Below are 72,089 nucleotides of genomic sequence, written 5' to 3' on the forward strand. Positions count from 1 at the left end.
TGCATTTGTATTCTCCTCCCTCATGATTACTGTTTTTGATATTATATTTTACATCTACTTGTTTTGTGTATCTATTAAATACTTATTGTTGTTGCAGATGATTTTACTCCTTTGTCTTTTAAACTCCCTACTAGCTGTGTGTGTGGATGATTTCCTATCTTTATTGCATGTTTGTTTTTACCAGTGTGTTTTTCCATTTCATAATCTTGTTTCTAGTTGTGGCCTTTTCTTTTTTGCCTAGATAAATTCCTTTAGCATTTGTTTTAAAGCTGGTTTTGTGGTGCTGAATTCTTTTAGCTTTTGCTTGTCTGTAAAGCTTTTGATTTCTCCATCAAATCTAGAACTTTACTGGGTAGAGTATTCTTGGTTGTAGGTTTTTCTCTTTCATCACTTTAAGTATATTGTACCACTCCTTTCTGGCCTGCAGATTTTCTGCTGAAAAATCAGCTGATAGCCTTATGGAAATTCCCTTGTAAGTTATTTGTTGTTTTTCTCTTTTTGCTTTCAATATTCTATCTTTACCTTTAATTTTTATCATTTTAATTACCATGTGGTATTATGTTCTGTGGGTTAATCCTGTCCATACAGAGTCCTGTAATCTCCATGACTCCTGGCCTTGAATGACTGTGTCCTTTCCCAGGTTAGGGAAGTTTTCAGCTATTATCTCTTCAAATATTTTCCCAGGCCTTTTTTTCTCTCTTTTCTCCTCCTCTTGGGACCCCTATAATGTAAATATTACACCTGATGTTGTCCCAGTGGTCTCTTAAATAGTCCTCATTTCTTTTCATTCTTTTTTCTGTTTGGTGGCTGTGATTTCCACAACTCTGTCTTCCAGCTCACTGATCCATTCTTCTCCCTCATTTAGTGTACTATTGATTTCTTCTAGTGTATTTATTCTTCAGTTATTGTATTCTTCAATTCTGTTTGGTTGTTCTTTATATTTTCTAACTCTTCACTAAAAACTTTTTAAACTTCTTGCTCTGTGCATCCATTCTTTTCCTGAGTTCTTTGATCATCTTTACAATGATTACTCTGAACTCTTTCTCAGGTAGTTTGCCTATCCCTGTATCACTTATTTCTTCTTCTGAGGTTTTGTCTTATTTCTTCTCCTGAAACATATTCCTCTATCACCTCATTTTGTCTAAATTTCTATTTGTATTTTTATGTATGTGGTACGTTAGTTATATTTCTTGACTTTGGAGAAGTGTCCCTCTGTAGAAGACATCCTATGCATCCCAGCAATGTACTCCCCCTCTCATCACCCAAGGGCCAGGGGCCAAGTGGTCCCAGGGTAGTGTCTGGCCTGTGTTTGTGGACTCAATCTGCAAGCTGTGAGACTGTAGTTTTCTTACTTCTGGTGTCTGCCCTCTGGTGGTTGAGACTGGTCTAGAGGTTTCTACAGGTTTGCTGGTGGGACAGGCCAGTGCCTGTCCACTGGTGGATGGCTGGAGCTGGATCTTTGGCCTCTGCTGTGCAGGGCCATGTTTGGAACATGTCTAGAGGTGGCTGTGGGCTCAGGAAGTCTTTAGACAGCCTGTCTGATGATGGGTGGAACTGTGCCCTTGCCCAGTTTGTGGTTTGGCCTGAGGCATCCCAGCACTGGAGACAACAGGCTGGTGGTTGGAGCCAAGTCTTGTGCCAAAATGTCATTAGCTTCTTTGTTATATCTTTAGTTGTGGAAAATCTTTTCTGCTAGTCTTCATTTTATTTCATTGATAGTTGCTCTGTAAATTGTTGCAATTTTGTTGTGCCTTTGGGAGGAAATAATTTCAGGATATTCTTACTCTGCCCTTTTGGACCTCAGGTCTATTACTTTAAATTTCAATACAGTAAATGAATTTCTTTTAAAATATCTTCAAATGAGTATTTATGAAATATAAATTGAGAAATTAAAAACCCAAATAAATGGGAATGACTATATAATTATTATATATACATGAAGGCATACTTGATAACAAATAAAATGATTTTTTAAAAGTTAGTAATAACATTGAAAATTTCTTACTGTATATTAGGTTAGTTAAACTATAACTAATGGCAAAACATCATTATATAGTATGATCAGTAGTATGCAAAGCGCATTGAAAATACTGGGAGAACTTCACCAAATTGGTAAAGGTATTTCCTCTTTGTGTTGTGAGGTTTTTCCCCCCTACATTGCCCTAGTTTTAAAATTCTGATCATTCATACTTAATTTATGTTAGGTATTATATTAAAATAATAATAATAATCAGAGTGAATTTTTTCTATCTATATAATCTTAATACACTATACCTTTTATCTTAGTCAGTTTGGGCTGCTATAGAAAATTACCATGGACTGTGTGGCTTAAATAACAAAGATTTATTTCTCACAGTTCTAGAGGGTAAATGTCCAAGATGAGAGTGACAGCCTAGTCAGGTTCTTGTTTTTTTGCCCTCTTTCTGGACGGCCTTCACTCTGTACTTTCACACAGCAGAATGGGCCTATAAGGTCACTTTTCTCATTCATGGGGGCTCCACTTCATGATTTCCCAAAGGTCCCACCTCCAAATATCATCACATTGGGATTAGAGTTTCAACCCATGAACTTTGGGGAGAAACAAACATTCGTTCTATTGTGCTTCTATTTTCCCTTTTACCCACAAGTTCCCAGAAATCAGCTCAGAGTATGAAATGACAGTAAATTTTAGAAAATCACAGATTGTCTTCAGCTTTTGCTGATAATTTTTTCTTTACTTAAAACTTCCATTTATGCTAGAATTTAAGAACATGATGGACATTTTTCACTATTAAAATCATTTCTAGATGATTGACATAGTGTTTTTTGAACTTTGGAGACTAATAAAAATGTGTCACCCCTTGTATGCCAGTACCACATTAGCCATCAAGGATTTGTAAATATGACTAAGGCACAATACTTGGTCTTAAGGTAATTATATCTAATGGAAATGGGATACAGATATATAAGCAACAGCAAATTTGCCAAGGAGAATAAAATAATTACTATCATAAATATAAAAATGACACATTATAACACTTTAAGGGGGGAAAGTGATGTTTGATGAAAACCTATTCTGTACCTGACACTGTCCTTGAAGTTTTCACAAACATACATGTGTCAAATTTATTTTGAGGTTAAGAGATGCTAAGTAAAATGTTCAAGTTATTATAGATAGTATTTGTTGAAATTAGAATTTAAACTCGGGGGTAACTGAGCAACTCTACCATAAGACTATGGGAGTGGTGATGGGCTTTCTAGACAAGGTGGTATTTCAGCTGGGATTTAATGGTACAATAGTATTTGATACATAGGAAAAGGTTCAAGGGAATTTCCAGCTTGAGATAACTTATATCCCTCATGCCTTTCTCACTTCTTCAATTTTCTGTACCCTACTCTAGTACCCATGCATTGCTGACTATATTTTAGGATGGCAAAAGTATACATGTGACACCCTAAAAATATTCTCTAGAGTGAGTCCAACCAACTCAGGTTGTTTTTCCCACTCTGATTATTCTGATTTTTTTTCCCAAATCAATGGGCCTCTTTATTTATTTTTTATTAATTAATTTTTATTGGAGTACAGTTGCTTTACAATGCTATGTTAGCTTCTACTGCCCAGCAAAATGAATCAGCCATACTTATGCATATATCCCCTCTCTTGTGGATTTCCCTCCCATTTAGGACACCACAGTGCATCAAGTAGATTTCCCTATGCTATACAGTATGTTCCCATTGTTTACTTCATACATAGTATCAAGAGTGTATATATGTCAATCCAAATCTCTCAATTCCTCCCACCCCACCCCTTTCCCCCTTGGTATCCATACATTTGTTCTCTACATCTGTGTCTCTATTTCTGCTCTGCAAATGAGGTCACCTATACCATTTTTTTTAGATTCCACATATATGCATTAATATATGATATTTGTTTTTCTCTTTCTGACTTACTTGACTCTGTATGACACTCTCTAGGTCCATCCACGTCTCTACAAATGACCCAATTTCATTCGTTTTTATGGCTAATACTCCATTTGTATATATGTACCACATCTTCTTTATCCATTCTCCATGGATGGACATTTTTGTTGCTTCCATGTTCTGGCTATTGTAAACAGTGCTGCAATGAACATTGGAGTGCATGTGTCTTTTTGAATTATGGTCTTCTCTGGGTATATGCCCAGTAGTGGGATTGCTGTGTCATATGGTAGTTCTATTTTTAGTTTCTTAAGGAACCTCCATACTGTTTTCCAGAGTGGCTGTATCAATTTACATTCCCACCAACAGTGTAAGAGGGTTCCATTTTCTCCACACCCTCTCCAGCATTTGTTGTTTTTAGATTTTCTGATGATGCCCATTCTAACTGGTGGGAGGTGATACCTCATTGTAGATTTGATTTGCATTTCTCTAATAATTAGTGATGTTAAGCAGCTTTTCATGTGAGTGTTGGCCACCTGTATGTCTTCTTTGGAGAAATGTTTATTTAGGTCTTCCACCCATTTTTTGATTGGGTTGTTTGTTTTTCTAATATTGAGCTGCATGAGCTGCTTGTATATTTTGGAGGTTAATTCTTTGTCAGTTTCTTTGTTTGCAAATATTTTCTCCCATTCTGAGGGTTGTCTTTTCATCTTGTTTATGGTTTCCTTTGTTTTTATAAAACCTTATGAATGAAAATAAACTAATATGAGAAATGTAAAATTCATAAATATAGTATTTTCAAAAATTTTGGGGTGGACTTATGCTCCAAATTTACATTACTCTAGTCTTATACTCTTATCACTAACCAGGATTCATATACACAATATAAATGTTAGATTAGGGTTACAAAGAAGTAAGAACTTTAAGAAATCATAGGCATTTGGAGGCAAGCTGCCCAGAGAACACTGTCTCTCTCTCTGGGTCCTTGAATATCTCCAACTGGAATCAGGATTTTGTTGGTAGAAGAACATTTAAATCCGAGACTTCCGGGGAAGAAGGCAGAAGAGTAAGACACGGAGATCACCTTCCTCCCCACAGATACACCAGAAATACAGCTACACGTGGAACAACTCCTACAGAACACTTACCGAACGCTGACAGAAGACCTCAGACCTCCCAAAAGGCAAGAAACTCCCCACATACCTGGGTAGGGCAAAATGGAGAGATTCCCACACAGAGGATCGGTGCCAACCAGCACTCACCAGCCCGAGAGGCTTGTCTGCTTGCCGCTGGGGCGGGAGGCGCTGGGAGCTGAGGCTTGAGCTTCAGTCGGAGTGCAGGGAGAGGACTGGGGCTGGTGGCGCGAACACAGCCTGAAGGGGCTAATGAGCCACAGCTAGCCGAGAGGGAGTCCGGGAAAAATTCTGGACCTGCCGAAGAGGCAAGAGACTTTTTCTTCCCTCTTTGTTTCCTGGGGCGTGAGGAGAGGGGATTAAGAGCGCTGCTTAAAGGAGCTCCAGAGACGGGCATGAGCTGCAGCTGAAAGCACGGACCCCAGAGATGGGCGTGGGACGCTGGGGCTGCTGCTGCCGCCACGAGGCCTGTGTGCGAGCGCAAGTCACTGTCCACGCCCCCCTTCTGGGGAGCCTGTGCAGCCCGTCACTGCTGGGGTCCCAGGATCCAGGGAAGGCTTCCCTGGGAGAACACACGACGTGCCTCAGGCTGGTGCAACGTCACACCAGCCTCTGCTTCTGCAGGCACGCCCCGCACTCGGTGCCCATCCCTCCCCCGTGGCCTGAGTAAGCCAGAGTCCCCGAAGCGGCTGCTCCTTTAACCCTGTCCTGTCTGAGCGAAGAACAGATGTCTTCCAGCGACCTACATGGAGAGGCGGGGCCAAATCCAAAGCTGAAACCCAGGAGCTGTGAGAACAAGGAAGAGAAAGAGAAATCTCTCCCAGCAGCCTCAGAAGTGGATTAAAGCTCCACAATCAACTTGAAGTACCCTGCATCTGTGGAATACATGAATAGACAACGAATCATCCCAAATTGAGGAGCCGTGTGGATGAAAACTTCTTGACACTGCAGCCAGGAGTCAGTGTTGTGTCTCTGAGGTGGGAGGGCCAACTTCAGGATGCTGGTCCAAAAGAGACACCCAGCTCCACATAATATCAAATGGTGAAAATCTTCCAGAGATCTCCATCTCAACACCAGCACCCAGCTTCACTAAACGACCAGCAAGCTACAGTGCTAGACACCCTATGCCAAACAACTAGCAAGACAGGAACACAACGCCACTCATTAGCAGAGAGGCTGGCTAAAATCATAAAAAGGCCGTAGACACGCCAAAACACACCACCAGACGGGGACTTGCCCACCAGAAAGACAAGATCCAGGCTCATCCACCAGAACACAGGCACTAGTCCCCTCCACCAGGAAGCCTACACAACCCACTAAACCAACATTAGCCACTGGGGACAGACACCAAAAACAACGGGAACTACGAACCTGCAGCCTGCAAAAAGGAGACCCCAAACACAGTAACATAAGCAAAATGAGAAGACAGAAAAACACACAGCAGGAGAAGGAGCAAGATAAAAACCCACCAGACCTAACAAATGAAGAGAAAATAGGCAGCCTACTTGAAAAAGAATTCAGAATAATGATAGTAAAGATGATCCAAAATCTTGGAAATGGAATAGACAAAATGCAAGAAACAGTTAACAAGGCCAGGAAGAACAAAAGATGAATCAAGCAACGATTAAAAATACAATAAATGAAATGAAAAATACTCTAGATGGGATCAATAGCAGAATAACTGAGGCAGAAGAACGGATAGGTGATGTGGAAGATAAAATAGTGGAAATAACTACTGCAGAGCAGAAGAAAGAAAAAAGAATGAAAAGAACTGAAGACAGTCTCAGATACCTCTGGCACAACATTAAATGCACCAACATTCGAATTATAGGGGTTCCAGAAGAAGTAGAGAAAAAGAAAGGGAGCGATAAAATATTTGAAGAGATTATAGTTGAAAACTTCCCTAATATGGGAAAGGAAACAGTTAATCAAGTCCAGGAGGCACAGAGAGTCCCATACAGGATAAATCCAAGGAGAAATATGCCAAGACACATATTAATCAAAGTGTCAAAAATTAAATACAAAGAAAACATATTAAAAGCAGCAAGGGAAAAACAACAAATAACACACAAGGGAATCCCCATAAGGTTAACATGATCTTTCAGCAGAAACTCTGCAGGCCAGAAGAGAATGGCAGGACATATTTAAAGTGTTGAAGGAGAGAAAACTGAAACCAAGATTACTCTACCCAGCAAAGATCTCATTCAGATTTGATGGAGAAATTAAAATGTTTACAGACAAGCAAAAGCTGACAGAGTTCAGCACCACCAAACCAGCTTTACAACAAATGCTAAAGGAACTTCTCTAGGCAAGAAACATAACAGAAGGAAAAGACCTTCAATAATGAACCCAAAACAATTTAAAAAATGGGAATAGGAACATACATATCGATAGTTACCTTAAATGTAAATGGACTAAATGCTCCCACCAAAAGACACAGATTGGCTGAATGGATACAAAAACAAGACCCATATATATGCTGTCTACAAGAGACCCACTTCAGACCTAGAGACACATACAGACTGAAAGTGAAGGGGTAGAAAAAGATATTCCATGCAAATGGAAACCAAAAGACAGCTGGAGAAGCAATTTTCATATCAGACAAAATAGACTTTAAAATAAAGACTAATAGAAGAGACAAAGAAGGACACTACATAATGATCAAGGGATTGATCCAAGAAGAAGATATAACAATTGTAAATATGTATGCACCCAACATAGGAGCACCTCAATACATAAGGCAAATACTAACAGCCATAAAAGGGGAAATCTACAGTAACACATTCATAGTAGGGGACATTAACACCCCACTTTCACCAATGGACAGATAATCCAAAATGAAAATAAATAAGGAAACACAAGCTTTAAATGATACATTAAACAAGATGGACTTAATTGATATTTATAGGACATTCCATCCAAAAACAACAGAATACACATTTTTCTCAAGTGCTCATGGAACATTCTCCAGGATAGATCATATCTTGGGTCACAAATCAAGCCTTGGTAAATTTAAGAAAATTGAAATTGTATCAAGTATCTTTTCTGACCACAATGCTTTGAGACTAGATATCAATAACAGGAAAAGATCTGTAAAAAATACAAACACATGGAGGCTAAACAATACACTACTTAATAACGAAGTGATCACTGAAGAAATCAGAGGAAATTAAAAAAATACCTAGAAACAAATGACAATGGAGACACGATGACCGAAAACCTATGGGATGCAGCAAAAGCAGTTCTAAGAGGGAAGTTTACAGCAATACAATCCCACCTTAAGAAACAGGAAACATCTCGAATAAACAACCTAACTTTGCACCTAAAGCAATTAGAGAAAGAAGAACAAAAACACCCCAAAGTTAGCAGAAGGAAAGAAATCATAAAATTCAGATCAGAAATAAATGAAAAAGAAATGAAGGACATAATAGCAAATATCAATAAAACTGAAAGCTGGTTCTTTGAGAAGATAAACAAAATAGACAAACCATTAGCCAGACTCAACATGAAAAAAAGGGAGAAGACTCAAATCAATAGAATTAGAAATGAAAAAGGAGAAGTAACAACTGACACTGCAGAAATACAAAAGATCATGAGAGATTACTACAAGCAACTCTATGCCAATAAAATGGACAACCTGGAAGAAATGGACAAATTCTTAGAAATGCACAACCTGCCAAGACTGAATCAGGAAGAAATAGAAAATATGAACAGATCAATCACAAGCACTGAAATTGAAACTGTGATAAAAAATCTTCCAACAACCAAAAGCCCAGGACCAGATAGCTTCACAGGCGAATTCTATCAAACATTTAGAGAAGAGCTAACACCTATCCTTCTGAAACTCTTCCAAAATATAGCAGAGGGAGGAACACTCCCAAACTCATTCTACGAGGCCACCATCACCTTGATACCAAAACCAGAGAAGGATTTCACAACGAAAGAAAACTACAGGCCAATATCACTGATGAACATAGATGCAAAAATCCTCAACAAAATACTAGCAAACAGAATCCAACAGCACATTAAAAGGATCATACACCATGATCAAGTGGGGTTTATTCCAGGAATGCAAGGATTCTTCAATATACACAAATCAATCAATGTGATACACCATATTAACAAATTGAAGGAGAAAAACCATATGATCATCTCAATAGACGCAGAGAAAGCTTTCGACAAAATTCAACACTCATTTTTGATAAAAACTCTGCAGAAAGTAGGCATAGAGGGAACTTTCCTCAACATAATAAAGGCCATATATGCCAAACCCACAGGCAACGTCGTCCTCAATGGTGAAAAACTGAAACCATTTCCACTAAGATCAGGAACAAGACCAGGCTGCCCACTTTCACCACTCTTATTCAACATAGTTTTGGAAGTTTTAGCCACAGCAAACAGAGAAGAAAAGGAAATAAAAGGAATCCAAATCGGAAAAGAAGCTGTCACTGTTTGCAGATGACATGATACTAAACATAGAGAAACCTAAAGATGCTACCAGAAAACTACTAGAGCTAATCAATGAATTTGGTAAAGTAGCAGGATACAAAATTAATGCACAGAAATCTCTGGCATTCCTATATACTAATGATGAAAAATCTGAAAGTGAAATCAATAAAACACTCCCATTTACCATTGCAACAAAAAGAATAAAATATCTAGTAATAAACCTACCTAAGGAGACAAAAGACCTGTATGCAGAAAATTATAAGACACTGATGAAAGAAATTAAAGATGATACAAATAGATGGAGAGATGTACCATGTTCTTGGATTGGAAGAATCAACATTTTGAAAATGACTCTACTACCCAAAGCAATCTACAGATTCAATGCAATCCCTATCAAACTACCACTGGCATTTTTCACAGAACTAGAACAAAAAATTTCACAATTTGTATGGAAACACAAAAGACCCCGAATAGCCAAAGCAATCTTGAGAACGAAAAATGGAGCCGGAGTTATCAGGCTCCCTGCCTTCAGACTATACTACAAAGCTACAGTAATCAAGACAGTATGGTACTGGCACAAAAACAGAAAGATAGATCAATGGAACAGGATAGAAAGCCCAGAGATAAACCCACGCACATATGATCACCTTATCTTTGATAAAAGAGACAGGAATGTACAGTGGAGAAAGGACAGCCTCTTCAATAAGTGGTGCTGGGAAAAATGGACAGGGACATGTAAACCTATGAGATTAGATCATTCCCTAACACCGTACACAAAAATAAGCTCAAAATGGATTAAAGACCTAAATGTAAGGCCAGAAACTATCAAACTCTTAGAGGAAAACATAGGCAGAACACTCTATGACATAAATCACAGCAAGATCCTTTTGGACCCACCTCCTAGAGAAATGGAAATAAAGACAAAAATAAACACATGGGACCGAATGAAACTTAAAAGCTTTTTCACAGCAAAGGAAACCATAAACAAGACCAAAAGACAACCCTTAGATTTGGAGAAAATATTTGCAAATGAAGCAACTGAAAAAGGATTAATCTCCAAAATCTTTAAGCAGCTCATGCAGCTCAATAACAAAAAAACAACCCAATCCAAAAATGGGCAGAAGACCTAAATAGACATTTCTCCACAGAAGATGTACAGACTGCCAACAAACATATGAAAGGATGCTCAACACCTTTAATCATTAGAGAAATGCAAGTCAAAACTACAATGAAATATCATCTCACACCAGTCAGAATGGTCATCATCAAAAAACCTAGAAACAATAAATGTTGGAGAGGGTGTGGAAAAAAGGGAACACTCTTGCACTGCTGGTGGGAATGTGAATTGGTAAAGCCAGTACGGAGAATGGTATGGAGGTTCCTTAAAAAACTACAAATAGAACTACCATATGACCCAGCAATCCCACTACTAGGCATATACCCTGAGAAAACTATAATTCAAAAAGAGACATGTATCAAAATGTTCATAGCAGCCCTATTTACAATAGCCCGGAGATGGAAACAACCTAAGTGTCCATCATCGGATGAATGGGTAAAGAAGATGTGGCACATATATACAATGGAATATTACTCAGCCATAAAAAGAAACGAAATTGAGGTATTTGTAATGAGGCGGATGGACCTAGAGTCTGTCATACATAGTGAAGTAAGTCAGAAAGAGAAAGACAAATACTGTATGCTGACATATATATATGGAATTTAAGAAAAAAAAATGTCCTGAAGAACATAAGGGTAAGACAGGAATAAAGACACAGACCTACTAGAGAATGGACTTGAGGATATGGGGAGGGGGAAGGGTAAGCTGTGACAAAGCGAAAGAGAGGCATGGACATATATACACTACCAAACATAAGGTAGATAGAGAAAAAAAAAAGCATAGATATATAAATCTTTCCAAGCAAAGAGCTCGCACAGACTAAGGATTTCCATTACATGTGGCCATCTCTTCAGTCTTTGTAGATTATACTATCAATAATAATTATATGTAAAGCCATGAAAAATGGTTCTTTGGAGATATGTCCTTTGCCAGAATTCAGTTTTGCCCTGCAGAATGTGTCTGACTGATGTGATAAAAGATAAAATCTTAGGTAGGAAGAGAATTTAGGAGTTCATCTATTCTACTAATCTGTCTCCTGATAGGACCACAGCTAATCCTGCTTTGAAATTTGATATTGTTTGGTTTTTTAAGACTCTCAGGAAAATAGGTAATAAAACGTTTTCAGGTGCCCAATGAATGTCAAGTTGTCTGCTAGGTAGGAAAACCTTTCCTTCTAGTTTCAATTGTCTCTTAGCAGAAATTCAGTGTCTTTCTTTCCTCCTCTTTCTCTCAATCTTATCCATTAGATGTCCTTTATATCTTTGAAGTAGATTCTTAAATTAATCCCTAACCTTTAATTTCCATCCTAAATAATCCTAATTTTCTAATATTTTTCTAATATTTCCTCATAGACATTATTTTTCTGCTTTTTAAATATCTTTAATTAAAAATAAATTATTTCCAAATCTCACACATCATTTTAGCCACGATGCCCAGAAAAAGTATATTCAGGGGTTTTATGTAAAGAGTGGGAGGATTTGGGACCTTTGCAGAGGAAGATAAAAAGGAAAACTTATAGTTTTTCTGCCATTCACTACAGTTTTATGCATTGAGGTCATATTAAAAAGAATGACAAAGGACAGTCATGGGAGGCAAAAACAAGGTGAAATGTCACAAATAAACATCACTTTCATGCAGAAGAGTGTCAAGGAATTGGGTTGGGAAAAGGAACACTAGGATTTTTCACATGTCTTGTCTGAGCATGATCATTGGTACTAAATATGCTTCACTGAATTGGGTGGGTTTAGAAGAGAAAATGAAGAAAACTCCTCCTCCATGAAGCCTGCCTGCCACCTATCAACATGATAATAAACTAATTAATTCTGTGTAATGAGAAACATATATCAAGGTCCCTACACTTCATGTTGTGTTATGGTGTGCTTGTTTACAAACCTTGTTATCTTTCTGTTTAAGGGTCACTCTATCATTTAAAGTCATGCTTGCAGGTCACCTAGCCTTCTCCACACAAGGCTTGCATTTGTGGTTTTTCCTGTATGTGTGTGCCACCATAACTCACATTGGTGAGGATAATAGTTAAATTGCACTGAACTTTTTCACACTGATGAATTCAGATGTAACAAATAAATATGGGCACAGAGTAAATAATTTCTGAATGAATGAGTGAATCAGAATGAGATAATGTTGAGGAGTTATTGCTGCCAGAGTGGGGACAAGTTGATGGGGAAATGTTGGAAATAAACATAGAGCAAGTAACATTTAATTAATGAGAGAAAAGGAAAGAAAAATGAACTAAATATAGAATAAAGAATTTCAAAGTAATAAGTAAAGGAAGAAGTATTATCCCAGTGAGTTGTTTTTTTTTTTTTTTTTTTTTTTTTTTTTGCGGTATGCGGGCCTCTCACTGTTGTGGCCTCCCCCGTTGCGGAGCACAGGCTCCGGACGCGCAGGCTCAGCGGCCATGGCTCACGGGCCCAGCCGCTCCGCGGCATATGGGATCCTCCCAGACCGGGGCACGAACCCGTATCCCCTGCATCGGCAGGTGGACTCTCAACCACTTGCGCCACCAGGGAGGCCCTCCCAGTGAGTTTTGACAGGACAGTACTTGAAAAAATATTTACAGAGTTTCATTCTCCACTTACCTTTATTTTGTTTGTCTCCTTTGGACTTCCTGAGTTTAAAGGTGTTCTTCACTCTGTTGAAGGAAAATAAGCGAAGTAAACTTGGGATAGTGAAGTGCAGTGGTTCTGCACCTGGAAACAGCATCAGCACCTAGAAACTTGTCCAGATGCTCCATCCTCAATCCAGACCTAATAAATCAGACTCTGATGTTGTACCTAGCAATCTGTATTTTAGTAATCACCTCTAAGTGATTCTGATGCAGATAAAGTTTGAGAACTCACAGTGGATGAAGCAGATCTCCCACTTTAGTACTGAGATCCTTATTACCTCAGCTGCTAGGACTATAACTTACTTGTGGCTCCAGAAGTTGCCATGACTAAAAAGAGCAGCCTCATCCATGGTTACATCCCTCTCTGGGACAGTACTTGTCCAGAGATTTGTTGGTGAAGGGGCATGAAGTTCGGCCTTTACTTCAAGTTGGGTCATCTTTGAAGAGTTGTACCTGATTCTCCAAGCTCTCTGTCAGATCTATGTGGCCTCTGTCACACCTGCATCCTGTTGAACTTCCCCATTTACTCAAACCTGCTTCCCTCTATCCCTTATAGGCATTGTTTTCAAGAACATTCTCCACATCTCCATCTTAGCATCTGTTTCCTGAGGAACCTGAAGTCTCCTGGTTTTCATGTACTTGGAAGAGGTCATTGAGAGGACGTGCCCACCAGTTGACCTATGAGTGGGTCAATCAGAGGCTTCTTATACCCTCCCCTGTACATGGAATTTACATTCTGCTTACTATTCCCATGCTAACAGCCACTTCAAGGATGCAGCCTTGAGAGAGTAAGGGGTTGTTGAAACTATCTGGACTATATATGTGACTGAGCCACATTAAGTCTTATATATAAACTTTTAAGATTCTGGTAGGTAGGTGTGGACATCTATTCCTCTTGTGGCCACCCAAGGGAAGCCTCATATGTAAGTTCCTTGTCACCTATCAATCGGAAGTGGTCTGCCTCTTTCTTTGGTCTCTCATTTCCCTTCATGTATGGGGGCCAGTTTCAAATGTCACCTGGGGAACTCCTGAGGTTGCAAGCCAATACATGTTTTAAAAGGTCACACACCTGTGTGGGAGTGGGAAGGAGTTCAACAATTAAAAAAAAAAACAGCCCAAAGATTTGTGAAGAACAACTTAGGATAGAGGAGCTTCTGTTAAGCTGGTAGAAAGAAGAGTGACCAAGAAGTAATAAGTGTATGGATATTGGTAGACCTGACTGAGAGGGACTCCGCACTCATCTTGCTGGGAAGGGCCCTGGGGGTAGAGGTAGCAGAGTCATATCTGGGGAGATTGTTAGCCTTGTAGAGATTCCAGGTCCTCAAGTATGTCACTGATGAAATAGAGAGAGCCAAATTCCTGAAGGGACCAAATAGATAGAATCAAGCACAGTTGCAGGGCAATATAAATAGATTGAATATCAAGGATGAGATGGGATGACATAAGTCTGTGTAGATATTCTTGGGGTCATGTGACATTTAAAATCAGATACAGACCTCTTTTCCTGCCAAAGTTAGGCATCAAATGATGCGGCCTATAAACACCCTCTTCTCACTGGACATTATATCTGTCACTTGACAGAAGGAGAAAAATTCTAATTTATAGAGACTATGTTTCTCTTTCAATGTCAGGATGTGACACAAAAGGTTAAATAAATTGTAAAAAATAACTAAAGTTATAATTTTTTATACCTGATCGTGAATTAAGATTTCTATATCACAGCACGAAATGGAGGGTTTTTTGGTTGTTACATAAAGTATATTAAAAAAAACCCAAACAAACAAAAATTGCATTTCCAAAGACTCAGAGAAAAGGGATTTGTAATGGGCAGCAGCAGCAGAGGAATCCATTTCATTTGATCATTGCTGAAACTCGTACAGAGGTTAAAAGGTTCAGAAATAGAATGACAGTTGAAGAAGACTTCTTTACAGAACTATGAGCAATTGTGAAAACTGACTACTTTCAGAGTACTTAGACAATGGCATTTTTTTACAGAGACCAGTCTGAGGTGGACTGAAGTGGATTATAAGAATAAAGGTTGTGAAAATGGTAAATGTCCCTGATCTGATCTAGAAAAGATATTGTCTTTTTATGGGCATAACAAATATTTAAGTGATGTGAGATAAGTTATTATCATAAGAGCATGTTCTCTTGATGAGGGTATATGATTATACTGAGAATAGTAACAGCTACATTTATTGAGTACCTGTCATGTGCTGGGCACTGGTCCCAAGTTTAAAGAATGTGCCAAACATTTATTTTTATTACCTCAATAAATTTAGTGAACATCCATCATCTCATATAGATACAAAATTAAAGAAATAGAAAAAAATTTTCCTTATGATGAGAACTCTTAGGATTTTCTCTCTTAACAACTTTCATATATAACATACAACAGTGTTAATTATAATTATCATGTTATATGCTACATCCCTAGTACTTACTTATATTATAACTGGAAGTTTGTACCTTTAAAATATATATATATTTATTTATTTATTATTTTTTCTTCCAGTCTTACTGAGACATAATTGACATACATCACTGTATAAGTTTAAGGTGTACAGCATAATGATTTGACTTACACACATTATGAAATGATTACCACAATAACTTTAGTGAACATCCATCAACTCATATAGATACAAAATTAAAGAAAAATAAAAAAATTTTTTTCCTTGTGAAGAGAAATCTTAGGACTTACTTCCTTAACAACTCTCATATGTAACATATAGCAGTGTTAATTATATTTATCAGCTTGTACAATACATCCTAGTACTTATTTATTGTATAACTAGAATTTTGTACATTTTGATTGTCTTCATCCAATTCCCTCTCCCCCAACCTCTCACCTCTGGTAACCACAAATCTAATCTCTTATTCTATGAGATTGTATGTTTGTTTTCAAATTATTATTGACTTATAACAAAATGTTAGCTCCTGGTACACAACATAGTCACTTGATATTTCTATACATTTCAAAATGATCACTAGATAGGTCTCTCACCCTACAAATATATTAATTATTGAATATATTCCCCAAACTGTACATTTCATATTCATTTATTTTGCAATTGGAAGTTTGTACCTCTTAATCTCCCTCATCTATTTCTCTAATGTTCTCACTTCCTCCCCTCTGGCAACCACCTCTTTGTTTTCTGTATCAATGATTCTGGGTTTTTTTGTTTTGTTTTTTAGATTCCACATTATAAGTGAAATTAAATGGTATCTGTCTTTTTCTGTTGGGCTAATTTCACTTCTTGATGAGTCTGGATAAAAGCTTATCAATTTTGTTTATCTTATCAAAAATCCAGCTCTTAGTTGCATTGAGTTTTTCATTTTTTAAGTCTTTATTTCATATATTTCTCCTTTGATCTTTATGACTTCTTTCCTTGTACTAAATTTGGGTTTAGCTTGTTCTTCATTTTCTAGTTTGTTTAGGTGTAAGGTTAGATTATCTAAACTAAGTTTGTCTACTATAGATTTTTCTTGTTTCTTTTGGTAGGCTTGTACTACAATAAACTTTTCACTTAGAATGGATTTTTTGTGTCCCCTAGTTTTTGGATTGCTGTGTTTGCATATTCATTTGTTTTAGGTATGTTTTGATTTTCTCTTTGATTTCTTCAGTGACCCATTTTTTTTTCTTTAACATCTTTATTGGAGTATAACTGCTTTACAATGGTGTGTTAGTTTCTGCTTTATAACAAAGTGAATCAGCTAAACATATACATATATCCCCATATCTCCTCCCTCTTGCGTCTCCCTCTCATCTTCCCTATCCCACCCCTCAAGGTGGTCAAAAAGCACCAAGCTGATTTCCTTGTGCTATGCAGTTGCTTCCCACTAGCTCTCTGTTTTACATTTGGTAGTGTATATATGTCAGTGTTACTCTCTCACTTCATCCCAGTTTACCCTTCCCTCTCCCCGTGTCCACAAGTCTATTATTCTCTACATCTGTGTCTTTATTCCTGTCCTGCCCCTAGGTTCATCAGAACCTTTTTTTTTTTTTTTTAGATTCCATATATATGTGTTAGTACATGGTATTTGCTTTTATTTTTCTGACTTACTTCACTCTGTATGACAGACTCTGGGTCCATCCACCTCACTACAAATAACTCAATTTTGTTTCTTTTTATGGCTGAACAATATTCCATTGTATATATGTGCCACATCTTCTTTATGTATTCATCTGTTGATGGACATTTAGGTTGCTTCCACATTCTGGCTATTGTAAATAGACCTGCAATGAACATTGTCGTACATGACTCTTTTTGAATTATGGTTTTCTCAGGGTATATGCCCAGTAGTGGGATTGCTGGGTCATATGATAGTTCTATTTTCAGTTTTTTAAGGAACCCCCATACTGTTCTCCGTAGTGGCTGTATCAATTTACATTCCCACCAACAGTGCAAGAGGGTTCCCTTTCCTCCACACCCTCTCCAGCATTTATTATTTGTAGATTTTTTGATGATGGCCATTCTGACTGGTGTGAGGTGATACCTCATTGTAGTTTTGATTTTCATTTCTCTAACGATTAGTGATGTTGAGCATCCTTTCATGTGTTTGTTAGTAATCTGTATATGTTCTTTGGAGAAATGTCTACTTAGCTCTTCTGCTCATTTTTAGATTGGGTTGTTTCTTTTTTTGATATTGAGGAGTATGAGCTGCTTGTATATTTTGGAGATTAATCCTTTGTCTGATGCTTTGTTTGCAAATATTTTCTCCCATTCTGAGAGTTGTCTTTTTATCTTGTTTATGGTTTCCTTTGCTGTGCAAAACCTTTTAAGTTTCATTAGGTGCCATTTGTTAATTTTTGTTTTAAATTCCATTTCTCTAGGAGGTGGGTCAAAAAGGACCTTGCTGTGATTTATGTCACAGAGTGTTCTGCCTATGTTTTCCTCTAAGAGGTTTACAGTGTCTGGCCTTACATTTAGGTCTTTAATCCATTTTGAGTCTATTTTTGTATACAGTGTTAAGGAGTGTTCTAATTTCATTCTTTTACATATAGCTGTCCAGTTTTCCCAGCGCTATTTACTGAAGAGGCTGTCTTTCCTCAGTTGTATACTCTTGCCTCCTTTATCAAAGATAAGGTGACCATATGTGCACGGGTTTATCTCTCGGCTTTCTATCCTGTTCCACTGATCTATATTTCTGTTTTTATGCCAGTACCATACTGTCTCGATTACTGTAGCTTTGTAGTATAGTTTGAAGTCTAGGAGTCTGATTCCTCCAGCTCCGTTTTTCTTGCTCAAGATTGCTTTGGTTATTCAGAATCTTTTGTTTGTCCATACAAATTGTGACATTTTTTGTTCTAGTACTGTAAAAAATGCCATTGGTAGTTTGATAGGGATTGCACTGAATCTGTAGATTACTTTGGGTAGTATAGTCATTTTCACAATGTTGATTCTTCCAATCCAAGAACATGGTATATCTCTCCATTTGTTTGTATCATCTTTAATTTCTTTCATCAGTGTAATATAGTTTTTTGTATACAGGTCTCTTGTCTCCTTGGGTAGGTTTATTCCTAGGTATTTTATTCTTTTTGTTGCAGTGGTAAATAGGAGAGTTTCCTTAATTTCTCTTTCAGATTTTTCATCATTAGTGTAAAGGAATGCAAGAGATTTCTGTGCATTAATTTTGTATCCTGCTACTTTACCAAATTCATTGATTAGCTCTAGTAGTTTTCTGGTAGCATCTTTAGGATTCTCTATGTATAGTATCATGTCATCTGCAAACAGTGACAGCTTTAGTTCTTCTTTTCCAATTTGGATTCCTTTTGTTTCTTTTTCTTCTCTGATTGTTGTGGTTAAAACTTCCAAAACTATGTTGAATAATAGTGGTTAGAGTGGACAACCTTGTCTTCTTCCTGACTTTAGAGGAAATGGTTTCAGTTTTTCACCACTGAGAATGATGTTGGCTGTGGGTTGGTCACATATGGCCTTTATTATGTTGAGGTAAGTTCCCTCTATGCCTACTTTCTGGAGAGTTTTTATCATAAATGGATGTTGAATTTTGTCAAAAGCTTTTTCTGCATGTTTGATGATCATATGGTTTTTCTCGTTCAGTTTATTAATATGGCATATCACATTGTGCCATATGTGATCATATGGTTTTTCTCATTCAGTTTATTAATGATCATATGGTTTTTCTCATTCAGTTTATTAATATGGCATATCACATTGTTCATATGGTGATGATCATATGTTTTTTCTCATTCAGTTTATTAATATGGCATATCACATTGTTCGATTTGTGTATATTGAAGAACGCTTGCATCCCTGGGATAAACCCAACTTAATCATGGTGTATGATCCTTTTAATGTGCTGTTGCATTCTGTTTGCTAGTATTTCATTGAGGATTTTTGCATCTATGTTCATCAGTGATATTGGACTGTAGTTTTCTTTTTTTGTGACTTTGTCTGATTTTGGTATTAGGGTGATGGTGGCCTTTTAGAATGAGTATGAGAGTGTTCCTCCCCCTGCTATATTTTGGAAGAGTTTGAGAAAGATAGGTGTTAGCTCTTCTCTAAATGTTTGATAGAATTCGCCTGTGAAGCTGTCTGGTCTTAGGCTTTTGTTTGTTGGAAAATTTTGAATCACAGTCTCAACTTCAATGCTTGTGATTGATCTGCTTATATTTTCTATTTCTTCCTGGTTCAGTCTTAGAATGTTGTGCTTCTGTAAGAGTTTGTCCATTTCTTCCAGACTGTGCATTTTATTGGCATATAGTTGCTTGTAGTAATCTCTCATGATCCTTTGTATTTCTTCAGGGTCAGTGGTTACTTCTCCTTTTTCATTTCTAATTCTATTGATTTGAGTCTTCTCCCTTGTTTTCTTGATGAGACTGTCTAATGGTTTATCAATTTTGTTTAACTTCTCAAAGAACCAGCTTTTAGTTTTATTGATACTTGGTATTGTTTCCTTCATTTCTTTTTCATTTACTTCTGATCTTATCCTTACTATTCCTTTACTTCTGCTAACTTTGGTTATTTTTTGTTCTTCTTTCTCTAATTGTTTTAGGTGTAAAATTAAGTTTTTTATTTGAGATGTTTCTTGCTTCTTGAGGTAAGATTGTAGTGCTATAAACTTCCCTCCTAGAACTGCTTTTGCTGCATCCCATAGGTTTTGGGTCATCGTCTTTTCATTGTCATTTGTTTTTAGGTATTTTTTGATTTCCTCTTTGATTTCTGCAGTGATCTCTTGTTTATCTAGTAGTGTATGGTTTAGCCTGTATGTGTTTGTATTTTTTCCAGATTTTTTCCTGTAATTGATATCTAGTCTCATAGCACTGTGGTCAGAAAAGATCCTTGATATGCTTTCACTTTCCTTAAATTTACCAAGCCTTGATTTGTGCCCCAAGATATAATCTAACCTGGAGAATGTTCCATGAGCACTTGAGAAGTAAGTGTATTCTGTTTTTTTTGGATGGAATGTCCTATAAATATCAATTAAGTCCATCTTGTTTAATGTATCATTTAAAGCTTGAGGTTCCTTATTTATTTTCATTTTGGACGATCTGTCCATTGGTGAATGTGGGGTGTTAAAACCACCTACTATGGTTATGTTACTGTCGATTTCTCCTTTTATTGCTGTTAGCATTTGCCTGAAGTATTGAGGTACTCCTATGTTGGGTGCATAAATATTTACATTTGTATATCTTCTTCTTGGATTGATCTCTTGATCATTATGTAGTGTTCTTCTTTGTCTTTTGTAATAGTCTTTATTTTAAAGTGTATTTTGTGTGTTATGAAAATTACTATCCAGCTTTCTTCTGATTTCCACTTGCCTGGAATATATTTTTCCATCCTCTTACTTTCAGTCTGTATGTGTCCCTAGGTCTGATGTGGGTTTTTGCAGACAGCATATATACAGGTCTTATTTTTGTATCCATTCAGCCAGTCTATGTCTTTTGTTTGGAACCTTTAATCCATTTACATTTAAGGTAATGATTGATATATATGTTCCTATTACCATTTTCTTAATTGTTTTGGGTTTGTTTTTGTAGGTCTTTTCCCTCTGTGGTGTTTCCTGCCTGGAGAAGTTCCTTTAGTATTTGTTGTAAAGCTGGTTTGCTGGTGCTGAATTCTCTTAGCTTTTGCTTGTTTGTAAAGATTTAATTTCTCCATCAAATCTGAATGCGATCCTGCTGGGTAGAGTAATCTTGGTTGTAGGTTTTTCCCTTTCATCACTTTAAATATGTCCTGCCACCTCCTTCTGGCTTGCAGAGTTTCTGCTGAAAGATCAGCTTTTATCGTTATGAGGATTCTCTTGTATGTTATTTATTGTTTTTCCCTTGCTGCTATTAATGTTTCTTCTTTGTATCATATTTTGATAGTTTGATTAATATGTGTCTTGGCATGTTTCTCCTTGGATTTATCTTGTATGGGACTCTCTGCACTTCCTAGACTTGATTGACTATTTCCTTTCCCATATTAAGGAAGATTTCAACTATAATCTCCTCAAATATTTTCTCAGTGCCTTTTTTTCTCTTCTTCTTCTGGGACCCCTATATTTCAAATGTTGGTGCATTTAATCTTGTCCCAGATGTCTCTGTGACTGTCCTCAATTCTTTTCAGTCTTTTATTTTTATTCTGCTCTGCAGTAGTTATTTCCACTATTTTATCTTTCAGGTCACTTATCTGTTCCTCTGCTGCAGTTATTTGTCTATTGATTCCTTCTAGAGAATTTTAAATTTCATTTATTGTGTTGTTCATCATTGTTTCTTTGCTCTTTAGTTCTTCTAGGTCCTTGTTAAATGTTTCATGTATTTTCTCCATTCTATTTCTAAGATTTTGGATCATCTTTATTATCATTACTCTGAATTCTATGCCTATTTCCTCTTCATTTGCTTGGTCTGATGGGTTTTTTTTTTTTTCAACCACTGAAAGTAAGATTTCATTGATAGGAAATAATCACTCTGGTACTATAAACATCACATGAATGAAATGAATTTTAAAATTAACAGAAATTATTATAAAGATATGACCTGCTTGCCATTAAAAATAAACAGAATCTTAAACCTGAATAAGTTAAATCCTTTAGTAAAAGCAGACTCTATCAACTATTCTTCATAATGGTGAGTGTTTTTGACAGCTAAACTTTAGAATGGTACCAAATCTATTTTCAAAAATGTAATACAATATAGAAATCTGCTTAAAAACTAAATATTTGTTTAGCATTTCTGAATAATAATATATTTAACATGTTATTGCATTTCTTTTTTTCCCTCTAATAGGTAAAATGTTTTGCCAGGTGCTTTATGAGAACAGTTGAAAGGAGAGCTAAATTAAAAACGCATTTTAACACTGCCTGGTCATTATGCACATAGGGGTTAGTACAGCAGATATGATAAAGATTACTGTTTTGTCTACCTAATATGTTTAACAAGATTTCTCAGGGGAGAACTAGGTCTAAATTTCCATTCTTCCTCTACTCATTCCCAGCCATCAACCTTTTTAGTTATCCCTTATAATGTGCCCTATTTACTCAATAGGGGCAAGCTAAACCTATGTTCTTCGCTCAGGCCTGCCTAGCGAATTAGAACAACCTCAGAAATAAAAGCTCCTATTTTGGGAAAAATTTTAAAGTTTTCAGGCTCACAGATTCAGCTGAGCTTGCAGCAACCTGAACAAACCTTAGTTTTAGAAAACGAATTGCAAAACTATACTTTAACAAATGTTCTCTGTGCTCCTTCAGCAGAACAAAAGGGCTGGATGGGTTGACTCTTGCCCCGGTCTTCTGTATCTCTTTTGTGCAGTTGATTATTTATAAAGAGCTAGAAGGTGAAGATGGTGCATTGTGTCATACAAAGACTTTAGCCAGTGCATCAGCCCCAGCACTGGCTATATAGCATTTGGATGGGTGGAAAGCTACATCATGGATTGATTCTTCAAACTTTTTCCGATGAGCTGTGAACTCTTGGATACACGTTTTACTTTCTAGGTTCCATAAACGTATTGAACAGTCATGACCTATATTGCCAGACATTAAGTACAGGCCATTTGGATCAACTGCTAAACTTGTAACAGCTTCTAGGTGGGCTACCATCGAGTGGATCAGTTTGCCTGTATTGTTATCGTAGAATTTGATATGCCTGTCTTCATGAGCAGTGATGCTGATGGGAAGAGTGGGATGACTGATGACTCTATTTATTTGGCAGGAAGAGTTGGCTGTTGAATCTAGGTTGGATTCTAAAGTGAGAATGCATTGTTGTGTTTCCATGTTAAAGATGCTTGTGTATCCTTTGCTGAATGATGCTACCATATGGCTCGGGTCACTGCTCACTAGATCCACAGAGGCAGGGATTCCCAATTCTTGATTATCATTAAATACACTCAGGGCTGGAGCAGCCTCGGTTGTATTCCATAAACGGAGAGTGCCATCTGCTGAACAGGACAACAAACGCTGGTGTGCTGCGCTGTAAGCCAAACCCCAGACTGCATCGGTGTGGCCTAGGAGAGGGCCTCTTAAAACAGAAGGATCGTAAGAGTCATAGGGATCGATGTTGGGGTTGGTGGTGTTCCAGCCCTGGATCAGTCCGTCAGTCCCGCCACTATAGCACTGCTCACCATTGCTGCTCATTACCACACAAAGCACTGGACCTTTATGAGCTCTGAATGTATAGATAGGCTCCACATCAAGAGAAGTGCTCTTTTTGGCTGGGGCTGTTTTCTGCAAATTCCACATTTTTAACGTGTGATCCTCTGATGCTGTTATCAAAACAGGCTCAATGGGGTGGAAAGCAAGGGCTCTAATGCCATCAAAGTGACTTCTTAATGTAAACTTAGGGTTCCATGTCTTCCTCAATGCATCTTTATTGTTTGCTATATCATAAGTTAATGAGTCTGCTTCATTGGCCACTGTAAGGCCTGCCAATTCTCCAAGTCCCAGTTCACTTTCAAGGGCTTCATCTGCTCCCATGATGAATGACTTCCCAGAAGAAGGAGGAAACGTCAATGCTTCCACTTCATCTGCCCTATTTATTTCATGTTCAGGAAGCCTGGAGCTGCTGGGTCTGGAAGGTGAACCCACAGATGGCTGCAATGAGGGAAGTTCATCAACATCTCTCAAATTAGCAAGCATATCTTGCAGTTTTGACCTATTGGGCCTCTTCACCCCCTTTTTCCCCTTTCTCTCCTTTTTGTATTGTTCCTTGAGTTTGGTAATTACTCCCTGGTCCACATTCCAAGCTTCAGGCATGAGACACTGGTCTTCCTTTTCCCAGTCTGTTCCATCGCCTGCACTTCTGGATTCATTGTCTCCTTCTGATGTAACCAAAAAGTCAAACTCCTTTAGAGCTTCTTTTGTATCTCGATCTTCACTGCTATCAGGCAATACTTTTTTCCTAACAATCGTTGAAGTATCAATGATGCTTTTCTCTCTTCCATCAATGTCATCATCTTCATCTTCATCACTGAAATCTGCAGCTGCACTTTCAAGGAATTTAAAATTATCCAGCACGGAGGCAGAATCTGTTAACTCAGATTTTCCAATAATTGCTGTCTCTTTAACTTCAGCCTCTGTGCCATTTATAACTGAGTCCTGATTTTTGTCATCTTCCCTGTCAGTGACATCACTTGAAAAGCCCAACAAAGCTCGCACTCGTTTGGATTTCACATCTAGAATAGTATCTGTGTAACCCACCTCCTGTAGATACTGTCTGAGTAGTTGTCGACCTTGTTTCCACATTAACTGGCTGTTTTGCTGTGGCTGCACCTCTGTTTCATTACCTTCATCAGAGTCATAGCTTGGAGGCTTCATATCTCCCTGATTCAATTCTGTTCCATATTTCAACTTGTGGTATTTAGCTCTTTCCTGTTTAAGAGCATACTCCAGCATCTTGATCCTCCTCACAAGATCCTTCTTCAAATTTTCTTGACCTTTCCTTTCCCCCTGAAGGAAGGCAATCTGAGCCTGCAGCTCCGCCCGCTCCACTTCCCACTGGGCTCTCTCGACCTCGAAGCGGGCCCACTCGTGCTGCAGGAAGTGCAGGATCCCCGGGAGACTGTACTGGGCTCGGGCCACCCCCGCCGCAGCCGCCCCGTCGCCGGCCGCGGCAGCCTCCGCCAGAGGCCCGAGACCCTTGGCACCGCCGGCACCCGGGTGGTTGTTGCTGAAGAAGACGCCGGGACCCGCTTGCTCATCCATGGCGGCCACGGGAACCGGGGGAGCTGCCCAGGCGCCCAGCAGCGGAGGCAACTGCAGCGGCCAGCAGCGCCTCCTCCTCCCTCCGCCGCTCCCCGCCCACACCCCAGTCAGCAGGGAGCAGCCGCCTGGGCGCGGGGGCCGACCGAGCCCCGGTCTGATGGGTTTTTACCTTGGCCCTTCATCTGCTGTGTGCTTCTCTCTCTTCTCATTTTGCTTAACTAAGTGTGTTTGGGGGTCTCCTTTTCACAGGTGCAGGTTCGTAATTCCTGTTGTTTTTGGTGTCTGCCCCCAGTGGCTAAGGTCGGTTCTGTGGGTTGTGTAGGCTTCCTGGTGGAAGGGACAGGTGCCTGTGTTCTGGTGGATAAGGCTGGATCTTGTCTTTCTGCTGGGCGGGACCATGTCCAGTGGTGTGTTTTGGGGTGCCTGTGACCTTATTTATTATGATTTTATGCCACCTCTCTGCTAATGGGTGTGGTTTTGTCCCTGTCTTCCTATTTGTTTGGCATAGGGTGACCAGCAGTGTAGCTTACTGATCATTGATTAGAGCTGGGTCTTAGCATTGAGATGGAGATCTCTGGGAGATCTTTTGCAGTTTGATATTATGGTGGAGCCGGGAGGTCTCTGTTGGACCAACGTCCTGAGCTTGGTTCATTCACCTCAGAGGCAGAGGACTGACCCCCGCTGGAGCACCAATACCCTGTCAGCCTCACGGCTCAGAAGAAAAGGGAGAATAAGGGAAAGAAAGAAAGAAAAAAGGAAAATGAAATAAAATAATATAAAATTTATTAAAATAAATACAAAGAATTTATTAAAAAAATTAAAAATTAATTAAAAAAAAGAAAAAAAAAAAGGGAAGAAAGAAGGGAACAACCAAACCAAAAAACAAATCCACCAATGATAACAAGTGGTAAAAACAATAGTAAAAACCCCTAAAAAACGGACAGGCAGAAACCTAGGACAAATTGTGAAATCAAAGCTATAAAGACAAAATCACACAAAGAAGCATACACTTACACACTCACAAAAAGAGCAAAAGAGGGCCTCCCTGGTGGCGCAAGTGGTTGAGAGTCCGCCTGCCGATGCAGGGGATACGGGTTCGTGCCCCGGTCTGGGAGGATCCCATATGCCGCGGAGCGGCTGGGCCCGTGAGCCATGGCCGCTGAGCCTGCGCGTCCGGAGCCTGCGCGTCCGGAGCCTGTGCTCCGCAACGGGGGAGGCCACAACAGTGAGAGGCCCGCATACCGCAAAAAAAAAAAAAAAAAAAAAAAAGAGCAAAAGAAAAAAAATATATCTATATATAAAAAAAAGAATAAAGGAAGAGAGCAACCAAATCAATAAACAAATCTACCAATGATAATAAATTCTAAATACTAAACCAGGATAAACATAAAATCAGAAACAAATTAGAGGCAGAAAGCAAACCCTAATTCTACAGTTGCTCCCAAAGTTCACCACCTCAATTTTGTGATGATTCATTGTCTATTCAGATATTCCAGAGCTGCAGGATACATCAAGTTGATTGTGGAGATTTAATCTGCTGCTCCTGGGGCTGCTGGGAGAAATTTCCCTTTGTTTTCTTTGTTCGCACAGCTCCTGGCATTCAGCTTTGGATTTGGCCCTGCCTGTGCATGTAGGTCTCCTGAGAGCATCTGTTCTTTGCTCAGACAGGATGGGGTTAAAGTAGCAGCTGATTAGGAGGCTTTGTCTCACTCAGAGCAGGGGAAAGGAGGGGTATGGAATACGGGGTAAGCCTGTGGCGGCAGAGGCTGGCGTGATGTTGCCACAGCCTGAGGTGCGCCATGTGTTCTCCCGGAGAAGTTGTCCCTGGATCACAGGACCCTGGTGGGCTTCACAGGTTCTTGGGAGGGGAGTTGTGGATAGTGACCTCTGCTTGCACACAGGCTTCTTGGTGGCTGCAGCAGCAGCTTTAGCATTTCATGTGTGTCTGTGGTGTCCAAGCTGATAGCCGCCGCTTGCGCCTGTCTCTGGAGCCTGTTTTGGTGGTGCTCTGAATTCCCTCTCCTCACACACCCCAAAACCATTGTCTCTTTCCTCTTAGGCAGTTCCAGACTTTCTCCTGGGCTCCCTTCCAGCAAGCTTTGGAGCACAACACCACTACAGGCTCTGTTCATGCAGCCAACCCCAGTCTTGTCCCTGGGATCTGACCTCCAAAGCCCAAGCCTCAGCTCCCAGCCCCAACCCGCCCCAGCGGTTGAGCAGACAACTCTCTCAGGCTGGTGAATGCTGGTCTGCACGATCCTCTGTACAGGAATCTCTCCGCTTTGCTCTTTGAACCCCTGTTGCTGCATGCTTCTCTGTGGCTCTGAAGCTTTCCCCTTCTCCACCCACCCCCTGTCTCCCCCAGTGAAGGGGCTTCCTAGTGTGTGGAAACTTTTCCTCCGCAGCTCCCTCCCAGAGGTGCTGGTCCCGTCCCTATTCTTTTTCTGTTTTTTTCTTTTTTCTTTTGTCCCACCCAGGTACATGGGGAGTTTCTTGCCTTTTGGGCAGTCTGAGGTCTTCTGCCAGTGTTCAGTAGGTGTTCTGTAGGAATTGTTCCACATGTGGATATATTTCTGATGTATTTGTGAGGAGGAAAGTGATCTTCACGTCTTACTCCTTCATCATCTTGAAGATCTCCCATCAGTGACCCATTTGTTGTTTAGTAGTGTATTGTTTAGCCTCCACACATATTTGTTTCCTGCAGTTTTTTTCTTGTAGTTGATTTCAAGTCTCTATTGTTGTGATTGAAAAAGAAGGTTGTTATGATTTCAATTGAGTTAAATTTATGGAGCCTTCTTTTGTGGCATAGTTTGTGATCTATTCTGGAGAAATTTCCATGTGCACTTCAATGAGTATGTATTTTTCTGCTTTTGGATGGAATATTCTCTATAGATTTATTAAGTCCACGTCATCTAATATGTTTTTAAAGGCTAGTGTTTCCTTATAGATTTTCTTTCTGGCTGATATGGTCATTGATGTAAGTGGAGTGTTAAAGTCCCCTACTATTGTTCTTACTGTCAATTTCTCCTTTTATATCTGTTGATATTTGCTTTGCATATTTAGGTTTTCCTATATTGGGTGGCTATATTTTTACAATTGTCATATTTTTTAAAATGTTTTATTTATATTGGAGTATAGTTGATTAACAATGTTGTGTTAGTTTCAGGTTTCATGTGTACAGCAAAATGATTCAGTTATACATATACATGTATCTATTCTTTTTCAAATTCTTTTTCTTCATATCTTCTTGTTGTAATTATCCCTCATCATTATGTAATGTCCTTCTTTGTCTCTTGTGACAGTATTTGTTTCAAAGTCTTTTTTGTCTGATAGAAGTATTGCTACCCCAGCTTTATTTTCATTTCCTTTTGCATGAGATACCTTTTCCATCCCCTCTTTTTCAGTCTGTATGTATCTTTAGATCTGAAATGAGCCTCTTGTAGGCAGCATATATATGAGTCTTATTTTTGTATCCATTCAGCCATTCTATAGCTTTTAATTGGAGCATTTAGCCCTCAGTCATTGTTAATAAAGATTCTCGGAATCATGTGGATCCACCTGTCTGATGTAAATACTATAATGCTGCCCAAAATAAGTAGACCTTTTAAGAATTTACTTTACAGAATAAAGCCTTAATATGTGTGGTGAATTCCTAATTCCTTAAAAAATTTCATTGATCACAAAAATTTATGAATTATATAATTATAAACATTCTTTTACAATGAAGAAAGAATTTAGAACCCAAAGCTTGCAATGACTTGGTATATTTATAAACATTATTAAATGTAAATTTAACTCATAAGCATGTTAAAAATTAAAAGCTTATTGTATATCTATGAATCATTGTTTTTCTTATAACATTCTATGGAATCCATTTTCCAAATTTCAACTACTTAAGTTATTTCTACTTTAAAATTTTAATAAGATAATCTTTAAAGAAATATGTAATAGATTATTTGGGCATTGCTTAAATACTGAGAATCTGTTTTGTGTGTTATCCCATTCTTCTGCTTTAATACGGACATTGAACATCTTATTAATCTCATTCAGAACTTTCAGAACCATGATCCCTAAAGTGAAAAATTTGTACTTTACTTTTTTGATGGTTAATAAGAGTTGAAGATAATGCTTTATTATTTTAAGTACTCCTAAGTTCCTTATTTTTATTGATTTATTATTACTATTTTGCTTTTTTGCTTTGTTTTGGTGTTCATTTCTATAAACTACTTCCAGTTAGTAATCCTAACTAAAATGGATTCTAAAAGAAGATATTTTCCATTAATGCTTCTCATCTCCAATTTTAATAGGTTTTATATAAGGTTAAGTCAAACAATATATTTTTTAATGACATTTTATTCTATTTGACTAAAGAGACTCCTGTAGCTTCTTTTTTTTATTATGAAATAAATGCCCACTGACTATTGACTATATGCTATATAATTTGGGCAAATTATAGTTTGTGGCTGTAAATAAATTGTGCATAGGGACATTGACTTTCTGATCTGCAAAGGTGTTGTTTTGGTTAGATTTTATTTATAAGTTAACCTATGTTAAATTATTTGGGACAAAAAATTAATATTGTAATTAGGTTTGCTATTTGCCTACCAAAATCTTTTTTCCCTTGCTTTTCAGTTTCACTGGAAGTGAGGTGTGGCCACATAGGGTTTTGCCAATAGGCAGAAATAATGGGGTCATTTCTGGGCCTATCCCCTCTTCACACACATGCCGTTTTTCAGCCTCTACCAATCATATGAGGACTTTGTCTTAGGGAACCCCCAAGAACCAAGATGGAAGGAATTGGGCCTCTGAATAACAGCATGAACAGAGCCACCAGCCTGATCTTTCTGAAATGTAACAAAGAAATGAATTTCTTCATTTTTTCCTTGCCATTTTATTGTTGGGTCTTCTTGACACAGGTTTTTTTTTGTTTTGTTTTGGTTTTTTTTTTGCTGTACGTGGGCCTCTCACTGTTGTGGCCTCTCCCGTTGCGGAGCACAGGCTCCGGAGGCGCAGGCTCAGTGGCCATGGCTCACGGGCCCAGCCGCTCCGCAGCATGTGGGATCTTCCCAGACCGGGGCATGAACCCGTGTCCCCTGCATCAGCAGGCAGACTCTCAACCACTGCGCCACCAGGGAAGCCCTTGACACAGTTTTAAACTAATATTTTTCCATTGTTCCATATCTGGAAATAATATTTCAAGAACATTATTGTGACTTTTTGACTTGATTTTCTTATTGTTTCTATAAGACATATTAGGCATTTTCAAAGTTATATTCTTGCTTTAGGAGTCACAGGTAGCCAGTTAAATATATTGGGATGAAGTGAATCAATCATTCCACAAATATTCACTACTCTTCTTTTATGTACTTACCACTGTGTTAAATCTGGGGGGGCTATAAAAATCTATATGACATAATTTCTGCTTACTTTGATGGAAAATAAACATTTTCAATTGTGCTGTAAGCTTGTTTTATATATGTTTTAAGTAATAATTTTACTGAAAACATTAATTGAACTCATTAGATTCTAAGAGATTGTGTGGATAAAAATAAAGACACGTTTCTCAAAAAACTCACAGAAGAAAAATAATCGTATTTAAATATACTTCACAATTTGCTTTTGATAAATGCTGGCTTCTTTGAGCTACACTGCAATTTAAGAAAATAGATTTATCGTACCTTTTCGTACATGAAATGGAGACATATTAAATTTATAGTAATGATCATGACAATGATAACAAACATACTTATTGATTACCTACTACAAGCTCCTGTGCTCTGCTTTCTTGAGTCAAACTGTGCTGTGAGTGGGTTTAATAAATACAAAACCCTGCATGTTCTGCTGGGATCTAAGTGAGGCAAGGGCATCTCATGCCTGTTTTTTGCTGGAGCCTGTGGAAACAACAAGACCTGGGGTCTTTTTTTTTTTTTAAACTTCCTGTGTCCCAGTGAGGAGCATGAATAGTAGAATAATTCCCAAGCAAAGAAGCTGGGTCCATAGGGGGTCCTGGGTGACACAGGAGCAAAAGACACTTCTATGTGCCACAGAGGAGTGCAAAACTGACACAGGGCATTAGCTCCCTAATTTCCCTTCTGCCAGTGTCATATGGGTAGCTTCATGTTACTCCCCTGCACTTGAAGTAACAGACAGAGCTCAACCCTAGGGGACCATTTGGACAGGATTGAGACTTAAAAATTTGCAATCTGTATGGTCTAACATCTGAGATCAGCAAAAATAGGGATCCATGCAGATACCAGAGTAGCTGGCTGCCTTCCTGGATCTGATACCTTCCTCTCTGAATGCTCTGGTGCCACATGAGGCCAAATCTTCCTCCCACTGCAATTTAGCCACCACAGCAGGATAAAAGGGGTTACCTCTGCATTGACTGAGATTAAGTTTCTACCACCCATTAGAATAGACTACAATGTTTAAAAGAGGTAGCTTTTGCTTTCTCTCCACATGAAAGTGTGGGGTTGGGGACTTCTACACGCCCTTGCAATTTTCACCAACTCCTCCACATGCAAAGAGGAATGATTTCTATCTTGGTGAGATGGCAAGGATCATGTGTTCACTTTCCTCTGAGTCGGAATATGGAGTTAAACATCTTCCTAACAATGTGTCCTGCCCTACTTCTCTCTCTGGAATTTTCTTTGCTCTCAATTTTCAGTTAATTTCTGTTTATTTTCTGGTTGTGGATATTAGGGGAGAATATTTCCTCTCTCATTCCTGAAATTTTCTCCCAGTTTAAGGAACCCATTGTTAATTTGGAAATGCTGGCTCCTCTCCATCCCTTTAACTCTGCTCCAGAACAAACCCATATACATTTGGGAAGGATCAACTGAGCACGTTCAGTTAACCTCCCTTTTCTTTTCTCTTGCAGTAGGCTGTCTACATGGAGTGGTTCTCTTCAGCTCCTCTGTGGCTTAAGCTTTACCTGCTCCTGTCCAGCAATGCCTGGGAATGGATAGGTAAATCTGCCTAACACTGGGATAAGCTATTTATAGCTGGGATAAGTCAATTTAGCTCTTATATTAAGCCGTGACCTTTGATATACTCTATATCAATTAAAAGATGATATTTTGATTTACTATGTATTTTACTCCTTTTATGTCTCCATATGTACTGGGCCACTTCAATGTTCTGACAGTGGAGAGGTGATTTTTGGATTATGAGTGACCTAATTTGTGAATATTTGCATAAAGTAAAAATTATTTTTTTGGTATTCCTTAGCAACACTTAAGCATTATAAGCCAGATAGATATGCATCATTAAAGGGATCTTTATTATCCCCTGGAGGGATGACAGGTTATTCTGAGGGGAAAATGGAATATTAAAGTGTAGTTAGAAAATCTAGTAAAATAAAAGTTGTTAATGTTATTAGTTGTGTTTTTGACTATGTCCATCTAATTTTCTGCTTTGCCTAGCTCCTTCTTCACAGTTGAGGTTAGTGAAGCTTCCAACCTCAGTCCACAGGGAGGATCCTGGATGTTCTGGGTGCTCTCGATGGAATAGCCTCTTTCTCACTCCTGGTGGCATTGATATCTCATGTGACCATTCCTCAGAATAAGCGGTACTGTTTATTAGGGTCTATTATGTTCTAAGACTTTAAATAAATTATTTCATTTTATCTTCATGACAATGCTATAAAATAGATTTTATTATCAGTATTTTTAGTGAGGAAGAAATTGGGATCCAGAGAAGTTATGTGACCACAAGACAGAAGCAGGGCTTGAAATTAAGTCTCTCAGACTCTAGATTTACACTTGGTGATATATGGGAGAAAGTAACAAATGAATATTTATTATCTGACCTCTGCAGTTATGAGGTTATGTGGGGAAACAGAAACTGTTATGAGTGTTCACTAATGAACGGATAGAATTTGGCAGATTGGTGTCTAAAACTTCTTCCCTTCAAGCGTACAGATCTGGATTAAGACTTTTGGATCAATAGTATAATAAATTGTGCTGAGAAACTCTATCACCATAAATGTTGTCTAGGGGAAGGGTTTTGATTTTCTTTTTGTTTAGTTTAAATCCTTTATGTTAAACACAATAATATCCAAAATATTTATTATATAACATAACAGAGAACACAGCGTTGTAAATATTTAATTTGATCACCTAAGGCAATCATAGTTGGGTATGGTGAACATTGATTTTAAAAATCTGAGCTGTCAAAGCAAATTCTTGAAAGTATAGTCACATTTTAGCAGTCATGATATGAAAAAAGATAAGACAGCATTCATTGTCAACACAATTACATTTTGTTCCTGAGGTTGAACTATGCAAGCATATTTGCTTGCATGGAACTAAAAAAATTCATTTCATCCTTGAGGAATTGTTACCTTTTCTTAATCATCTCATCATTTTTTTCTGTGTTGTCTTAAGGCGGTCAATCTTGAAACTTTGTGTAGAACAAAGTTTCCTGATTTATTGTACTCTGTACTTAGAGTAACAGAATAAACTTGATGTTCTGGATAGTGTTGGAGAGTGGTTTGAATGAATCTGCAGAGAGAAGTCAGACAAAGACAGCTGACACAAATAAACCTGGCAGTTGGACCCCTGTTGTATTTTAATTAATTAATTAATTAACTAATTATTTTTCTGAAACACAGCTCTAAGTCCCAGAGACATTAGCTCTTGTTGATTAAGTCTCTGATAGTACAAAACAGAAGTGGAAAGAAAGGATGTAAGACACTAGTTCCCATTTTTTACTTCATCAGAGATATTGGCTTCTAATACCGAGCACAGATCTGGCAGATGAAATGCTCAAAAATATTTTAAATAAAGGTTATAATACTTTTGTAATCTTATTGAGTATTTATAGGATCCCAAGCCTATGCTAGACCTTTTGCAATTTAATAGTTTTTGAAATATGCATACATTTCAGCCAAAATTTCTTGTGTGTGGTGCTACCGCAAATGTTTATCTTCCTTTTTAAAATAAATGAATTTCTAAAATTTAAAGAATGTATTAAACACATAGTCCAGAACCTCAGTCTTCCCCCAAGCCTTGGCAAGTAAATGATGATGCTCTTATTCTGTCATTAAGGAAGTGGAGACTCAAATGAATTAAATAACTTACCTAAGATCACAGGCTGGTAAGGATTCACCAGGATCTCTCTGACAACAAAGTTTTCCTGTACACTAACTGTACATAATTGTAGTTTTTATACAGCCAGCTATCTTTTTTAAATTTAATTTTTAAAATTTATTTTCATTGAGGTACAATATTATGTAAGTTACGTGTGTATAATATAGTGATTCACAATTTTTAAAGGTTATACTCCATTTATAGCTATTATAAAATATTGGCTATATTCCCAATGTTGTACAGTGTATCATTGTAGCTTATTTTATACATATGAGTTTGTACCTCTTAATCTCCTACCTCTATATTGTCCCTCCCTCCTTTCCTCTCCCCACTAGTAACCACTAGCTTGCTCTCTATATCTGTGTCTGCTTCTTTTTTGTTATATTCACTAGTTTGTTGTATTTTTTAGATTCCACATATAAGTGATATCATACAGTATTTTTTATTCTCTGTCTGACTTATTTCACTTAGCATAATACCCTCCAAGTCCATCAGTGTTGCTCCAAATGCATACAGTCATCTTTTAAATGAGTGGGAGAACTCCAAAGCAAGGATTTTTGCAGTAAAATACTGCTTTTAGGGAACACATTTAAAAATAGTGCACATTATGCTTCTATTTATTGCTTTTGTACATTTGATATTTTGTATGTTAATTTAAAAAGTATTTCTATAACAGTACTATTAGTATGTATTATTAATATTATTTTTAAATACTATAAAACCTTTGTAATATGTTCGGTGCCTTATGCACACCATTTCATTTAATTCTTATAACAATCATATAAATAGGTATATTATCCATATTTACAGTTGGAGAAAATAAAAGATTGTGAGCTTAAATTACTTGTTGAAGGATATACAGCTGAGAAACTGGAACACTGTGTATGATTCTTCCAACATAATTTTTTGTCTTTATGATTTTTTTTGAAAAAGCTGAACTGTAATATTCATTTTTGAAAAAAATGTCAGTTATATCTTGTTAGTATAAATATCTGTGTTTGTACCAACAAAACCAAATTGGGCTAATTGTCAGTCTTGAAGATAATTTAGTACAATAGAGCTGATATTTTTATGATTAGACAAAAACCACTAACGTAAATATTGTAGAGTACAGAATAGCATGTACTGAGGATTCCTTTTTGTTTTAACCTTAATATTTTCTCAAATCTTCTTATTGGTTCCTAGGCAAATTATGGAAATTTCTAGAATGATATAAATATTACCTAACTAAAATTTGTCCTAATAATTGCCACGTTTTATTTTAACATTAGGGGAAAATATCACATTGTTTTGATTATCTCTTTTTGTCCTTAGATATAACATTGTAATGATTTTGATTTTTTCAGTAAAGAATTTTATTTTACATGAAACTTGCAACCTTTTTAGAAGATAGTGTCGATAATTCTCTAGCTTTCTTTGGCCATTACAATTTAAGAGCCAAATAGAACAGATCACTTTCTCAGATGATGGAAATATAGGAACATATATGACATTATTATTGTGACTTGTTGCTGACTTGTTGAGGAAAAATATTTCTACTAATAAGTTTTTACATGAATATTTACTTCTTTTTTTTTTTTTTTTTTTTTTTGCGGTATGCGGGCCTCTCACTGTTGTGGCCTCCCCCGTTGCGGAGCACAGGCTCCGGACGCGCAGGCTCCGGACGCGCAGGCTCAGCGGCCATGGCTCACGGGCCCAGCCGCTCCGCGGCATATGGGATCCTCCCAGACCGGGGCACGAACCCGTATCCCCTGCATCGGCAGGCGGACTCTCAACCACTTGCGCCACCAGGGAGGCCCCAATATTTACTTCTTTTACCAAATTCTTTACAATGAGCCTTGAGAGGTGGATGACTAATATTCTGATTCTTTTCAGCATATTATAGTATTGTTCCGAGGATTGCTTGATACAGGAATTAAATTGTTGTTGTCCTTTGGATACGTACCAGCTACAAAAGTAACTTTACCTCCTGTTACTTTGTCTGCTTAGTCATTTGATGTGTATCTATAAGGCCTTGAAAGAAATAAAACTCACATGTAAAGACTGGTTTCTTGAGTACTTATACTGGAATTATCTGGGCATTTGCCTTAGTTCTTAACTTTAATTTCTTGGCAAAAATAGGTATTTAGTATCATGTTTAATTAATTATAAAATTTACAGAAAGTCAACTTGTGGAGTCAACAATCAGGATTTCAGAGTTACTTCATTTTTCTTTAAAATTTCTCTTATTATTTCAAAATATTAATAAAACATTATTTTTGTTTTAAAAAATAAAACAATGATGGAGTATATACAATCAAAGCATAAACCTTCCCAAATCCTTTTACCCCCAAACCAATCACACTTTCCAGAGAAAGTGACTTTATAGGATAAATAGATCTTTCAAGAATTTTTCCTATAACATTTTGGTTATTAGTTTTTACTTTATAATTTTCCTATAAAAAGGGACCATAATATCATTCCATAGGATTGTATCACTTCAAAGCAATTACTGTTTAAGAAAAAAACAAAACAAAACAAAAAAACGACCTGTAAGTTTGGACAACTCTTGGCTCAGAATTCTTGGATATTAAGTTTATTAGTTAGGACATTTTGGCTGTGCAGACACAAAATTCAATTTATATTGCTAAAAAGGGGATTTTTATTGACTTGCAAAACTGAGAGGTCCATGAGTAGATGTGGCTTCAGGTTCACCTAACCTTAAGGGCTCAAATGAAAGCACTGCATTTCTCCCATTTATGTGATCCTTCAGCACTACTACCTCTTTGTTGATTATATTCTCTGACATGTCTAGCCTCATGGTGATGAGAGAGCTGCAGCAGCCCACCTTGAATCACTCATCTTCAAATGCAGTAGTGAAAAATATTCATGTCTAGAAATGAATCTCATTGGCTTTGTTTGAACTAACTTGAGTCACATACCAATTTGTATTAGTTTTCTAGAGCTGCAGTAACAGACTGGGTGGCTTAAGTAACAGGTTTATTTTCTCACATTTTTGGAGACTAGAAGTTCAAGATCAATGTGTTAGCAGGCTTGATTTCTTCTGAGGTTTATTTCCTTGGCTTGCAGATGACCACTTGTTCTCTCTGCCTTTACATGGTTGTCCTTCTGTCTATGTGTTTGTGTCCTAATCTCTTCTTATAAGGACACCAGTCATATTGGGTTGGGGACCATCCCAATGATGTCATTTTACCTTAATTCCTTAAAGGTCCTATCTCCAAATACAAGTCACATTCTGAGTTACTAGAGGTTAAGACTTCAACATATGCATGGGGTAGGGGTTGGAGGGGGTACAATTCAGCTCATAACACAATTCCTACCTAGCCACTGTTACATTCCTACATAGCCACATGCCCATCCTAGGTGATACACCACCTGTGGATCCAACAGAACAAAGGACTGAAAATAGGCAGTAGTAGACCCCCAAGTGAAAACTGACCATTGTCATCAACATGAGGGTGAATGGGTTCTGGCCAGTCAAAAACCAACAAATGTCAGACTGACTACTGTCCCCAGTGTCTTTCCACATTCCCCTTCTGCAGTGGCAGCAGCAGCAGCACATGGCAACAGCAACTTGAGGCTGCACCCTGGGCAAGCCCCCCAAGGTGGTGCTTAACTGAAAGGGGGGCTCAGTGCTCCAAAGGGGTGTTTGTAGGGTAGGGGGTCCAGCAGGGACCAGCTGGTGGCCCTGGAAAAGCTCCCACACACCCACATCCACACACCCATTTTGTTTTGCAGGCTGCCCCTCCAAGAGCAGAGGCAACAAGAAGACGTGTGTGCACAGGTCCACAAAGGGAAGAAGTAGGGATAGAGCTTGGTACTGCCTCTTGGCCTTCGCTCCAGGAAAAATGAGAAAACAAGGAACTAGCAAGGGCTTGACAAATGTCCAGATTTGGACTGGAAGACCATTCACATGCCTTTCTTCACTCCTGGAAATTGCAGTACAGCTGTCTAATTAAGAAAAAAAATCTTAAAGAAAGAAAACGAAGATCAAAATACCCCAGAATACCTAAAGAACAGGCATAGAAGTTTCCCCACTGAGCATAAAGTTGGAGCAGCTCCCAGCCTGGGGGGGTTGAAGGGGACTTTATAAAAACTCATTGAAAATAATGTCACATGAATGAGGAGATGGGCGAGAACAAGATGGCAAAGTAGATGGACCTGAGCTCACTTCCTCTCATGAAAAACCAAAATCACAACTAACTGCTGAAAAACCATCAACAAAAAAGGACTGAAACCTACCAAAAAAGATATTCTACTTTCAAAGTCAAAGAAGGCACAAGATATTAGGATAGGTATAATCCTGATACAATCAAATCCCATAGCCATGAGGGCGGCAACCCAGAAAATGGAAAATAATTATATCACAGAGGTTCTCCTACAGGAGTGAGAGTTCTGGCTCAACATCAGGCTCCCCAGCCTGGGGGTCTGGCATCAGGAGGAGGAGCACCCAGAACATTTGGCTTTGAAGCCCAGTGGGGCTTGATCAGGAACTCCACAGGACTGGGGGAAACAGAAACGCTACTCATGGAGGGCACACACAAGATCTCATGCACACCAGGACCTAGGGGAAAAATCAGTGACTTCACAGGACTCTGGACCAGACCTATCTGCTGGTCTTGGAGGGTCTCTTGGGGAGGCAGGGGGCAACAGTGACTCACTGCAGGGACAAGGATGCAGCTAGTGGTGGTACTGAGAATCACTCATTGGCATGAGCTGTCCTGGAGTCCACTATTTTGTCACCAAAACCTGGCCTCACCAAACAGTGCTTCAGTGCTGGGACACCTCAGGCCAAACCACCAACAGGGTGGGAAGACAGCCCCACCTATCAGCTGACAGGCTGCCCAAAGTCTTCCTGAGCCCAGAGCCAACTCTAAACACACTCCTTGGCACAACCTTGCCCAGAAGAGGGACAAAAACCCAGCTTCACCTACCAGTGGGTAGGCATAAGTCCCTCCCACAAGGAAGCCTACTCAAACCTCTTAGACAAGCCTCACACACCAGGGGACAGACACCAGAAGTGAGAGGAACTACAATCCTGCAGAGCATGGGACCACAAACACAGAAAGTTAGACAAAATGAGATGACAGAAGAATATGTTCTAGATGAATAAAAAAGAAAAAATCCCAGAAGAACAACTAAGTGAAGTGGAGATAAGCAATCTACCTGAAAAAGAATTCAGAATAATAATAGTAAAGATGATGCAAAATCTTTGAAAAAGAATGGAGGTACGGACTGAGAAGGTACAGAAAATATTTAACAGAGTTAGAAGATTTAAAGAACAATCAAATGGAGATGAATGATACAATAACTGAAATGAAAAATACACTAGAAGAAATCAAAGGCAGAATAAATGAGGCAAAGAATGGATAAATGAGCTGGAAGATAGAATGGTGGAAATCACTGCTGTGGAACAGAATAAAGAAAAAAGAATAAAAAGAAATGAGGACAGTATAAGAGACCTCTGGAAGAACATTAAATACACCAACATTCAAATCAGAGGGGTCCCAGAAGGAGAAGAGAGAGAGATAGGGCCTGAGAAAATATGTGAAGAGTTAATAGCTGAAAACTTCCCTAAGTGTAGAGAGTCCCATACAGGATAAATCTAAGCAGGAACATGCCAAGACACATATTAATCAAATTCACAAAAATTAAAGACAAAGAGAAAATATTAAAAGCAACAAGGGAAAAGCAATAAATAACACACAAGGGAACCACGTAAGGTTATCAGCCAATTCTTCAGCAGAAACTCTGCAGGCCATAAGGGAGTGGTACATTATATTTAAAATGATGAAAGGGAAAAACCTACAACCAAGAGTACTCTACCCAGCAAGGCTCTCATTCAGATTTGACAAGGAAATCAAAAGCTTAACAGATGAGCAAAAGCTAAACCAGCACCATTAAACCAGCATTACAACAGATGCTAAAGGAAATTCTCTAAGTGGAAATGAAAAGGTCATAACTAGAAACAAGAAGATTATGAATGGGAAAGCTCACCAGTAAAGGCGAACATACAGTAAATGTAGGAAATCATCCACACACAAATACGATATCAAAACCAGCAATCATAAGAGGAGAGTACAAATGCAGATTATTGTAAATGCATTTGAAATTAAGAGACCAGCAACATAAAACCATCTAGTATATATTTAGACTGCTATATCAAAACTCCAAGTTAACCAAAAACAAAAAATCCACATTAGATGCACACACAAAGTGAAAAAGGAACCAAACATAACATAAAGGTAGTCATAAAATCACAAGAGAAGAGAACAAAAGAGGAAGGGAAGAAAAAAGACTTACAAAAATAAACCCAAAGCAGGTAACAAAATGGTAATAAGAACATACATACTGGGCGGAAACTTCAAGATGGTGGAGGAGTAAGATGTGGAGACCACCTTTCTCCCCATAAATACATCAACAATACATCTGCACGTGGGACAACTCTTACAGAACACCTACTGAACACTGGCAGAAGACCTCAGACCTCCCAAAAGGCAAGAAAATCCCCACGTACCTGGGTAGGGCAAAATAAAAAAGAAAAAGCAGAGACAATAGAATAGGGATGGGACCTGCACCTCTGGGAGGGAGCTGTGAAGGAAGAAACGTTTCCACACACTAGGAAGATGCTTCACTGGTGGAAACAGGGGGTAGGTGGGGGGAATCTTCGGAGCCACAGAGGAGAGCACAGCAACAAGGGTGTAGAGGGCAAAGCAGAGAGATTTCTGCACAGAGGACCTGTGCCGACCAGCACTCACCACACTGAGAGGCTTGTTGGCTCACCCGCTGGGGCAGGTGGGGGCTGGGAGCTGAAACTTGGGCTTCAGAGCTCAGATCCCAAGGGCAAGAATGGAGTTGGCTGCATAAACACAGCCTGAAGGGGGTTAGTGTGCCAGAGCTAGCTGGGAGGGACTCCAGGAAAAAGTCTGGACTTGCCTAAGAGTCAAGAGACCATTGTTTCAGGGTGCGTGAGGAGAGGGGATTTTTTCCTTCCATGTGTGCCCACAGAAGGCAGAGCACCACCTAAATGAGCTACAGAAACGGACGCAAGCTGTGGCTATCAGCTCGGACCCCAGAGACGGGCATGAAACACTAATGCTGCTGTTGCAGCCACCAAGAATCCTGTGTACAAGCACAGGTCATTATCCACACCCCCTCCAGAACCTGTGCAGCATGCCACTGTCAGGGTCCCGTGTTACAGGGACAACTTCCCTGGGAGAACACAGGGTGCATCTCAGGCTGTTGCTACATCATGCTGGCCTCTGCCACTGCAGGGTCACCCCAAAACACATAACCAGATGTAGATCTGCCCACCCGAATAACAAGATCCAGCACCACCTACCAGAACACAGACACCAGTCCCCTCCACCAGGAAGCCTACACAAGCCACAGAACTAACCTCACTCACTGGAGGCAGACACCAAAAACAATGGGAATTACAAACCTGCAGCCTGCAAACAGGAGAACCCAAACACAGTAGGTTAAACAAAACAGAGAAACATGCAGCAGATGAAGGAGCAAGGTAAAAACCCATCAAACCAAACAAATGAAGAGGAAATAGGCAGCCTACCTGAAAAAGAATTCAGAGTAATGATAGTAAAGATGAATCAAATATTGGAAACAGAATGGAGAAACTAAAAGAAACGTTTAACAGGGACATAGAAGAATTAAAGAGCAAACAAACAATCATGAGCAACACAATAAATGAAATTACAAATTCTCTAGAAAGGATCAATAGCACAATAACTGAGGCAGAAGAATGGATAAGTGACCTGGAAGATAAAAGAGTGGGAAAAAATACCACAGAGCAGGGCTTCCCTGGTGGCACAGTGGCTAAGAATCTGCCTGCCAATGCAGGTGACATGGGTTCCATGCTTGGCCAAGGAAGATCCCACATGCCACAGAGAAACTAAGTCCACGTGCCACAATTACTGAGCCTGAGATTTAGAGCGCGTCAGCCACAACTACTGAGCCCACGTGCCACAACCATTGAAGCCTGTGCACCAGGAGCCTGTGCTCTGCAACAAGAGAAGCCATGACAATGAGAAGCCTACACACCACAACAAAGAGTAACCTCCACTCACCACAACTAGAGAAAGCCTGTGCACAGCAACAAAGACCCAATACAACCAAAAATAAAAACAAAAAACCAAACAAAAACAAAAAAATACCACAGAGCAGAGTAAAGAAAAAAGAATGAAGAAGTCTCAGAAACCACTGGGACAACATTATATGCACCAACATTCGAATTATAGGGGTCCCAGAAGAAGAAGAGAAAAAGAAAGGGACAGAAAATATTTGAAGAGATTATAGTTGAAAACTTCCCTAATATGGGAAAGGAAATAGTCAATCAAGTGCAGAAAGCACAGAGAGTCCCAACAGGATCAATCCAAGCAGAAACACGCCAAGACACATATTAATCAAACTTTCAATAATTAAATAAAAGAAAAAGAGAAAATATTAAAAGCAACAAGGGAAAAGCAACAAATAATATACAAGGGAAACCCCATAAGGTTAATAGCTGATTTTTCAGCAGAAAATATGTGAGGCAGAAGGGAGTGGCAGGACATATTTAAAGTGATGAAAGGGAAAAACCTACAACCAAGATTACTCTACCCAGCAAGGATCTCATTCAGATTCGATGGAGAAATTAAAACCTTAACAGAGAAGCAAAAGTTAAGAGGATTCAGCACCACAAAACAAGCTTTACAACAAATACTAAAGGAACATCTCTAGGCAAGAAACACGAGAGAAGGAAAAGACCTACAAAAACAAACCCACAACACTTAAGAAAATGGTAATAAGAACATACATATCGATAATTACCTTAAATGTAAATGGATTAAAGGTTCCCACCAAAATACAGAGACTGGCTGAATGGATACAAAAACAAGACCCATATATATGCTGTCTACAAGAGACGCACTACAGGCCTAAGGACACATACAAACTGAAAGTGAGGCTATGGAAAAAGATATTACATGCAAACGGAAATCAAAAGAAAGTTGGAGTAGCAATTCTTACATCAGAAAAAATAGACTTTAAAATAAAGACTATTACAAGAGACAAAGAAGGACATTACTTAATGATCAAGGGATCAATCCAAGAAGAAGATATAACAATTGTAAATATTTATGCATCCAACATAGGAGCACCTCAATACATAAGGCAAATGCTAACAGCTATAAAAGGAGAAATTGTCAACAACACAATTATAGTAGGGGACTTTAACACCTTACTTTCACCAATGGACATATCATCCAAAATGAAAATAAATAAGGAAACACAAGCTTTAAATGATACATTAAACAAGATAGACTTAATTGATATTTATAGGACATTCTATCCAAAAACAACAGAATACACTTTCATCTCAAGTGCTCATGGAACATTCTCCAGGATAGATCATATCTTGGGTCAAGCCTTGGTAAATTTAAGAAAATTGAAATGCTATCAAGTATCTTTCTGACCACAATGCTATGAGACTAGGTATCAATTATAGGAAAAAATCAGGGAAAATAAAAACACATGGAGGCTAAACAATATGCTATTAAATAACTGAGAGATTACTGAAGAAATCAAAGAGGAAATCAAAAAATACCTAGAAACAAATGACAATGAAAACACGACACCCCAAAATCTATGGAATGCAGCAAAAGCATTTCTAAAGGGGAAGTTTATAGCAATACAATCCTGCCTCAAGAAAGAAGAAAAATCTCAAATAAACAACCTAACCTTACACTTAAAGCACTTAGAGAAAGAAGAACAAATAAACCCTAAAGTTAGCAGAAGGAAATAAATCGTAAAGATGAGATCATAAATAAATGAAAAATAAAAGAAGGAAACAGTATCAAAGACCAATAAAACTAAAAGCTGTTTCTTTGAGAAAGTAAACAAAATTGATAAACCACTAGCCAGACTCATTAAGAAAAAAAGGGAGAAGACCCAAATCAACAGAATTAGAAAGGAAAAAGGGTAAGTAACAACTGACATGGCAGAAATATAAAGAATCAAGAGGGATTGCTACAAGCAAGTATATGCCAGTAAAATACACAAATTCTTAGAAATGTACAACCTTCCGAGACTCTACCAGGAAGAACTAGAAAATATAAAGAGACCAATCACAAACAGTGAAATTGAAATTGTGATTAAAAAATATTCCAACAAACAAAAGCCCAGGACCAGATGGCTTCATAGGCGAATTCTAACAAATATTTAGAGAAGAGCTAACACCTATCCTCAACAAACTCTTCCAAAATATTGCAGAGAGAGGAACACTCCCAAAAGCATTTTACAAGGCAACCATCACCCTGAAACTAAAACCAGACAAAGATGTCACAAAAAAGAAAACTACAGACCAATATCACTGATGAACATAGATGCAAAAATTCTCAACAAAATACTAGCAAACAGAATCCAACAGCACATTAAAAGGATCATATACGGGCCTCCCTGGTGGCGCAAGTGGTTGAGAGTCCGCCTGCCGATGCAGGGGATACGGGTTCGTGCCCCGGTCTGGGAGGATCCCATATGCCGCGGAGCGGCTGGGCCCGTGAGCCATGGCCGCTGAGCCTGCGCATCCGGAGCCTGCGTGTCCGGAGCCTGTGCTCCGCAACGGGGGAGGCCACAACAGTGAGAGGCCCGCATACCGCAAAAAAAAAAAAAAAAAAAAAAAAAGGATCATATACCATGATCAAGTAGAGTTTATCCCAGAAATGCAAGGGTTACTCCAATATACACTAATGAATCAATGTGATACACTTTATTAACAAACTGAAGGATAAAAACCATGTGATCATCTCAATAGATGCAGAAAAAGCTTTCAACAAAATTCAACACCCATTAAAGATAAAAACTCTCCAGAAAGTAGACTTAGAGGGAACTTTCCTCAACATAATAAAGGCCATATATGACAAACCCACAGCAAACGTCATTCTCAATGGTGAAAAACTGAAAACATTTCCACTAAGATCAGGAACAAGACAAGGATGCCCTCTCTTACCACCATTATTCAACATAGTTTTGGAAGTTTTAGCTACAATGATCAGAGAAGAAAAAGAAAGAAAAAGAATCCAAATCAGAAAAGAAGAAGTAAAACTGTCACTGTTTGCAGATGACATAATACTATACATAGAGAACCCTAAAATGCTACTAGAAAACTACCAGAGCTAATCAATGAATTTGGTAAAGTAGCAGGATACAAAATTAATGAACAGAAATCCCTTACATTCCTATACACTAATGATGAAAATTCTGAAAGAGAAATTAAGGAAACACTCCCATTTACCATTGCAACAAAAAGAATAAAATACCTAGGAATAAACCTACCTAAGGAGACAAAAGACCTTTATAAAGAAAACTATAGGACACTGATGAAAGAAGTTAAAGATGATACAAACAGATGGAGAGATATACCATGTTCTTGGATTGGAAGAATCAACATTGTGAAAATGACTATACTACCCAAAGCAATCTACAGATTCAGTACAATCCCTATCAAACTACCGCTGGCATTTTTCACAGAACTAGAACAAAACATTTCACAATTTGTATGGAAACACAAAAGACCCCGAATAGCCAAAGCCATCTTGAGAAAGACAAACGGAGCTGGAGGAATCAGGCTCCCTGACTTCAAATCATGCTACAATGCTACCGTAATCAAGACAGTATGGTACTGCCCCCAAAACAGAAATACAGATCAATGGAACAGGATAGAAAGGGCAGAGATAAACCCACGCACCTATGGTCACTTAAATTTTGACAACACGAGGCATAATATACAATGGAGAAAAACAGCCTCTTCAATAATTGGTGCTGGGAAAACTGGACAGCTACATGTAAAAGAATGAAATTAGAACACTCCCTAACACCATACATGAAAATAAATTTAAAATGGATTAAAGGCCTAAATGTAAGGCCAGACACTACAAAACTCTTAGAGGAAAATATAGACAGAATACTCTATGAGAAAAATCACAGAAAGATCCTTTCTGACCCAACTCTTAAAGAAAGGGAAATAAAAACAAAATTAAATAAATGGGACCTAATGAAACGTAAAAGCTTTAGCACAGCAAAGGAAACCATAAACAAGATGAAAAAGCAGCCCTCATAATGGGAGAATATATTTGCAAATGAAGCAACTGACAAAGGATTAATCTCCAAAATATACAAGCAGCTCAATATCACAAAACCAAACCACCCAACCCAAAAATGGGTGGAAGACCTAGATAGACATTCCTACAAAGAAGATATACAGATTGCTAACAAACACATGAAACGATGTTCAACATCACTAATCATTAGAGAAATGAAAATCAAAACCACAATGAGGTATCACCTCACACCAGTCAGAATGGCCATCATCAAAATATCTAAAAACAATAAATGCTGGAGAGGGTGTGGAGAAAAGGGAACCCTCCTGCACTGTTGGTGGGAATGTAAATTGATACAGTCACTAGGGAGCACAGTATGGAGGTTCCTTAAAAAACTAAAAATAGAATTACTGTATGACCCAGCAATCCCACTACTGGGCATATACCCTGATAAAACCATAATTCAATAAGAGACATGTACCACAATGTTCATTGCAGCATTATTTACAATACTCAGGACATGGAAGCAACCTAAGTATCCATTGACAGGTGAATGGATAAAGAAGATATGGCTCATGTACACAATGGAATATTACTCAGCCATAAAAAGAAATGAAATTGAATTATTTGTAGTGAGGTGGATGGACCTAGATTCTGTCATACAGAGTGAAGTAAGTCAGAAAGAGAAAAACAAATACCATATGCTAACACATATATATGGAATCTAAGAAAAAAAAGCTTCTGATGAACCTAGGGGCAGGACAAGAATAAAGACGCAGACGAAGAGAATGGACTTGAGGGCACGCAGCAGGGGAAGGGTAAGCTGGGACGAAGTGAGAGAGTGACATTGACATATATACACTACCAAATGTAAAATAGGTAGCTAGTGGGAAGCATCCGCATAGCACAGGGAGATGAGCTCAGTGCTTTGTGACCACCTAGAGGATTGGGATAGAGTGGGTGGGAGGGAGGCACAAGAAGGAGGGGATATGGGGATATATGTATACATATAGATGATTCACTTTATTATACAGCAGAAACTAACACAACATTGTAAAGCAAATATAGTCCAATAAAGATGTTAAAAAAAAGAAAGCACATAATGTCAAGTTGTCCCTCTATAGGTGTGACTTGAATATTTTATTAACGTGATGACCACCAGAATTTTCCATTGTAAAGGTATATTTTTCCTTTGTGATACATAAGAATACATAGAATATTGACATAGATGATTGAGGGTTTGAAAGGACCTGTTAAATATCATCCTCACGTTGCACCCTAGTGCTGTGCTAATCGTAAATAGCCCAGGGAGAACCATATTCAACTGTTGTTTTTTTACCTGTTCAATAACAATCAGACTGATTCTACCCTATGTCTTGGACTATAAAACCCCTGGAACTCCAAAGGAAGTTTGCTAGTTCTCTTACCTACTGGCACTTCTCACAAATGTCTACATGAATAGATTCTACCAATGTGATGGGTTCCCATGATATATGGAAAGCTGTAGAGGGATGGAGACAGTGCCGATTGACAAATGAACAGATATGAGTGTGTGCAGTGGAATACCTCACTTTCCACAGTCTATTCAGTCATTGGAGGAGTAGGGCTCTTGTGGACCACAGTGGCAGAAGCCTCACAACAGCGCTGCATAATCTTTGAATTACAGGTTTGGTGGATTTACCTTGAAGCTGAAAATCCAGCTTAATTAAATCCAGCTAAATTAAATTTTTGAACAATTTCAGAGTAAAGACTGACAAGATCTGAAATACATTTTAGATATGGTTTTAGATTGAAAGAGGGGAAAATAAATAGTAAGTACTATTTATTTAAATAAATAATACTAATACTAATAATACTAAATAGTATTTAGTAAGTAGTAAATACTAAATAGTATATACTAAATACTAAATCCCCATGCCTAACAGTATGGTTTTTTCAGGATTTAAAGGATAGTAGTTTTCCATTGGTCTTAGGAGCCAAAAAATTGGTGCAACTCCAAATAAAATTAATAAACCTATTTTCCTGTTTTCCTCTGCTCACACTTCTAATACTAATCATCACAATTATAAAAACTAACACAGATTTCTACAAAAGTGACAAATATCCATCATATATAAAAAATACCGTCTCGTGCTTTTATTACCAGCTTAGTTCCAACAATAATATTCCTCCACACAGGCCAAGAAATAATTATTTCAAACTGACATTGAATCACTATCCAAACCCTTCACTTAACACTTAGCTTCAAAATAGAACACTTCTCAATAATATTCATACCAGTATCATTATCTGTTACATGGTCCATTATGGAGTCCTCAATATGGTACATACATCTAGACCCTTACATTAATTGGTTCTTCAAGTACCTACTCCTCTGCCTCATCACCATGTTAATCCTTGTTACTGCCAATAACAGCTTCCAGCTTTTTATTGGATGGGTGGGGGTTGGAATTATATCCTTCCTACTCAGTGGGTATGGTACGGACGAGCAGACGCAACCACAGCTGCTCTCCAAGCAATCTTATATAACCGCATTGGGGATGTCAGGTTCATTATGTCAATTACATGATTCCTGTTTAACTCAAACAGATGAGACCTGCAACAAATTTTTATACTCGACCTAAATCCCTCAAACCTCCCCCTTATAGGACTCGTACTAGCTGCAGGCACACAATCAGCCCAATTTGGACTTCACCCCTGACTCCCCTCAGCGATAGAGGGTTCCACCCCTGTATCAGCCTTACTCCACTCAAGCACAATAGATGTGGCAGGGATCTTCCTACTTATTCAATTTTACCCCTTAACAGAAAACAACAAACTTATTCAAGCAATAGTGCTATGCTTAGGAGCCCTCATCACCCTATTCACAGCTATATGTGCTCTTAACCAAAATGACATTAAAAAACTTGTTGCTTTCTCCACTTCAAGCCAATTAGGCCTAATAATGGTAAAAATCGGCATCAACCAACCCTATCTAGCATTCTTACACATCTGCACACACGCTTTTTTTAAGGCCATACTATTCACATGCTCCGGATCCATTATTCACAGCTAGAACGATGAACAAAATATTCGAAAAATAGGAGGCCTATTCAAGGCTTTACCTTTCACCACAACAGTCCTTATTATCGGGTGTCTGGCATTGACAGGAATGCCTTTCCTCACCGGCTTCTATTCTAAAGACTTGATCACTGAAGCTGCTAACATGTCTTATACCAATGCCTGAGCCCTGTTAATAACTCTAATTGCCACCTCCCTCACAGCTGTCTGTAGTACCTGAATTATCTTCTTTGCCTGACTAGGACAACCTGGCTTCTCTCCTCTAACCTCCATCAATGAAAACAACCTCCTCTTAATTAACTCCATCAAATGCCTACTAATTGGAAGTGTCTGCTGGATTCATTATCTCCAACAACATCCCCCCAACAACAGACCCCCTAATAACCATACCCTTACATCTAGAACTAACTGCTCTTGCAGTAACCATCCCAGGCTTTGTATTTGCACTCAAAATTAACCTTAACACACAAAACTTAAAATTCATCTACCCCTCAAATACCCTAAAATTCTTTAGTCTCTTAGGATATTTCCCCACCAAAATGCACTGTCTACTTACTTACTTAAACCTATTAGTAAGCCAAAAATCAGCATCCTCCCTTTTGGACTTAATGTGATTAGAAAACATTTTACCAAAAACCACACCCCTTATTCAACTAAAGTTCTCCACACTAATCTCAAGCCAAAAAGGCCTTATCAAACTATACCTCCTATCATTCCTTATTACTCTCAGCATGCTTTTATTTAATTACCACAAGTAATCTCCATAATAACCACAACACAAATAAGCAGCGACCAACCAGTAACAATCACCAACCAGGTACCATAACTATACAATGCCGCAATCCCTATAGCCTCCTCACTAAAAAAGCCAGAGTCACCAGTATCATAAATAACTCAATCTCCCAACCCACTGAACTTAAACACAAATTCCACCTCCTCATCCTTTAAAATATAAAATACCATAAAAAAATCTATTATCAGCCCTGAAAGAAACTCCCCCAAGACAATCTTATTAGAAACCCAAACCTCAGGATACTGCTCAGTGGCTATAGCCGTCATATAGCCAAACACAACTAATATCCCCCCTAAATAAATAAAAAACACTATCAAACCTAAAAATGAACTACCAAAGTTCAACACAATCCCGCACCCACCCAACACCACCACTCACAATCAAGCCAAAGTCCCCATAAATAGCTGAAGGTTTTGAAGAAACTCCCATAAAACTGATCACAAAAATATCACTTAAAATAAATACAATATATGTCATTATCATTCTCACATGTGTTCCAACCATGACCAATGACATGAAAAATAATCGTTGTCATTCAGCTATAAGAACACCAATGACTGAAAAACACACCCACTAATAAAAATCATCAACAATACATTTATTGACCTCCCAACCGCATCAAACATTTCATCATGATGGAATTTTGGCTCTCTACTAGGCGTTTGCCTGACCCTACAAATCCTAACAAACAGGCTTATTTCTAGCAATACACTACACACCAGACACGAAAACTTCCTTCTCATCAGTAACAGACATCTGTTGAGACGTTAACTATGGCTGAATCATTCAATATATACATGCAAATGGAGTTTCCATATTCTTTATCTGCCTTTACATTCACGTAGGATATGGCCTATATTATGGGTCCTATACCTTTCTAGAAACATGAAACATCCGAATTATTCTACTGCTTACAGTTATAGCTACTGCATTTATAGGCTATGTACTACCATGAGGACAAATGTCATTCTGACGGTCAGCAGTCATTACAAACCTGCTCTCAGCAATCCCATACGTTGGCACCACTCTTGTTGAATGGATCTGAGGCAGCTTTTCCCTAGACAAAGCAACACGCGTAATTCTTTGCTTTTCATTTTATTCTCCCCTTCATCATTACAGTGCTAGCAGCTGTCCACCTACTATTCCTCCACGAAACAGGATCCAACAACCCCACAGGAATCCCACCTGACACAGACAAAATTCCACTCCACCCCTATTACACAATCAAAGACATCCTAGGTGCTCTACTACAAATCCTAGCCTCACTAATACTAGTCCTATTTTCACCTGACTTGTTAGGAGACCCCGATAACTACACCCCAGCAAACCCACTCAACACACCACTGCATATTACACCGGAGTGATATTTTCTATTCGCATATGCAATTCTAAGCTCAATCCCCAACAAACTAGGAGGAGTCTTAGCCCTATTACTCTCAATCCTAATTCTAACATTTATCCCAATACTCCACACATCCAAACCACGAAACATAACATTCCGACCCTTTAACCAGTTCTTATTCTGAGTGCTAGTGGCAGACCTACTAACACTAACATGGATTGGAGGACAACCTGTAGAACATCCCTTCATCATTATTGGACAACTCGCATCTATTTTATACTTTCTTTTAATTCTAGTGCTAATACCAGTAACTAGCGTCATTGAAAACAATCTCTTGAAATGAAGAGTCTTTGTAGTATATCACATTACCCTGGTCTTGTAAACCAGAGAGGAGAACAACACACTTCCCTAAGACTCAAGGAAGAATCCCTAAACATCGCCACCAGCACCCAAAGCTGAAATTCTACTTAAATTATTCCCTGAAATTATATAAGATATTTACAAAATTATTAAGTACTATATCAGTATCAAAACAGTCCATTTTATCACAAACTACTATGTACATTGTGCATACTTGTATACCACATTAATAAGTACATATACCTTATACATACATATTACATTATATGTATAATTGTACATTACATTATCTACCCCATGCTTATATGCATGTACATCTTATTATTAGTATTACATGGTACATATAGATTATTAATCATACATAGTACATTAAGTCAAATCAATTCTGGTCAACATGCTTATCCTGTCCATTAGACCACGAGCTTAATCACCAAGCCACGTGAAACCATCAACCTGCTTGGCAGGTGTCCCACTTCTCGCTCCAGGCCCATAATTTGTGGGGGTTGGTAATGATGAAATTTATCAGACATCTGGTTCTTACTTCAGGGTCATCTCACCTAAAATTGCCCACTCTTTCTCCTTAAATAAGACATCTAAATTGACGAATGACTAATCAGTCCATGTGCACACATAACTGTGATTTCATGTATGTGGTATTTTTTAATTTTTATGGGGGATGCCTAGACTCAGCTATGATCTTAAAAGGTCCTAATACAGTCAAGCAAATTGTAGCTGGACTTCAATTGAAAATTATTTACCAACATCAGTAATTCATAGTGTGCAATTCAGTCAATGGTTATAGGACATAACAATATTATATGTGTATACATGTACAATAGACATAGCATTCCATTCTCCCCCCCTCCATCTAAAACAAACACCCACCAAAACAGATTAGCCTCAAGAACACCCCCATCATACCAATAAACTACTTAGATATTCACCACCCATATAGACAGACATTCCCTTAGATTCATCAGCCATTTTATCAAAAATTTAATATTAAATCTGACACATGCCTATTAGTTAGGCATGGGGGAAATAGGGATAAAACTACAGTCAAGGAAACTGGATTGAAGGCTGCTATGATAATACAGACAAAAGATGATCAGAACCTAAATGAAACACATGATATAAGGAGGAAATAATATTAGAGAAATTGTGTGTTTTTTCATTTAATGAATATTTATTGAGCATCCACTATGTTGCAGGCACTATTATGGGCAAAGGAATATAACAAAGCAAACAAAAGTTCCCCATGGAATATACAAAATGTTAAATTTTTTTTCAGATTTGTGGATTAATATATACTGATTTACTTATGCAACCAAAGGCTGATCTTCACAAACATTTGGGCTCAGCCTTAAAATATTGTCTTTTTCAAAAGAGAAAAGAGAAGCAGCACAGGTCCTCATTCACATGGTGCCCTAAATCTTAAAGGACCTGATTCTTGTAGAATATCAACTAAATGAACCCACCTGATCAGTGCACTTCTGTGATGAAAGTAAATAACTGCCACAAACCTCTGAAGTACCTTTAACATTTTCATCATTTGGAAATACAGCTGTTACCTCCCAGCTTGCTTTTTCTCAGCAGCTTTGATGGAGTGGTAATGTCAGGATGTGACATTATTGCTTACCCAGGCTGTGCACTGACGATTCCATTTTTTTCATAACAGTGAGGCCCTTAGTAATCTTTAGGGACCACTTTAAAATTCTTATACATCTGCAAAAAATTTGCAATTTGTGATACATCTGTTACTCTAGGCTCTAGGTTTGAAGGCAATCTCCTCAGAACACATTTTTACTACTCAGGAAGTTTTTAAAATAGTTTTACAAATTTGCTTCCTTACTCTGATTTGAGCAAAGTGTATATGTAAACAACAAGAACCTGAAAGCACCCTATATTGTTAACTAAGGCTAAAGTACTTATCAGAGTAAAGTCTGAGAATTACATATAATAGCATCCAACACCTAGCAAAGGAACCTTTTCTTACCTTTTCTATTCTGGTGAGGTAATCATTTTTTTCTAGTGCTTGTTCTACCACTAGCTTGCTGGATGAAGAAAACTGATTGATAAAAAAAATCGTTATCACCTCTATGAATATATTTCCTAACTTGGAGATGGAGGAAATTGAATGACAAGATTCCCTCTAGCAAGGTGATTGTGGATTTTGTAATTAATAAGAACAATTTAAAACCAGACATTGAATTCCATATGAACAAGAGGATATTAACCAAAATAAATACATGTTTTAAACCAGTTAAAATATCCAAACCAGACAAAATACATCCCAGAGTAATGAGATGACTAGATGTAATTTTTCAATATTATGGATAATAAATATTACTGCCAGAACACTGTACACATGCAAAGTCCTTGTTTTTAAAAATAATAGATGGAGGTGAAGGTAGTGGTTCTTTGACAACTGTGTGATTTCCTTCGTGATTTTTGGGTGTTTATATTTTTCTTTCCCTTTAGGAGTTAATTTGGGGAACATATATCTTGGAAAATCATCCATTCAAGGAGCATTTCATATTTACTAGCATAGAGTTTTGAAAATTATTTTTTGTAGCTCTATCGTTTTTGTATTGGTGGATCATTCCTTGTTGTCACACTTAAATTTATGTTTTTGTGCTTTCATCTTTTCCCATCTGCCCCCTTGATGAAGCCTAGTGGAAAGTTACCTATTTGAAAAGATATTTGTTACTATTGTTTAAATCTCCTAGCTACATCAATTCTACTGTTTACTGTTTCTAATTTATTAATTTATGTTTCTATCTTATTAGTTCATTTATTTCTTTTACTTTCCTAGGACATATTTGTTCAATATTTTATACTGAATCCTAAATTATTTTTATCTTCTTTTACTTAGATTTTTACCTGTAGTGTCCTCAATCTTATTTTCAAAATATTCTGTAATTTCAGTTTTTCTTTTCTTTCTTTCTTTTTTTTTTTTTCGGTATGTGGGCCTCTCACTGCTGTGGCCTCTCCCATCGCACAGCACAGGCTCCAGGTGCGCAGGCTCAGTGGCCATGGCTCACGGACCCAGCTGCTCCACGGCACGTGGGATCCTCCTGGACTGGAGGATGAACCCACGTCCCCTGCATTGGCAGGCAGACTCCCAACCACTGCGCCACCAGGGAAGCCCTATTTTCTATATACTTGACTCAATAGTTGGTTAAATTAAAGTTATTGTTTCATATGTTTTTATTTTTGCTAGATATATCTGGTTTTACTGAATTGTATTCAGAGATTATGCTTTTCTACTTTCAAGAATTTATTGAGATTTTCTTTGTGAGTTCACAGGGACTTAAAAAAAGGTAGAGCCTCTATGTTGTATAAATTTTTATAGCAACTCTATTAATTATATTAAACGTTATATTAGAAATATTACTTCCTTATTGAATTTTGGGTTTCTCAATCTATCCAGGATAAGAAGTAAAGAAGTATTAAAATTGCTGGTTATAGTTGTATTTCTTATTTTCTGAAGTTTTAAAAATATACTTAATTCTATGTTATATCATCTATAAATGATGAAAAAATTATATAATTTTACCACCTCTCCCTCTTTTTATTTTCCAGTTTTAGAGACAAGTCTGGGACATTTCCCCTGGTATATTCTAACTGAATTATTAATAATTATTAATTATTTCATTATATAGCTTTGCTCGTGAGTTATAATCATAAAAGTTAGTTTTGTAACTATGGTTTAAATGTTTAAACTACAGTAATTATGTTTTTAAAAGTTAACTCCAGGGCTTCCCTGGTGGTGCAGTGGTTGAGAGTCCGCCTGCCAATGCAGGGGACACAGGTTCGTGCCCCAGTCTGGGAAGATCTCACATGCCGTGGAGCGGCTGGGCCTGTGAGCCATGGCCGCTGAGCCTGCGCGTCCGGAGCCTGTGCTCCGCAACGGGAGAGGCCACAACAGTGAGAGGCCCGCGTACAGCAAAAAAAAAAAAAAAAAAAAAAAAAAAGTTAACTCCAGGATTTTCTTCCCACAGTTTCAGTCTTTCGCTGATAGATTATATATTCAAGTAGATTTTTCACAGGACATAGAGTACACAGGACATATAGTTGAAGAGTCTTTGTATATTTTGAAATACCTTTCTTTTGCCTTAACATGTTAATGACAATTTGGTTGGATGTACCCTTTAGGGGTGAAATCTATTCTCCCTCCAAATTCTGGAGATGTTGCTTTCCTGTTCTTTTGCATATAAAGTTTTTAAAATTAATTTCCCTTACTTGATGAATTGTTTCTTCTGTTTGTATATTTATACGATTCCTACATTAACACTGAAATTCAATTTCACTAGGTGTGCCTTAGTCTTCAATAATCTTTATTCTGCTTCTAGTGAATATAATGGATGACTATTGTTCCATATCCAAGAACTATCTCCCCTTTTGCTGAGAATAAAATAAATTCACTTTTTCTTCACACTTAATTCATATAGTTTATGTGGAACTCAAACTCCAACCCCGGGGGTAGAGCATAAAAACCAGGCTTAGGTCAAGCACAGAGATTTGTTGATTCAGGGTAGTGCTAAATTCCCTGTGTGATCTCTGCTTGACTCCAGCTTCTCCTGCCATAATATATTAAAGAACATGCACTGAATGGGATGTTTCCTATACTTTCCATTGATTCTTCATCCTACCAGGTAGGGAAGTAACAAAGTCATCCAGAGTTTTTCCACTCAAAGTCTGCAGTAGTCAGGAGCTGGAGATGTGGGACTTGGCTCCTGGTATCACCTTTAATTTGGTTGCAAAAATATTGTCCTGCTTGCCATGATATACGGATATTATAAAATTTAGCTCCTTCCTAATTTCAGCACAAACAAACATTGCCATTGCATTTGGTTCCTTTCTCTGAGTATTGTAGAGATTTTGCTTGTTTTGTTTTGTAAGTGAAGGATTGGAAAATTTCTTGCTCATGGAGGAAACAAATCACTACTTCTGGAAATTAGCAAATTGAGATAAACCAGGCCATACCCCATTATAGAAAGCCCCGTATTAGTCATTACTTTTTTCTTAGTCAAAAATGTTGAATTACTCAGAGCTTAAAAAGATAAGAGAACTGACATCATATTCTCAGGTTATACTGTTTTTTGTTTTTGTTTTTTGTTTTTTTGTAGAAAGTACTATTGCTGAATATACCTTTTGTAGAAAGTGTTTTTAATACATCACTTACTTTTCTTAAGGAGGATAAGGATTTTCTTTCCCCTGAAGTAAAAAGTAAAGTTTAATTTAATAATTGGTTTCTGCAGCTTCAAGATGGTGGAAGAGTAAGATGCAGAGATCAACTTCCTCCCCACAAATACATCAGAAATACATCTACATGTGGAACAACTCCTACAGAACACCTACTGAATGCTGACAGAAGACCTCAGACCTCCCAAAAGGCAAGAAACTCCCCATGTACCTGGGTAGGGCAAAAGAAAAAAGAATAAACAGAGACAAAAGGATAGGGACGGTACCTGCACAAGTGGGAGGGAGCTGTGAAGGAGGAAAGGTTTCCACACACTAGGAAGGCCCTTCATGGGTGGAGACTGTGGGTGGCAGAGGGGGGAAGTTTCAGAGCCACGGAAGGGAGCACAGCAAGAGGGGTGAGGAGGGCAAAGTGGAGAGATTCCTGCGTAGAGGATTGGTGCCAACCAGCACACACCAGCCTGAGAGGGTTGTCTGTTCACCGGCCGGGATGGGTGGGGGATGGGAGCTGAGGCTTGGGCTTCAGTCGGATCCCAGGGACAGGACTGGGGTTGGCTGTGTGAACACAGCCTGAAGGGGCTAGTGCACCACAGCTAGCCAGGAGGGCGTCCAGGAAAAAGTCTGGAGCTGCCGAAGAGACAAGAGACTTTTCTGGCCTCTTTGTTTCCTGGTGCACGAGGAGAGGGGATTAAGAGAGCTGCTTAAAGGAGCTCCAGAGACGGGCACGAGCGTGAATATCTGCACGGACCCCAGAGACGGGCATGAGACGCTAAGGCTGCTGCTGCAGCCACCAAGAAGCCTTTGTGCAAGCACAGGTCACTATCCACACCTCCCCTCCTGGGAGCCTGTGCAGCCCGCCACTGCCAGGGTCCCGTGATCCAGGGACAACTTCCCCAAGAGAATGCACGGCGCACCTCAGGCGGGTGCAAGGTCACAGTGGCCTCTGTCGCCGCAGGCACGCCCCACATCCCCCCCGCCTGAGTGAATCAGAGCCACCTAACCAGCTGCTCCTTTAACCCCTTCCTGAACAGACGCCCTCAGGCGACCTACATGCAGAGGCGGGGCCAAATCATAAGCTGAACCCCAGGAGCTGTGAGAACAAAGAAGAGAAAGGGAAATTTCTCTATGCAGCCTCAGGAGCAGCGGATCAAATCTCCACAATCAATTTGATGTACCCTGCATCTGTGGAATGCCTGAATAGACAACAAATCATCCCAAATTGAGGAGGTGGGCTTTGGGAGCAACAATATATATATTTGCTCCCCTTTTTCTCTTTTTGTGACTGTGTATGTGTATGCTTCTGTGTGTGATGTTGTCTGTATAGCTTTGTTTTTACCATTTGTCCTAGGATTCTGTCTGTCCTTTTTTTTATTAATTCAAAAATTATTTTTTCTTAATAATTATTTTTTAATTTTTATTTTAATAACTATTTTATTTTACTTTATTTTATTTTATCTTCTTTCTTTCTTTTCTCCCTTTTATTCTGAGCCATGTGGAGGACAGGCTCTTGGTGCTCCAGCCAGGCATCAGGGCTGTGCCACTGAGGTGGGAGAGCCAAGTTCAGGACACTGGTACACAAGAGACCTCCCCGCTCCACGTAATATCAAACAGCGAAAATCTCCCAGATATCTCCATCTCAGTGGTAAGACCCAGCTCCACTCAATGATCAGCAAGCTGCAGTGAAGGACACCTTATGCCAAACAAATAGCAAGATAGGCACACAAACCCATCCATTAGCAGAGAAGCTGCCTAAAATCATAATAAGGCCATAGACACACCAAAACACACCAACAGACATGGATCTGCCCACCAGAAAGAAAAGATCCAGCCTCATCCATGAGAACACAGGCATTAGTCCCCTCCACCAGGAAGCCTACACAACCAACTGAACCAACCTTAGCCACTGGGGAAAGACACCAAAAACAAAGGAAACTACGAACCTGCAGAATGCAAAAAGGAGACCCTAAACAAAGTAAGTTAAGCAAAATGAGAAGACAGAGAAACACAGAGCAGATGAAGGAGCAAGGCAAAAACCTACCATACCTAACAAATGAGGAAGAAATAGGCAGTCTACCTGAAAAAGAATTCAGAATAATGATAGTAAAGATGATACAAAATCTTGGAAATAGAATAGAGAAAATACAAGCAATGTTTAAAAGGACTTAGAAGAACTAAAGAGCAAATGAACAATGATGAACAACACAATAAATGAAATTAAAAATTCTCTAGAAGGAATTAATAGCAGAATAACTGAGGCAGAAGAACGGATAAGTGACCTGGAATATTAAATACTGGAAATAACTACTGAACAGCACAATAAAGAAAAAAGAATGAAAAGAATTGAGGACAGTCTCAGAGTCCTCTGGAACAACACTAAATGCACCAACATTCGAATTATAGGGGTCCCAGAAGAAGAAGAGAAAAAGAAAGGGAGTGAGAAAATATTTGAGGAGATTATAGTTGAAAACTTCCCTAATATAGGAAAGGAAATAGTTAATCAAGTCCAGGAGGCACAGAGAGTCCCATACAGGATAAATCCAAGGAGAAACATGCCAAGACACATATTAATCAAACTATCAAAAATTAAATACAAAGAACAAATATTAAAAGCAGCAATGGAAAAACAAAAAATAACACATAAGGGAATCTCCATAAGGTTAACAGCAGATTTTTCAGAAGAAACTCTGCAAGCCAGAAGAGAGTGGCAGGACATATTTAAAGTGATGAAGGAGAAAAACCTACAACCAAGATTACTCTACCCAGCAAGGATCTCATTCAGATTTGACAGAGAAATTAAAACCTTTACAGACAAGCAAAAGCTAAGAGAATTCAGCACCACTGAACCAGCTTTACAACAAATGCTAAAGGAACTTCTCTAGGCAGAAATCACAAGAGAAGGAAAAGACCTACAATAATAAACCCAAAACAATCAAGAAAATGGTAAAATAGGAACATAAATATCTATAATTACCTTAACTGTAAATGGATTAAATGCACCAACCAAAAGATATAGACTGTCTGAATGGATACAAAAAAATGACCTATATATATGCTGTCTACAAGAGCCTCACTTCAGACCTAGGGACACATACAGACTGAAAGTGAGGGGATGGAAAAAGATACTCCATGCAAATGGAAATCAAAAGAAAGCTGGAGTAGCAATTCTCATATCAGAAAAAATAGACTTTAAAATAAAGACTATTATAAGAGACATAGAAGGACATTACTTAATGATCAAGGGATCAATCCAAGAAGAAGATATAACAATTGTAAATATTTATGTACCTAACATAGGAGTGCCTCAATACATAAGGCAGATACTAACAGCCATAAAAGGGAAAATTGACAGTAACATAATCATAGTAGGGTATTTTAACACCCCACTTTCACCAATGGACAGATCATCCAAAATGAAAATAAATAAGGAAACACAAGCTTTAAATGATACATTAAACAAGGTGGACTTAATTGATATTTATAGGACATTCCATCCAAAAACAATGGAATACACATTCTTCTCTAGTGCTCATGGAACATTCTCCAGGATAGATCATACCTTGGGTCACAAATCAAGCCTTGGTAAATTTAAGGAAATTGAAATTGTATCAAGTGTCTTTTCCGACCACAATGCTATGAGACTAGATATCAATTACAGGAAAAGATCTGTAAAAAATACAAACACATGGAGACTAAACAACACACTACTTAATAACCAAGAGATCACTGAAGAAATCAAACAAGAAATCGAAAAATACCTTGAAACAAATGACAATGAAAACACAACAACCCAAAACCTTTGGGATGCAGCAAAGCAGTTCTAAGATGGAAGTTTATAGCAATACAATCCTACCTTAAGAAACAAGAAACATCTGAAATAAATAACCTAACGTTAAACCTAAAGCAATTAGAGAAAGAAGAACAAAAAACACACAAAGTTAGCAGAAGGAAAGAACTCATAAAGATCAGATCAGAAATAAATGAAAAAGAAATGAAGGAAATGATAGCAAAGATCAATAAAACTAAAAGCTGGTTCTTTGAGAAGATAAACAAAATTGATAAACAATTAGTGAGACTTATCAAGAAAAAAAGGGAGAAGACTCAAATCAATAGAATTAGAAATGAAAAAGGAGAAGTAGCAACTGACACTGCAGAAATACAAAGGATCATGAGAGATTACTATAAGCAACTCTATGCCAATAAAATGGACAACCTGGAAGAAATGGACAAATTCTTAGAAATGCCCAACCTTCCAGGACTGAAGCATTAAGAAATGCAAAATATAAACAGACCAATCACAAGCACAAATATGTATATATATATATATATATATATATATATATATATATAATACATATACACCACACATCTTCTTTATCCATTCATCTGTCAATGGACACCACTTAGGTTGCTTACACGTTTTGGCTATTGTAAATAGAGCTGCTATGAAGATTGGGGTGCATGTATCTTTTTGAATTAGAGATTTTATCTTTTCTGGATATATCAACTTTTTAGGACAGGCCTAATAATGGGAGATTTGTAGTGTAGTTTATAAACATAAAGGCTTAGCATTATAATTTCTTCAGTTCCTTTAGAGGTTGTGCAATGAGAGTCTTTACTTCTAATTCCTTTTCATTTGCATGTTTTTCATTCTTGTTTGTGATCAATCTGTTTAATTATACATTTGAAGTGGCTAAATCTGCAATGAGTCTGGGACTGTTGGCCAGACAGAAGCATCTGGGAGTGCTTTGGGCCAGAAGAAGACTCCATGAAATCCTTTGGATACTCTTTGGCTCGATGATGCTTATTGGCAGCAGGCAGAAGTAGGGGATAGAAGAGGAGTTGAGTTGAGTGCACCTCCTCTGAGTAAATAATGCTGTTTGCTGGTGATATTTTTCTTGAGGAAAATGACATGACTAAACAATTTTCTTACTTATTCTGAATTTTTAGCTTAATTTTAGGAAAAAAAAGTAAGAGGTTAACATGAATCTACCTTTTTTTACTTTCATTTTATAAGTATTCAATTAATAATACTGAGCTTCACTAAGTGCCAGGAAGTGGTTTAGGTGCCAAGAACATAGCATAAATGAAGACAAAGTCCCTGCCTTTATGATTAGTTTCTAGAACAAAGCCTCTTTGAGAGTGTAGGCTGGGTTTTTATTATTTATCACTTTTTCCCTTCTTTTTTATTTTGTGAACGTTGTTGCGATTTGGGGTAAAAATGGGCATGTGAACTCACCTCATCTTTCTTCCCTACTCTTGGGAGGCTGCAGCCTGAAGAAAAAACATTTCATGCTGCCTGTTTAAGGGGCAGAGCACCATGTGTGAAGGAATGAGGTTGTTCAATGCTGCCTGTGGTGAATGGTAAATCTGTCTATTCTGGGTTTTAGTATAAGAAAGACAATTTCTGCTATATGCCTAAGTGATGTTTTATCAAAACTTTATTGATAATGTTGATATCTTGATCTTTATGTATCTGTTTAAAAATTTTTGGATCTTATTTTTCAAATTATTTGAAACATGGGCAGGAAAAATGGATGCTATTTATTAGACCCCTTAAACCACCAAATTCTAGTGAAGATGTCAAGAATATTGACAGAAAGGTAAAACCTGACTTTTGATGAGCAAAATAACCTTGACTAGGTTATTTTTAGTTTGATGTTGCTTCTTCAAACTGGATTTTTGAACTTTGCCATGGTTTATATTATTCCATGGGGCTGGATTTTACAGTCAATGGCCCAGTTTTAACTGTTCTAACCTAGGCATGTAGCTTTAGTCATATTGGATTTTCACAATGACAAGACACTACGACTTAATATGGTTTTTCCACAAACAAGGGACTCTTTTCAGCTTATAGGGATAGGCCAATATTCATAAGACACTGAGCACATGGTTCATGAGTCTCACCTACTCTTCTATGATGGTTTAGTGCAGAAGACACAGGATACTCTACGAACCTCAAGTATCATGGGATTTATAATTGAAATTACCCTAAGGTGTATTGATGCTGGTGTTTTCTTGATCTTAAGAGAAGTTGTCAATGGAAGAACTTTTTAAAAATTGTGTCATGAATGTTGCATGGTTAATAGTGATTATAGTAATGCCACTGATTACATGATGTATGTACCCCAAATTCAGAAAGGTAAAAATAGGAAAAGATAGATTTTAGAATTGATGAAATATATAGGTGTTTTGAAGATTATTGGACATACTGAAGGAACTAAACGTTCTCAGTTAGACCTCCTGAAAAAATTTACAGGACAATATATGGCTGATCCACTGAGAAAGATACTACCTCTGATATAACACTTAAACTTATATTATAGCAAGAATCTATTGCCACTACCACACTGCTTTTCATACTCAGGAGACTGGAAAATAGACACTGAAATTCTACCCAAGAAAGCCACACATTTCTAAAGTCTTTTTTTTTTTTTTTGCAAGAAACACTGGCTAAGAGCCATAGGAAGATGACCTCTGCCTTATGTTCATTTATTTAGTCTCACAAGAGTTCATCTAATTGGTAGAACCTAATTTGCATTAAGAATCCCAGCTGCATGTGAGTTTGGTGAGTGTAGATTGTAGCTTTCCAACTTCTCCAATTAAAATAAATATAGAATGGGGATTGAGTAGTGACTCTTTAATATTAAGTACCTTAAGTAAGAGTGAAAGTCTCAGAAGATGCTGACTAAGTGGGTCTTAGTGTGAAGGTTGTTGCATTTTTAGCTTAAACTACCTGGGTGTATATATGGAGCACCAAGAGTGACTCAATATATCCAGGTAGGTGTTACAGCCTTAATAAGGGGTTGTAACAGGAGAGGGGTAGATTATAGGGAAAATATTGTCTGATGGGTGGTATTATCCATCTCGGGAGAATGAAAGCAGAAAAGATTTTGTGAGCAATGATTTCTTTTCACAGATCCAGAGATTACTGATTTCATCTTTCTCAAGATGGGACATCTTAAAGACAAACGTTAGATGCATATCATAGGAAAACTAGAATTGAAAGAGGAAGTAAAAGGAGGGCAGGTATTTAATCCCCAAAATGTTTAAGTTTATAGTTCAATATATCTGGTGTTTATAGACTCCAGATATCTGGCAGACTGGCTGGCAACCTGACAGGATAAAACAAATACTTTTTTCTAACAAAGACAATATATTGTATTTAAAAAAATATAGACTTTATTGATAAAATAGAATTTATTTTTTAGAGCAGTTTTAGGTTCAGAGCAAAATTAGGTAAAAGGTACATTTATTTCCTATATATGCCCTGTCCATATGCATGCACAACCTATCTTATTGTCAACATTTTTCATCAGAGATATAGATTTATTACAACTTATGAACCTACAAGGACACATTCTTAATTACTCAAAGACCATAGTTTACATGAGGGTTCACTCTTGGCATTGTATATTCTATGGGTTTGAACAAATGTATAATGACATGTTTCCATCATTATGTATCATACAGAACACTTTTACTGCCTTAAAAATCTTCTACAATCTACATAGACATCCCTCTCTCCCCTCAGCTCCTGGCAACCACTGATCTTTTTATTGTTTCCATACTTTTACCTTTTGCAGAATGTCATTCAGTTGGAATCATAAAGTATGTAGCCTTTTCAGATTGGCATCTTTTACTTAGTCACATGCATTTAAAATCCCTCCATGTCTTTTCATGGCTTTAAAGCTCATTTCATTTTAGTGCTGAATAATAGTTCATGTAGATAGTTTATCCATTTACCTACTGAAGGATGTCTTAGTTGCTTCTAAGTTTTGGCAATTGTGAATAAAGCTGCTCTAAATATCCTTGTACAGGTTTTTGTGTGGACATAAGTGTTCAGCTCATTTAGATAAGTACCAAGGAGTGTGACTGTTGGCTTGTATGGAAAGAGAATGTTTAGTTATGTTTAGAAAACTGTCATGCTGTCTTCCAAAGTGGCTGTACCATTTTTGCATTCCCACGAGCAATAAATGAGAATTCTTCTTGCTCCAAATCCTTGTCAGCATTTGGTATTGTCAGTGTTCTGGATTTTTGCCATTCTAATAAGTATATAGTAGTATCTCTTTTTTATTTTATTTTAATTTGCATTTCTCTGATGTCATGATGTTGAGCATCTTTTCATATGCTTATTTGCCATCTCTTTATCTTCTTTGGTGAGGTGCCTGTTCAGATCTTTTGCCCAATTTTTAATCAGGTTATTTATTTTCTTATTGCTCAGTTTTAAGATTTCTTTGTATACTTTGGATATACAAAGTTCTTCATCACATGGTTTTTTGCAAATATTTTCTCCCAATCTATAGCTTATCTTCTCATTCTCTTGATGTTGCCTTTCACAGAGGAGAAATATTTAACTTTAACAGAATACAACTTATCAATTATTTCTTTCATGAATCATGGATCCATGGATCATATTTTTCTTCTGACTTCACTCAAGATTTTTTTTTATCTTGGTTTTCCGTGGTTTTAATATGAAATGCCTAGGTGTAGGTTTTTGATAGTTTTGTTGCTTAGTGTTCTCTGAATTTCCTGGATCTGTGGTTTGTTTTCTGTCAGTAATTTTGGAAAATTCTCATTACTACTTCAAATATTTCCTCTGCTACTTTCTCTCTTTTTCTGGTATTCCAATCACACCTATGTTACTACTTTTAAAATTGTCTTGCAGTTCTTTGTCATTGTGTTCAGTTTCTTTTCCTTTTCATTCTATTTCTTTGCATTTCAATTTGGGAAGTTTCTTTTGATTATCTTCAAACACACTGATTGTGCCTCAGCCTTGCCCAGTCTACCAATGAATCCATCAAAAGCATTTTTTATTTTTATTACAGTGTTTTTGATTTCTAGTACTTGCTTTTGAATCTCTACTGGAATTTCCATCTCTCTACTTACAGTACACATCTCTTCTTGCATGTTGTCTACTGTTTTTCATTGAAGCCCTTTAAATATTAATCATAGTTATTTTAAATTATCTTTCTAATAATTCAAACATCTGTATCATACTTCAGTCTAGTTTTACTGCTTGCATCCTCTTTAGACTGTGCTTTTTTCTTGACTTTTAGCAAGCTATGTAATTTTTTGTTGGAAGATAGACATGGTATGTTGGGTGATACAAACAGGTAAATAGGCCATTAGTGTGAGGTTTTATGTTAATCTGACTAGGGGTTTGGCTATGTTTAATTTTTGCTGTAGCTCTAGGTGCCAGAGGTTTTCAATTCCTCTAGTGTCCTTCTATGTGTCTTCCTTGTTGACTTTGGGCTTCCCTAAGGTTCCTCTTCAGAGAGACTCTGTGTCTTGTGGTTCTTTCAGCTGTAATCCATTGTTATTGTATTGGAGCCCCATAAATGTGGTGAAGAGTCATGGAAGAAGAGAAACATTTTGTAATCTTTTGGTTAAATCTCCATTTTTAGTGGGACTGTGTTCCTGGGTCTTCACGGGTGTTTTATAGCCATTTCCCTCTCTTCAGTGAGACAGAAAGGCTAGAGGGGGCTACAGTGGTAGAAATGCCTTAGCTGGAGGTGAACTAAGACAGTGGGAAAGTCTTTCTGACTGGAGAATTGTCCCTTGTTAGGGAGAGTGGACTGAATGTATTTTATAATGATTATCTTTTCTTTCCTATCCAGACCCAGAAAGAATCTTTCTCTACTCTTCACCATGCATAGCTGGTGGTAAAGCCCCCAGGATTTTCTCACTGTCACAGTAATCCATGCTCTTCAGTCTCCAACAATTTGTCAGAATTATCTGTGTTCCTACTATGTTATAGGTCTGGTCTAGTCTGCATATCTCATCTATGAATCTTGGATTCATCTGTTTCTCTAGATTTCAGGGTGGTGATTTTCCATGTGACCTCAGTTCTCAAATTAGTTAAGAAAAGTCATTGATTTTCAACTGTTCAGCTTATTCCTGTTATAAGAACAGTTTTGATGACTTCCAAGGTCTTTACAGGTTGGAACTGAAACTGAAAGTCCCTCTGTTAGGCTTTTATGGGTAACATGGATAATTTATGGGATGATAAATAGAATAGGAGAGAGAGTGTCAATATTGGAGAGAGTAGTCTCAGATTTTTTTTTGATTGAGGTGCTGCTTGGAAGTATTTCAGTACATTTTGGAGGCAAAATCAACACTACCAATCAGGTTGATCATAACAAGACATTAGCATTGACCTTCATGAAGTTGGAAGCAAAGAAAATTCTCATCATCTCCTTAAAAATGAGATGATTATACCTTGCAGGACCATCATCATGATTGTTAAGCTCAAATGGCTAAGAGATTAAAAACTGGGGAAATGTTAGAAAGGGCACTTATTCCCTATTCCTGTTTCCTTCCAGGCAGCTCCATTAGATTTATACTCTGGATCTCTCTTTACCTTCTCACTCTTCTCTGGAACAACGACTTACCCTTGATGATTTTGGGAGAAGAACCAGGCATGCACACATCCACCCTTTTACTGTTCTTGAAAACCAGTTACCTGTAAATTGTACCCATTCTCTTCTGTTCCTCTAAGCTATTTAAAGGGTCAGGTCCCACCTGGGGAAGCCTGCAGTGTCCTGTGTAACTCTGTAACTCTGGCGAGTATGCCTATTTTGGTTTTGTAATTAAAAATTCTGTATCACCTCACACTTAAGCCATCTCATACAACCTAGGCTCTATCAGTAATAAAGGGATTATTTTGATTTTCATTTCATTTACTATTTTTTTTAATGTTCAGCTCCATGCTAAGTAGCATTTATTTTTAATGTCCATTTACAAAGAAGACTACAATCAGAATAATTCTGTGGAGGAAACAAATAACATTTCCCCTATAGAGAAGGCAAAAAAAAAGAAAAAAATTCCACTTAGAGTCTGGAAGTAGTTATTGCTGTCTCTAACTGCAAATGTGGTGGGTTTTTTTCTTTTAACATCTTTATTGGAGTATAATTGCTTTACAATGGTGTGTTAGTTTTTGTTTTATAACAAAGTGAATCAGCTATACATGTACATATATCCCCATATCTTCTCCCTCTTGCATCTCCCTCGCACCCTCCCTATCCCACCCCTCTAGGTGGTCACAAAGTACCAAGCTGATCTCCCTGTGTTATGTGGCTGCTTCCCACTAGCTATCTATTTTACATTTGGTAGTATATATAAGTCCATGCCACTCTCTCACTTCATCCCAGCTTACCCTTCCCCCTCCCCGTGTCCTCAAATCCCATAAGGTATTTATTTTTCTCTTTCTGACTTACTTCACTCTGTATGATTATTCAAATAGTTTTACATTTACAGAAGAGTTGGACAGGTAGTATAGATAGTTCCTATAACCTGACACAATTTCTCCATTCTTAACATCTTATATTACCATGGTAATTTTGTCACAATTAAGAAACAAACATTGGTAGATAATTAATAACTACATTCTAGGCTTAATTTAGATTTCATTAGTTTTTTTCTCTAATGCCCTTTTATTGTTCCATGATCAAATTTTTCATCAATTGGTCTAAAACAATCAGACCTTCCTTGTTTTTTTAATAACTTTTACAGTTTTGAGGTGGTTGAATATTTTGTATATAAGATATTATGGAAAAACCCGAATGAACATTTTGGCCAACCAAATAGAATGGTCAATTTGAATATGTATGCTGTTTCTCTCATAGTTAGAAAGAGATTATGGAGGAAGATTATGGAGGATTCTTTGAGGAAGAATACCATAGAGGTGAAGTGCTGCCCTCATCACACCAGACTGGGGTGCATACTATCAACATGACTTATCACTGATGATATAAACCTTGATAACCTGGCCAAGGTAGTGTTTTCCAAGTTTAGCAAAACTGTAAAGTTACTCCTTCCACTCCTTTTTTCCATAATGTGATTGTTGGAAACAAGTCACTGTACAGTTCACACTCAATGGGAGATACTTAACAGTTTTTGCTCTAACTTGAAATTATAACATAGTCAGGGCAGAGAGTTGATATTTATCAGACCCCATGCAACCTCAACATTAGTAAATATTCACCTGCAGGGTTAGTCATGAGAACAGATCCATTAGGTGGATAGAAAGGGCATCATGGTGAGATGAAAAGGAGTGGGTTTCATGGCCAGGGACTTCTCTGAGGTGGGCAACCAGCCAGAGAGTGGCAATTTGTGCAAAACAGGGTCTGAAGGCTAGAATTAAGGGAAGAGACAATATGTTCCCACAGGAGGATTTTTAGTACTTTGAGCTTCAGCTAAGGAATACAGCATTTGACCAAACCCACAACAGGTAATCAGTTCCTCAGTGAGTTCCACAATTGAAAAATAAACAAATTTTCCTGTTTTGATTTGTATGAAAACTCAACGTTCTTTTGCTTGTTTTACCACATGCGTGTGTGACTAATTGATGGTAAGGAAAAACCAAATTAACTTTTAAGGGCAACCTCAGCCCCTGGGTCATCTTTGCTAAGGAAAGACAAATGGTAGGTGAAAAGACAAATTAAAAGCCTTCTTCTGTAAACAAAGTTTTCTCACTTTAAATCAAATACCGAGGAAACTAATTTAATTTTGTGCTGTTTTCATCCTAAAGCTCTTACACTCAGTAGGTTATTGTTACTATAAAACTGACATTATTAACAGCTTCTTTAATCCATAAAAAAAAAGGTGGGTCACTGGCTTGTTTGCTAGCTGTAGAATTTTTATCTTATCACCTTATTCTTTTCCAACTAAAATGACCTTAATTTTTATACTTTTACTTTAAACATCAGATAAACTTTTAAAATTTACATTTGTCAAAAAGTGTGTCTGAAAAGGACAGCTTCATAGACAACAGTTGAAAAATCACTCATATTTCAAGATAACAAGTGAATAGTTGGGGGCTAAACCTTGATACATTAAATTCTCTGGACCTGCTAATATTTTCTTAGATTTTTTTCTATTTTATTCTTAATGTTTTGATAAAGATAATTATATACACACATATGACTTTCTTTATGCTTAGTTTAATTTTTTTATTATATAAGTAATTCATGTCCATTGTGCAAAGTTGAAAAACAGAATACTAAAATGGAGACTATCTTGAAGCTATTTATTTTCAACAAATATTTGTGAAGCATCTATTATTGGCACTCTTCTAAGTGCTAGAGTTGTGAAGCATCTATTATTGGCACTCCTCTCAGTGCTAGAGTTGTAAAACAGAAAAATCCATGCCTTCATGGGGCTTTCATTCTACTGGAAAAAGACAGACACAAAAAGTAAAATATGTGTTTTAAAGGATGTAATATGTGCTATAGGAAAAAAAAAAAAACCAGGAAGGAAGAATGGGAGTGCATGGGGAAAGATTACATATTAAAATAGAGCTTTGAGGGAAACCTTACTTAAAAACTGACATTTGAACAAAGAATTGAAGGAGTTGAGGGAGAGAGCCAAGTGTAAGCCTGGAGCAAGAGCTTTCTAGGGAGAGCAAACAGTAAGTACAAAGACACTATAGCAAGGCTTTTACCAAGGTGAGTTAGTTGACAAACATTTGAGGGGTTTAAGCAGAGGAGAGATTTAATGAGTTAACTTTTTAAAGGATCACCTTGGCTGCTCTGTGAGAACAGACACAGGGTAAGGATGAAGTCAGAGAAACCAATTTTATGGCTCTTGACTGGGGTTGTAGCTTGGGGGTGGTGAGAAGTGCTTGGATATTAGCTGTATGCTGTTGATGGAACCAACAAAGTATCCAGAGGATTAAGAGAAGTCAATTAGTATGCCTAAAGGTTTGGTCTGAACAACCAGAAAAGTGAAATTGCAATTTACCAAGATGAGAAAGATTGCAAGGGAAGTGGATTTAGAGCAAAGATCAAGAGTTTGATTTATCAGCGTATGTTCTTATTTCCTTCAGGTTTTCTTTCTTTGCGTTTTTAGTTTTTATGAGTAATATCCTTTTCACCAGAAAAATAATGTTATTTCAAATACAATTATGTTTTAGCTGTAGCATGGGGAGAAATTCAATATGATTATAGTTAATCAACACAAAACAGTATTTATTCTGCTGGAAATTTGTGAGCCCATAAGTGAGTGACAAAAACTCATTTCATTTTAAATAATACTTTATAAAGTCTCAACATGCATTCTATTATTTTATGTCTAACATTTTAGCAAAATTAAAGAAACTAAAGATCACAGGAAAATCTGCCTGTGGATATTGGTGGAGATGAGGTTCAGTGCCAGCTCTCATGACTTCTACATTTTTTCCTTTTACAATAAATCATACTATTCTTCCAACAGTATCCTTTTTGGTCTATAATAATGCTCAGACAATTATTTCTAGTTTATTTTTAGGTGATGACTTCTTTTTGTAAAATTATTGTTTATTGATTTATTTTTATTGGAGTATAATTGCTTTACAATATTGTATTAGTTTCTGCTGTACAGTGAAGTGAATCAACTATATGTATACATATATCTCCTCCCTTTTGGACCCCCCTCCTTCCCCCCATCCCAACAATCTAGGTTGTCACAGAACACCGAACTGAGCTCCCTGTGCTATACAGCAGGTTCCCACTAGCTACCTGTTTTACACATGGTAGTGTATTTAAGTCAAACCTAATCTCCCAGTTCATCCCACCCTCCCCATCCCCCCATGTCCACACGTCCATTCTTTATGTCTGCCTTTCTATTCCTGCCCTGCAGATAGGTTCATCTGTACCATTTTTCTAGATTCCACATATATGTGTTAATATATGATATTTGTTTTTCTTTTTCTGACTTACTTCACTCTGTATGACAGACTCTAGGTCCATCTTCATCTCTACAAATGACTCAATTTCATTTCTTTTAATGGCTAACT

The 72,089-nt window shown here is 37.8% G+C and overlaps 1 protein-coding gene and 2 pseudogenes across 2 annotated transcripts; 2 read left to right on the top strand and 1 right to left on the bottom strand.

Moving 5' to 3' along the window:
• Nucleotides 1-22,907: 22,907 nt before the first annotated feature.
• Nucleotides 22,908-25,387, bottom strand: LOC132498555 (striatin-like). Of its 2 annotated transcripts, XM_060112354.1 has the most exons (2): nt 25,318-25,371; nt 22,908-25,234 (listed from the first exon to the last, which is right to left on the bottom strand). In XM_060112354.1, exons 1-2 carry the CDS (start codon nt 25,366-25,368, stop codon nt 23,027-23,029), a joined length of 2,259 nt encoding a protein of 752 aa, XP_059968337.1. In that variant the 5' UTR covers nt 25,369-25,371; the 3' UTR covers nt 22,908-23,026. The 2 variants fall into 2 exon arrangements, with proteins under 2 accessions (XP_059968337.1, XP_059968336.1); XM_060112353.1 differs by having other exon boundaries at nt 22,908-25,387.
• Nucleotides 25,371-50,374, top strand: LOC132499488 (NADH-ubiquinone oxidoreductase chain 5-like; annotated as a pseudogene).
• Nucleotides 50,375-50,734: 360 nt separating this feature from the next.
• LOC132499489 (cytochrome b-like) lies at nt 50,735-52,094 on the top strand (annotated as a pseudogene).
• Nucleotides 52,095-72,089: the final 19,995 nt, after the last annotated feature.

The sequence above is a fragment of the Mesoplodon densirostris genome, chromosome 11 (assembly GCF_025265405.1).
Source record: "Mesoplodon densirostris isolate mMesDen1 chromosome 11, mMesDen1 primary haplotype, whole genome shotgun sequence".
Lineage (NCBI taxonomy): Eukaryota > Metazoa > Chordata > Mammalia > Artiodactyla > Ziphiidae > Mesoplodon > Mesoplodon densirostris.

What these genes read in the sequence shown, in the direction of transcription:
- LOC132498555 (XM_060112353.1), bottom strand. Translation starts at nt 25,372, where the DNA reads ATGGATGAGCAAGCGGGTCCCGGCGTCTTCTTCAGCAACAACCACCCG.